Below are 52,554 nucleotides of genomic sequence, written 5' to 3'. Positions count from 1 at the left end.
ATCGCCCCCATTCCCAAAGGGACCAGCACCTCCAAGATGAGATCAGACACATGGCTAATCTAGTTTTTGAAATTTTCAGTGGTTTTAAGTTGTTTGGGACCCCCTATGTGTATTTTAAAGCTCCTTCTGGATTCAGAAGGAGGGGGGTGATGCAGGTTGGGAGAGGCAGAATGGAAGAGGGGGAGTGTGTTTGTGCACCAGCTCAGACCCCCCACTCTTTAGCCCAAGGCAGAAATCTTTGTGTTTCAGTGAATATGCTGCAGACAAAAAAACAAGTGAGGGATTTTGGCCTACAAAAGGGGAAATTAAAAAAAAAACCACACATATTTTCTTTTTACCAGGATTTCTCTTAACCAGTAAATCCAAAGTTAGAAGCCTGGGTACTGAGAAGCCGAGCAGGTGGGGATTCAACAGACAGTCCATACTCTAACAGACAAATTTTATTGAGTACATGCACAACTACGCAAAGCAAAGCGGTGATGTCCAGGCTCTGAAAACAAGATCTCACCAATCCGTTGGCCAGACGTCCTGGGAGTCTTAGGAACCTGGAGATAGTTGCTGCAAAGTTCCGTGCGGATTCAGCTCCTTTAAGTCCAAGGTGATTACAGGGTCTTTTGTTTTGCTCATCCTTTATCATCTTTCCAGGTCTTTGAGGCTGGTTACACCTCTGCCGTCTTCAGTGGTGCTTTTCCAGGCTCAGGCATTACAGTCCCTTTTTTTTTTTCCTTCCAAAGATACTGTCCTTGGCTTTCCTTATCCCCTGCTTCCCTACTTAAGGAGCCTTAAATCACACAAGAGCAGCTTCTGCTCATTAGCATTTGGGGATGGGAGGTTAAAAGGCAAGTTACTTATGCTAACTCTTGCTTTTTTTACTGTGAGGGTGATGAAACACTGGAACAGGTTTGTCCAGAGAGGTTGTGGAGTCTCCATCTGTGGAGATAGTAAAAACCCCTGGACACAGTTCTGGGCGATCTGCCCTGGGTGATCCTGCTTGAACGGGGGGGTTGGACTGGATCATCTCAAGAGGTTCTTTCCAACCTCAATCATTCTGTGATTCATGCCAACCACAGGCTACTTGGCTTGCCCTCCCCTCCTGGATGGCCCTCATAATAGAGGAGGCCATCCCTCACATCAAGGTCTGGCATGGCTTGTGTCCCCACCGCTCAACGCCTACTGGGTTGCAGCCAACAGCGGAGCTAAAAGTTCTTCTTGGTGGCAAACACAGAGGCCAACCCAGTCTTGCCCTTGACTATGGTAGGAGGCTCTTGGCCAGCCCCAGTCCTTTCAGCTGGTTTTCAATGGAGAGTTTCACCTGCCTTACCCGGTAACAAATCGCTACCATGGCAAAGCACAAGCAGATTTGCATTAGCAGTATGACCACAACAGGGTGCAGGAGCGCGTTGAAGATGCCGGTGGCAGTGGGGGACCAGCCGAAGAAAATTTCCCACCAGCGGTGTTCTCCCACCCTCTTAATTCGTTCCATTACTTGTTTTATAACATTGCCATCATGGTGTACAGTTATTAGGATCTTTTTAGCTTCTGCCTTAGCATTTTCTAACAGCTGCTGTAAATTTGCATGCTCTAACATTTCTTTTACAAGTGACAGGTCCATACCGATGGGAGTTGGGGTTATACTACGATACAAGGTATAGTTTCTGATTAGCAACTGGCTAGTAAACACGGGGGGTTTATACACAAAATCACAGCCTCTAATAATAGCTACATTGCAAGCACACATATTTGAGTCATTAAACACGGTCTGATTATAAACTTCATTAATTTGCACGTATTCACACATCGTTCTAAAGCACACGCAACCTTTCCCTACGTACACTAACACGGTCTTGTTACTGCTTTGGGGATTGATCTCAAAGTGACACACGCCTTCTCTGGTGTCAAAGCAAACATCGCTCGCCTTAAGGGCATCATCTTCGCATATGAATCCCAGCCCCCTTTCCAAAATGCAGGCTTCCAAATCCACCGATTGCCATTTCCCGTGAGACACCCTCGCCCACATGCGGTGGTCCAGGGGGTAGACCACGGACCCGTTTGTGTTAACCCCCAGGGCCACGATGGGGTAGACCTTTTCGATGCGGGCCTCCGCCACGGTCAGGACGTGGGCGATGACTGCGTTGAGGACCTGGTCGTGAGTGAAGTTGACGAGCCTCCACCAGGCTTGGAGCTGCCGCTCCTTCTCTGTGGCCGCATCCCACACGATCTTTCGGATCTCGGTGGGGAGGACGCCGTTGTCGCCGTCTCTCAGGATACCTGCAACAACACTCTGCACCCACATCTGGGCCTGGATGCAACTAAGAGCAAGGGAGACGTTATTTTGTTCAATGCCCAGTGCTCGCAACAACACCTGGTGGTCTTTCTCGTTTATTTGTTCCCAGGTGGGTAACACCTCTGACACGAGCCACTGCCCCATCCCAAGGCTGGCTAGGGATGAATTCAGGGGGTTGAGGAGGCCCTGCATGCCCGAGGTGACAGCCTCCAACTTGTTTTCCAAGACCTCAACGTTCATGCTGTTGAGGACCCCCAGCCCAGCACTTCCTCCTCCCAGTGCTGTGGCCAACAGGTCTCTCCTGGCCCGGGTCTCCTGGATGGAGCGGCTGTGGAGCCATGCCAGCCAGCCAGTGTGGAGGGTGGACAGGAAGGGGGTACAGTGGGGTCTGACAGATGAAATATTAACAGTGGACAGGGACAACACCACCTTCTTCAGTGACCGGACAGGCCCAGTCAACAGCTCTTGGATGTGATTTTTCTTGACTACATAAGGGCCTATTTTGGAAACAAAGGGGTGCAAGACAGCAAGGATGGTAAACTCTTTTTTAAATCCTTCAGGGCCTCCTATCGACCACTTTCCTCCAAGCTCAGGGGACATTTCTACGCTCAGGTTTCCTCGGCACCATACCTGGAGTTTTATGGTCAGGTGTGGGCAGCGTCCATAATCCTGATTATACCATGAAGCCTCCGTGCCTAATTCAGATCTATTAAATGTTTTGCTCTCGCGGAGGCAGTTTACTGGCACGACCCACTTGCCTTTAGGGGCAGCGATAGTCACAGTGGTGCCATCAATTTGCATTGGGTCAGTCACACTTTCCTTAGAGTATTTAATTTCCAATTTTACTAGGTTGCCAACTTCAGCGTATGGGGCTGCATGCCAGGCCAAAAAGTGGCACTTTGAGATCTTAACAGCAGCAAAGGAGTGCATCATGGGGCTAATCTTGAATTTAAAAGACAGCCCCACGCTGTTCTGGGCCCAGAGGCAGACCACAAAGACTGGCTGGACCAAAGTAAAATTGCACCAACAGTCCAATTTTTCTACAGCACAGTTTTTTTTAAGGTTCTTTTTAGTTTTTACCTCAGTTACAGAGATTTGAGTTACCCGCTGGTGAGTGGATCCATTAATTACCCTGCACCCTACCTTTATTTCTTGCCCCACCTTCCCCAGGAGCTGTGGGAGCCTGTTTATGCTATCCCAGCTCCACTCATTTTCCAAGTACACCTCCGTCCCGTGCATAACCACCGTTGACAAATTTAAGCCTTTGTTAGAATTTAAACCCATGCTTCCCGTATATTTTATGTAAGCTTGAGACCAGGGCCAATCAGTCCCGCTTCTTGTGTACCTCCTAACCCTATGCTGGGCTGTGGCCCGTGTTTCAGGGTGCCTTTCTAAGTGGGAACGATTGACTTTTTGCCTGAGATGCTGATGGCTCGGTTGGGCATGTTGGGTGCTCAGCGTTATGCACATACCAGAAATCAAAGCAAGTCCTGCAACCAGAGATCTGAAAGCATTTTCCCTGCAGCGCAAACAAGGCTGGTGATGCCACGAGGTTTGCCCTTCCCGCCGGTCACAATCACCTTCCATTTTCCTTTATCTGCAAAACATAAGCAAGACGGGCTCTCCAGCCCCGTTAATTTCCCTTCCATGCTTTTAATTGTGAAGAATGGAGCCATTTTTCTTGCCTTTTTGCCCCCTTTCTGATTGCTACCTGGTACACGGAGGGGCTGGCCTTGTTCACAACCCTAACGGGCCCCATCCATTGGGATTCCAGCACCTGGTTCTTCTCTCTAACCCCCCGATACATTACCAGGTCCCCCGTGTTCCACTCCCCGGGGCGCAGCAGCGTTCCCAGCTGCTTATCCATCTTGGGGATGTTGGTCCCCTGCACCGAGGCAAGCTGGTGGTACATGGCCAACACTGCCCTCAGCACATCCTGGACCCACCTGTCTATCAGGACACGGGGCTGCAGTTCATCTGGTGGCTCTCCTCTTTGCCACCAATGTCCCAGCAGCTTCAGGTCTTTTCCAGGAGGCAGCTTTTTGGGAGAAGGCGCTTGAGAGGCCATGGCCGCCCGTAACGCCAGCAGGACCAGCGGGAGCTTCTGATCCCAGTCTTTCTTTTGCTGTTTCATGAGCTTCCTCAGTGCTGCCTTCAGTGGTTCGCTGGGCCTCTCTGCTGAGTCAGGCTTCTGGAAATGCCCCGTGATGTGAAGCTTTTGCTTGATAGCCAGGGCCTGACACACCCCTTTCGTGACTTCTCCGATGAAGCGTTGGCCGTGGGCTGAGTTGATCTCCTTTGGTATGCCCCACTGTGAGAAGACGTGCTCCATCAGGATCTTTGCGGTTGCGCTGGCCGTGTTGTTTCGAGCCGGAAACGCTTCCACCCACTTGGTGAAGTCATCGCTGATCACCAGGCAATACTTGTTCCCTTGGGCTGTCTGGGGCAAGGGGCCAATAAACTCCAAATGCAACTTGCTCCACGGCCCAGAAACCCTCTGGTGGCCCAGGAGGGCTTTGGCTGTTTTGACATCAGGGTTGTTGGCTGCGCACGTCAGGCAGTTGCTGACATACCTCTCCACGTCCTCTCTCATTTCAGGCCACCACCCAGCACCCTGCAGCCTCGCCATGGTCTTGTCTGCCCCCAAATGCCCTTGTTCATGAGCCAGAGCCACCAGCTCCATCCGGATGAGCTCAGGCACCACCCAGACTGGGAAGTCTGCCCCCTCCCTCCGTGCCAGGACCAGCCCCGAGACATCCTTCCACACCTTGCACCCTTTATACTCCCTGCCCTTCGCTAACTCCCAGATGCTGGGGTCTTGCGCCTGCAAGCCCAGCAGGTCCACGGTCTCAGAGTTTCTGGTGGGAGCCACCAGCACAGGGCCATTCTCTGAGGTTTTGCTGGCCTTCCACATCAGCCCTTCCTTTGCACCTTGCTTGGCTTTGGTGTCCGCCTCCTTGTTCCACTTGGCCTCCTCCGTTCCCTTCTTGTGGGCCTTGACCTTAATGATCTGGGCCGGGTGCACCCTCCGTTCCGCCAGCCTCACAAGGTACAGCAGCTTTTTGGCATAGGTGACGGGGTTGCCGTCAGCAGACTGCATGTCCCTCTCCCTCCAGAGCGGCAGCCACTCCAGCACCACTCGCACCACCCAACCCGAGTCTGAAAATATGGCCACCGGCTGGTCTGCTGGCGTGTTTTCCAGGGCCACCATCACGGCCACCAGCTCAGCAGCCTGGATGGAGTGCGGCAGGCACTTCCCCTTCACCACCTCCCCGGTGCCCTGGTTGATGGCGGCGTAGCCCGTGTAGGTCATTGTTTTCTCATGGTAGTTGGACCCACCTACAAACCACACGACATAGCCGCTCTCCTTGGCCTCCGACAGGCTAAGGCCACTCTCAAACAGGGGCACCTGCTGCAGCTTGGGCTCAGCTGGGGGACCCCCCGGCTGCTCCCCATCCCTCTCTCCACTGATTACCACCTCGTAAGCACAGGGGGAGGGCTCCCCCACCTCCCTGGGGACCTCCTTGTCGGTCAATGCCAATGCCCAGTTGGCCATCCTGGGGCAGCGCAGGGGAACCTCCTCCCCTTTCCCCGACAAGAGGTACCTCACCGGAGCACGGGAGGTCCTCAACAGCACCGGGGCCGACCCCACCAGGTACTCCCAGTGCTGCAGAGCCCAGGTCAAGGCTAAAACCTCCTTCTCATAGTCAGTGAACTGCTGCTCGGCCGGTGTCAGGAGGCGCGAGGCGTGGGCAATGGGGAGGAGGTGGGCACCACGTTGCTGGCCCAGGGTGGCCCGCAGCCCCCTCCCCGTGCTGGCCAGTTGCAGGACATAGGGTCTGTCCCCCTGGGGACGTGCCAGCACAGGGGCTTGTGCCACACTCTCCTTTAAGGTCTTCACTGCCTCATCCTGCTCTGGCCCCCATTCCCAGGCGGTGTCCTTCTTCAGGAGGTGGCAGAGGGGAGCAGCTTTCTCGGCATAGCCCTCAATGAACTCCCGAGAGAACCTCAGGAGAGCCAGGAAGGACCTCAGGGTAGTAGTATCAGCTGGCGCTGACACCTTCTGTATTAGCTCAACCCTCTGCTTCTCCAGAGAGCACCCTTCCTCCCCCAGAGTCACCCCCATGTAAGAGACCTCCTTCCAGCACAGCTGGGCCTTCGTGGGGCTGACCCTGAAGCCCGTCTTCTGGACAGCCTCCAACACCTCTGCCAGCACCACAAGGTTCTCCTCTTTTGTCCGGGTGTGAATGAGGACATCACCAGCACAGGACAGCACATTCTCCCGGTGGCTGAGCTTCTCCCACATCCTCATCACATGCACGTGGCAGATGGCAGGGGCATTGTGGAAGCCCGGGGGGACTCTGGCGAAGGCAAATTGCCGTCCTCGAAGGGTGAAGGCAAACTTGTCCCAGGACTCAGGATGCAAGGGAATGGCGAAGGACGGGCTGGTCAGGCTGAGCACCGAGAACCACTGGGATCCCCGGCAGATGGCCGCCATCATGTCTGGGTACTTGGCCACTGCAGAGGTCCGCAGCGGGATGACACGGTTCAAGGCGCTAAAGTCAACTGTCAGCCTCCACGTTTTCCCATCAGCTTTCCGCAGGGGCCACACCGGTGCGTTGCTGGTGCTCTGCTGCTCCACCAGCACCCCCTGCTCTAGCAAGTTTTTGACAGTATCCCACAAGCCATCCTCAGCCTCAGCTGGGTACTGGGGCTGTGGCTGAGGAGGGGGATCTGGTCCATTGACTGCCACAACAGCATCAATCTGCCCACAGTCCAGCTTGGTCCTTGCCCAGACCTGGGGGAACTGCTCTGTGACCCGTTTCACTCGGGGCTCCCACTCAGGGTGGACCAGGAGCTCAGGGGCTTTCACTGACATCACCCTGTGACTTGCCGGGATGATAGATACGTCACTTTGTGGGTAATGTAGCAGTGCTTGGTTTGCAAGGTCCACCACCACCCCCATCTTTTTCAGGGCAGAGATGGCTAAAGTTCCCGGCTTTCCCTTTATTTCCATTTTCCCAAATTTTTCAGACCCTTTGGCAGTCCCAATTTCAAAGGGTATGGGCCCTGTGAACGGCACTGAGCATTTTTGGCCGTTCGGCCCTGTCATTTCAATAATTTCACAGGTTTGGAAGACCCCGGCTTCACCAGGGGCCATATTCAGAATTGAATAAGAGGCACCAGTATCAATTAACATCACTTGTCCAAGCACCCCTCCTCCAATAGTTATATCAACTATCAGGCGCCCCCACGAATCGGTCTTAATCGGTGCCACAAAAAGGGGCGATGCGGGTGCCTGGCAGCCCTATTGCTGAGCCTTAGACCCCGGGTCAATCGGGTTGGAGCTGCTGTGCTTTTTGGCCTCGTGCAGGAGCAGTTTGTCTAAGAGCTCCCCGTCTGGCAAGCTGTCAATGTCCTCCTGCTTCTCGTATTTTATCAAGCGCTTCCTCATCTCAGCTGGCCAAAAGTTGGACTTCTGAAACCTCAGCCCTTGCTTGTTCTCTTTCCCCGAACCACCTTTGCCATCAGGATCTTTACGGTTGTCTCCTTGCATTTTTCTCACCCCTGCATTTTGGAAGGACATGGCTGAGGTTTTCCCTTTCTTCCCCCCCAGCATGTATCCCGGGAATGCCTGCTTTTGCAGCTCAAAATTCTGGGTCAGAATCTGTTCCAGTTCTGACAGGGGCTTTCTAGCCGCGTCCCCACCGGCTATCACCCGCAATGGAGGGGTCAGCCCCACCACCAGTGGCTCCTTGAATTCAGGCCTGTCAAAATCTAGGGGAGAGTCCTTTGAGCCGGGCAGCCCAGTCATCTGGTAGAGCATCTTCTTACGGTTAACATAGGCATCCGGACGCTCCTCGGGGTTTTGCTTCTCCTGGTGGAAGAGCACTAGGGGGTTGACCTCTGGGAAGAACACCTTCAGCACAGCCGACTGGATGTCCCTGATGTCCTGGACGTTGCCCATCTGCACGTCCCCCGGCAGCGCTGCGAAATCATCTGGTTTCATGCACTTTCTCACCACATCTATCAGGTCACTCACCAAGTTGCCGTTCTGGCATCTGGGCAGCCACTGCGCCCTGGACAGCCAGTTGACAGCCGTCTCCTTTGTCAATGGCCCCAGTGTCTTCCCCAGTGTTTTGAGCTGCTCAGGGCTAAACCAGAGCACAGCCCTATTGGTGTCTATGGCCTGGAGTGGGCCAGGGCCAGCCGGCTCATCAGGGGGACTCTTTTTCAGTTTGGAAGACTCCACCTCCCCTCCTTGCAGCTGGCACATCTCCTCCCGCAGAGGAGCATAGGGGGATGGCCTGGTGGGGCCATTGGCACCCCACACATCATCCTCGTAGTCGTAGTGGGTTGGGTGTGGGTCCAGGGATTCCTCCCCTTCACCATTCCCGAACCGGCTCCTCTTGCCTTGGATGGCGGCCACGATGCCCCTCGACACCCCCAGCTCTGCCTGCAGCTCCTGGATCTTGGCATGGCATACCTTGTGATCGGGGCCGGTGCTCCGGTCCCGCTGGACATCCTGCAGGACCGCCCGCACAGCGCTCTGAGCATCGTGGGTCTCCCCGATCAGCTTGCCGACCTCCTTCTGCAGCTCCTCCGATTTCAGTTTCTCGTAGCCCAGCTTGTTCTCCAGCCGGGTGATCTCCACTGCGCTCCGCAGAGAGTCCCCGCACAAACCCTGCACCTCTGCCTGCAAGTTGTCCACCTGCATTTTGAGCTCGCCCTTGGCCTGCTCCAGTGCCTGCACGTTCTCAAGAGCCTCCTTCAGCAATTTGGACAACTCCCTGCCCACCATCAACAAACCCTGCAAAGCCGCTCGCTTCTTGCACTTGTTTGTGGGTTTGGGCTTTTTGGTCTCCTCAGACCAACTCTCCCACTGCTGGCACAGCTGCTGGTACGCCTCAGGGCCCTGGAAGGCCCCTGGGGACCAAATCGGGGGGAGACACTTCTGGAGCACAAACTGCTCCAGCTTCCAGTTGCTAACGATGTCGGTCATCATGGTGAGAGGAACAAGATCTGAGACGGCCGCCTCAGGGCAAAGCTACCATAACACCAGCACCGCCGACCCACCCGCAGAGGAAGGCTGCGACCCTACCACCCACCCCTCCGAAAAGTTCCCCCAAGAGGGATGCCGAGCCTGGCAGCCGGGGATGGGGAAGGTGAGGATGGGTGGCCGTGGCCGACCGGGCAGCTGCCGCGACCCACCGGCTCCCGGGGAGGGGATGGGGAAGGGATGTGGGAACGGACGAAGCGAAGCAGAGGCGCAGTAGGACCCCGATAATAAGATCTCACCAATCCTTGGCTGGATGTCCTGGCAGTCCCAGGGACCTGGAGACGGTCACTGCAGAGCTCCAGTGGATTCTTCACCTGTAAGGTCAAGCTGATCGAAGGGTCTCGCCCCGGTGGCTTTTTATAGCCATGGCAGGTCGTTGTTTGGGGTTGATAACACCCCTGTTTACTTCCTTGGTGTCTCTTGCTCCTGCAGGTGCGGCATCCCTCCCCCTGTCTTCCCAAGGACACTTTCCTTGTCTTTCCTTATCTTTTTCAGCGCTGATTAGGGAAACTGAAATCACACGGGAGCAGCTACTCTGACCCTTATCTGTTTTGGGGGGGCCAGGATTAGTCACCGCTCATGCCAACTTCTGCTTGCACCAAGTGTCCTGAAGAGGGAGAGCTGGAGCCTGTCCCCACAGCATCCATCCTCTCCAATTCCCTAGTAGCCTCCTCACTTGCTGCACACCCCCTTAGCACCTGGGTTTTGGGGGGACATCACACATGGGGCTGTTACACACACGGCCTCCCCCTATCCCTACCTCTAAGCACAGATCTGTTTGCTGGGGGGAGGCGAGATAGCAGGAAAATTCATACAATAAGTATTTCAGATCCATTTTGGCTTCTGCACTACAAAAGCAGCGTTTTTCCCGTGCTACAAACCAGCCTGCCACACGCTGGCATGTTCCTTGGGGGTACCCCACGACATCTCAGGAGCCTCAACCACAACATTGCATCAGCTGAAGTGCTGCTGTAAATCTGCACCTGCAAAGGAGGACACCCCCCCACCCCTCCCCAGCCTTGCCCTACAAACCACATTTTAGCTCAGAGCAGTTTAGAAAAGAAAATTTGACCCACTTGATTTTTTTTTCTGCTATTACATTCAGAAAAGGATAGTACCCATCTCAGTGAAGATGCTATGCTTTTCATTGCTGCTTTTACCCCTAATGAAATACTCCAGAAGCTGCACCTTTCTCTGGAATTTAAAAAAATAAAAAAAGCAACAAAAATTTACCCACAGCTGCTTCAGTTTCCGTCCAGCAGCCCTTTATTCCCAAGAGACCTCCAGGTTCTGTGATACTGGCCCTGTTGGACCAGGCCTGAGGCTGAGCAGCCCTCCCTGATCCTAAAAGTCAGCCCTTGTATCCCAGAAGGCACAGAGGGAATGGATTTTTCCTTATTTTTATGGCAACTCTTTTCTCCAGCCTGGCATTTACAGCCCAGCTGCAATTACCTGCAACGTGGGAGTTTAGCAGGGATGAAACCCCAGCCAGGTCCTGCTCCTTGTCTGCTTCTTTCTTCTACCCTGATGCTTTGCTCCAACCCCCCCAAGGGCAAACATTTTGCTGTAAGAAACCCATCATAGGGAGAAAATTAAAAGTTGAAAATGTATCAAAGCTGTGAAAATGCAGAGAACTAGTGTCAACGGGGAGAGGTACATGGGATGTGAGCTGAGAAAAAGAAAAGGGGATGTTTCTTTCCCCCTGGGGTGGGTGAGAGGAGACCCACAGGGCAAGCACCAAGATGGGGCAGGGAGGTTGCTGGTCTGGGAACTGGGATGGTTGTCTTTCATTTCAGAAAAAGAATAAATTTCCCCCTAGAAATTGTGCAGCCAAATAACACAAATACACCAAAATTCAATGATCCCCTCATCTTGCCCCAGCCGTGAGCCAGACACTCATGATGAGGAGCCGTTGTACCCCAGCAAGGTCAACAACAGCTCTTGTTTGTGTTAACAGATCAGTTCAACTCACACTCTTTTTTCCTCCCCGTTTTTCTTCCCAGGACAGCAGTCCCAAACAATCTGGGGATGGTATAAACAGCAGCTGCTCTCCTGCGTGTTTCCACAGTGGTTTTATTTTGGTTGGCGATGGGCTGCCAGACAAAGGCATCCCACCTCCAAAATGTTTTCTTGTAGGAGCAACATCCAGTCCTGAGAACAGCTTGGCAGCCAGTAAATAGATAAACTACATATAAACAGCAGCTTCCAATAGAAGTAAAAATTAACCCCTGTTCCAGCACACGTACTATGCTTTTACATTGCAAATATTCCTTTTTCTTTCTATATGAGACATCCTATAGGTAAATGCACCACAGGGAAGCATCTCTAAAGTTGCTAAAATGGCCTGGGGAATCCTACCAAGCTGAAGTATCTCTTAGACAACCCAATATAACTTCTAAGACAACCCAGTGTCACCAGCCTTGCAGCAGCCCAGTGTAACATGACCTATGCCTGAGGTTGTAATGGTGACAAAAGCCACCTCTGGGAGCACTTTGGTCTTGGCCAGGAGGCCAGAAGATGCTCCAGGTGACAGCAGCAGTAAGAAAAGGGGGATGCAGCCATTGCAGCAGCCAGGGACGTCAGGCCCAGCTCACCAAGTTCACCACAGAGATAAAGGGAAAAATGCACTTGCATTTCCCATATTAAGCATACCCACTCCCCCCCAAAAAGAGGTGCCTACACCCAGTTCTGGAGAGGTCCCAATTTGGGAGTGAGGGGAAAGGCAAGAAGGAGGTAAGGAGGGGAGAAGCAAGGGTTGCTGCACCCTGTGCTGGGAGCTCAGCTCCAAAAACAAGCCCTTAAAGCACTGAAATGCCTTTGAAAGCACTGAAATTACTTTCTCCTGCCAGGAAAGAGTTAAGGAGCGCTTCAGCCCACCCTACCTTCTAGAAGCGGAGCCCTTGGTGGCAGGGCTTTTGGTGGTTAGTAACCTGCTTCGAGCAGGAAATGATTTTAAACAGAAATGGTGAGGGGATGTTACAGCAGCATGGAAAAATCTGGTGCGAAGTGGACCAAAAAATTGCACTGCACGAGATGCAAAATCGTTTTTCCTATTCATCCGCCAACTCAAACCCCGGGGGAGGTTTCTCGGTGCCCCCACATGAGAACCCCTCCAGGAAATCCCCCCTCACCAGGGAGCCAGTGAGGCTTTGTAAGGTTCCTGTGTATCTGGACAAGTCAGGCATAAAAGAAAACCAAACCCCGCATAGCAGCGAAGGGGGCAGTGAATAAATAAAATTAATAAATAATTTCTGGGTATTTTTCCCAAATATGGAAATATTGAAGGCTGACACCAGTTTACCCCTGTAACTTCACATTACTTATTTCTCTTTCCGAATCCTAAACCCCAAGTGCTTCAAGTCTCTCCCTCCTAAAGACATTTCAAAGCCACTCTGATATTTTATCTATCATTTAAATATTTCTGCGTATGAGCTGCGCAGTGTTGCAGCTACCAAAGCAGCGAGGTGGGGAGCCCCAGCAGAGTTTCCATATTTTTGTGGTTTTTCAGCCACTAAATTTGTTTGAGGTTTCTTGCTCTTAACTTCAAAGTTCTCTGTGATGCCTTCTGCCTCTGCTTTATGGTGATCTAGTTTGGTGTTCAGCCTTTTCCAGGCCCGGAGAAAAACACCTCCTGGTAAGGGTTCTACTGAAGAAACCAACTGCACAGCTCAAAATTGCATCTTCTCCTTATTTTGAATGCATTTTTATTTCAACAGAGGAGAAACAAGCCAACATTCATCCTTTCCTGCTTTGATTTTTAGTGCCAAGCTCCTACATTTGTCATTTTTTAAATTGCCTGGACCTAGATTAAAAGGAGGAGGAAAAGCTAGGTGATGAAATATGAAGAAATCATAATTAAAAATCAGTGGCTTTTCATTTTTTTTTCTTCCTAAAGGGGATTTCAGGGGATCCAGTGTGGCACTGGAGAAGTGCGTGGGGCTGCCACACACACCTGGTTTGGGGGCTAGGTGCAGAAGAAGCTGCTGGGCTGAGTCTCCAGGTGCTGCCACAGCAGATGCTCCTCGGCAGCCGTCGGCAAGACATCTGCGCCGAGACAGGGCAGAACCTCCTGGGGTGAAAGCAGCCTTACCACCGTGAGGTGACTGTGCGTGGAAAGGGGGAGCTGGCACAAAACCCCTCCATCGTTGACTCCACCGCCATGGCCCGGTCGTGGCTCCATCTCTGCATCTGCCTCCAGATCCCAGGTAAGAGGGACATGTCTCTTAAGGGTTGAGGGCACCGAAAATCATGCTGGAGCCTCTCCTCCACCCTGCTCCAGCACATGGGATGCATTGCGCAGCATGTGGATGATGGAAGTTTAGATATACAGGCATAGTATAGATCTATGGGATATTAGTGCCTATCACTGCATCATTTTGGACAATGCCATGAATAACAGGCTTTAGCTTATGGTCAGCTTTGAATTGGTCAGGCAGTTGGACTAGATGATCAGTGTAGGTTCCTTCCAACTGAAGTAGTCTCGTCTCTCTTCTCTTCTCTTCTCTTCTCTTCTCTTCTCTTCTCTTCTCTTCTCTTCTCTTCTCTTCTCTTCTCTTCTCTTCTCTTCTCTTCTCTTCTCTTCTCTTCTCTTCTCTTCTCTTCTCTTCTCTTCATAGGGCAATATATAAGGTATATACACCACATAGTTTGTTTTTACTGCACCCTCTTAGTGCAGACAGACTGTGGGAAGCTGCTGGTGGAGAAGCTGAAGTAGCACCTATCTCCATTGCCTGTGTAACGCGAAGACGATAAATGTCCCATCAAATTTTCTTCTAAATCTGTCGCAGAACTGAATGTTTCCCAAGGGCCAGAGCTGGAATCGGTGTGTTATAAAACTGTGCTGCCTTCTGCTTATTGCAGACAGGATGCAGGAGATCTGGACTGAATATATACAGTCAATGCCACAGCAAAGTGGTAGAATTATGCTTTACAGGGCAAATTGTGCCATCAGTTCTCAGGTGGAAAGTATTGAGAGCTTGAAACACCCGCTAAATGAGTATCTTAGGGTGGCAGCTCAAGCTGGCCTCCCCAAGACATTGCCCAGCCCGGGTCCACAGGTGCCCTGCATCCTCGCTAGAGGTTGTCAGGACTGCTGGGTGTTTTGTTTGCATCGTGTAATGGTCACCCAGCTGCAGGACAACACAGCTGAAAATGATGTATTTTAGTAATAAGGAGACATTTATATTGTCAGAGCACCAGAGGATGCAGTGAAAAGCTGCAGCTGCTGTGCAACTCCTGAATTTGAGCATTGCAGTATTAGGGCTGAAGCGTGCTCGTCTCAGCAGCGTGCCAGCGGTGATGGGGTCATCGTGTCAGTCAGCAGAGCCCTCTTCTCCGGTTGTCCCCATCAGGGACACAGGGGACGTTGGGATCATGGGCCACAGGGATGGCTTCAGGTGTTCTTGTGGTCACACAAACCCATTCCCACACCGATGGGTTTGCTGGGCTGCACGAGGATTTTCGCAAGAACTACAGTAAGTAGCGTTGGGATTTTGAAGGAATAGGGACATTTTAAGGTAAAAAGGGCCAAAAAGCATGTTTTGTTGAGCTTTTTGCACAGCTTTGAAACGCGCCTGGGAAACAGACCGGGGAAGCGAGAGCATCCTTATCTTCAGAGGGCTGTTTTTCACTGCAGAGTATTTGCAGCTTTGAAGGACTGTTTGCTGAACAGAAAGGATCACAAGCCACCTGTTGTCCTTTTCACAAGGACACATCCTCGCTCGCACACAGACACCGCTCGCATCTGCCCAGGCCAAACACCCCTCAGATAATTTCCACAAAAGCTGCAAAGCCCAAACAGGGCGATGCGATGCCAAGCCAAAGCTTTCAGCCCCACCGTTCCACCTCACTCCCTCTCCTTCCCCAGGTCTCAAAATTGACACAAAAATAATGTTGTCTGAAAACTAATATAAAATTGGCTCATTTTGAGATGTTTTGTGCCTTATTGGTCTTTTTCTGCACCTGTTAGAACAAAAATCTGTCAAAGAAGTTAAAAAAGGCTCAAAAAAAAAAAATCTGTTGAAAGACGGGTGAAGCCTCTCTGAAAAATGAGAGAGAAAAGGAAGGCAGGAGAGGGGCATCCACACTGAGCAGGTGGGGATGTCCTTCCCAGCACATACAGCCCCAAGGACACCCTCAAAATCACCCCTCCATCCCTCTCCCCGCCACTGAGCCTCCTTCCTAGATGAGTGTTTACAGCCGAATTCTACCTTTATAACTAGGCTTGACCAGAAAATAGCTGGGGAACCCAAAAAGGCCTCTGAAGCAACATGGGCTCAGATTCCTGATAAAGATGCTCCTGTTTCTCCCTCATGTGATCCCCTGGTCTGTGACTACTTGATCTTATTAAGCCCACAAAGAAAATCTGTATTTAGCATGGAAGAAAAATCATTAAAAGAAAATAATAACTATGTATTCTTGTCTCTTTTTTCTTAGGTTTCTGTACAAATCTACTTTTATCCCAGACTCCAGAGCATATTTTAGCTCAAACTAACAATAAAACAGAAATTGTCTGTGAGCTGAAGAAGGAACATGCTGGGGTGTACTGGTACCGCTGGAGCCAGGAGAGGCAAAATTTCGAGTTCCTGATATTTTCCAGCTCTTTGGGCAAAGCCACATATGGCACAAACATCAACAAGGACAAGTTTAGTGTCCATGGGGTGAGCTCCCGCACCTCCTACAGCCTGCACATCAGCCACCTCCAGGCCTCGGACAACGGCACCTACTACTGCTCCGTCTCCGAGTCCTCCCAGCTCCTCCTGGGCAGCGGGACACGGCTCGGTGTGGGTAAGCATCACCCCCAGGACTCCAAAATGTTCCACCTGCAGGCGGTCATAAGGTCCCCTGGGTAAGGGGTTGGTAGACCCTTCTCCATTTTGAGATGCAAGGTCGAGGCTCTGGGGCTTTTCTGAAGAGACCGGTTAAGGTAGAAAATACCGAAAATAACTAATTTTTAGGTCAGCTGTGTGTGATAGTCCTTTTGCCACAGCAGTTTCTCTGCTGTGGTCATGCCTTGAGCACTGCATCAGTCCTGATCTTTTAGGATTTCCATGGGAAGACCCTCACTCCTGATATTGCCGTGCCCTGTGCTTTTCTGCATCCCTGTGGTACTTCACCTGAGAGTCTGTGTGTGTGCCCTGCTCAGCTTCTGGGTCCTTCCATGCCCTGGTTCTTCCTTACCCTTCTTCCATCAAGGCCAGAGGACATCACCCCTCACATTTCTGGGGTGGGTCTGACAGCGGGTTTCAAGCCTGTCCTTCACATAAAGGATTGAAATGGGATTTATTCCTCGAAGCCCACAACCCACTATCACTGGGGAGCTCCAACCAGAAATCAGAGGTGTCTGCAGTTGGCATCGGGGGAGTGATGCTTTACAGACCCTGGGTCATACAGCAACTCTGTTCAGCCCATTTTTCCCCTTGACTGCAGAGATAGAAGTGATGGAGAAAAACTTATGTGTTTAAAGTAGGATTCAGCCCTTTCTTTGCAGGCTTCTAGGGAGACAAATAACTTATTTAACCAAAATGCAGCTATGGCTGCTGGTTCTAAACCAGCCCCAGTGTCCCAGCCTTTCTGGTTTGTTTTTTTTTCCAAATATGCCCTGCACGTTGAGCTGGCTGAGAAATCCCTTTTGGATTCTTGCCAGCTCAACGAAAACCTGCTTTAAGATAAAGGAGAACTGTTTTATATCAACTGGGCACATATCTGCCTGCAAAGCAAAGCATGAAAAACAGGGCTGAAATTCAACATGATCAAGGACACTCCAATCTAAAACAAAACACCAGCAGGTGCTCTGGGAGGAGTCAGGCTTTGCTGGATGTTTTCTTTTTTTCCTTTTAGTACTCAAGATAGAACAAAATGTTTTTAAGTTCCCTTTCTTCAAGTCTATCATAATGTAAGGGAGAAGTTGTCCAGATAAATCCCAGGCACCTGATGTCTCACTTTCCATTGTAAAAGAACGGTGGTTTCCGTAGGAATTTCAATCCTGGATAGAAGCAGAAAAAATTAGTTTTGAATCACCCAAAATTTTGAGTAAGTGGAGTTTGAGCAGTCAGATCTACAGTTATTTAATGACATTGCTGGGATATTTTCCTGAGCAACTTCGCAGAGAGATGAATGTGCTCTATTATAATTCAGCTACAATGTAAGAAATCCTGCTTTCATTTTATCAGGAAAAAAAAAAATCAATTTTTGAGCAAAGATTGGAGCAACCAGGATATGGAGAAGATCTGGGCGTCCCTTAAAATCTCCCAGGGCTACTGAAATCTCCTGCTACCGTGATTTCTTGCAACACTGTTGAGATGGTGCCTGGCAGTAAATGTAGTTTAAGAGTTTTCCTTTTCCCTTCCTTAACCTTCTGCCCTTGTTTGCCTGGTACATTGTTTTATTAATGCTTTTACAAGCTCTTCAGAATTTCTGTGGCCACCAAGAGGTTCAGGTCAAGCTCCTGACCCCTCTAGATAACCTAGACGTGCGGGGTACCGCACATATCTAGGTACTAGATGGGGTTAGTTTTAAAAGCCAAAATTTCCAGCCCTTCCTGCCTGCTGTTTGAGACCTTCGCTGGGCTCAGTGCCATATTGACCATTCTCTTCCCCTCCTTATTCACCAGTTGATGTTTTACCTCTGCCTCAGAAGACCACTCAGGCACCAGTCTCCAAAAAACCCATGCGCTGTGCAACCAAGAGAAATGCTGCCAGCGGGAAAGGTATGGACCAGGTTGGCTCAGGGTACTTCACAAAAGGGCTTTGCTGAGTTCCTGGTGGTCCCCAGGGTTCAGCTGGGGTTTGTCCTGGGGTGGGGGCAGCCACAACGTGACCCTGCAGGGACAGACATCCAGGTATACCTAGACCCCATTGCTCTGGATGGAGCTGACCTCTGACTTTAGGAGCAGTTTCCTGGAACATACAAGGATTTAGGGGCCAGGGGCAGATTTAGCTCTGCCTAAGCTCTGCTGTCCTTTGGGTGTGCAGCCCCTGTGGGTGCAGCATCAGTCCTGCAGGCATGGTGAATTCCCATGCCAGAGACACCACCACGAAAAAGGACATTGTGGCCCATAGCTAAGGTCCCTGCAATGCCTTTGAATGTAGCGCATCTCCCAGGAGATACCCCAGGGTGATGGTCATGTCCTCCACCCTTCCTGAGGACCTGCCTCTCTTTACTCCCTTCCCTACCCTTCATTCTCCAAAGCTGCCAGTGCAGGACAATGCTGAGTGGTGAGCTGCAGGTAAGCAGCTCCACACCATGTCCCTTTCTGCTCCCCAGGTGCCTGCAGCCCTCTGGTCTGGGTCCCACTGGCTGCCAGCATCCTGATCCTCCTGCTGAGCCTGGTCCCCACCGCCCACCGCTTCCACCGTAAGCATCCTGCCAGCCCTGGGGGATGATGGGGGCTATCAGGCCCTGGGACAACCCAGGAGCGGAATGGGGAGCTGGGAGGAGGTGCTGGGGCTGACAGACACCATCTCTCCCCAGGTCTGCGGCGGAGGCTGTGGCTTCGCATCCACAGGCAGTAAATCCCACCGGCTTCCCCCACCTCCAGCAGGCAGGGAGAAGCTGCGGACCCTCCCCTGCAGAGTGCTGAGTCCTGCCTGAAGGTGATACAGGAAGCATGATACAGGAGACAGACATGGGCTTGCACTGCAGGACAGACATTTCTTTCCTGTGACGGACCATGACTTTAATATTTTTTCTTGATGCAAAGGCTGGCAAAAGGACAGGGCCACATCCTGCAGCGCGCTGAGCACCAGGACTGGTGTACCAAACGGATTCAGATGGGTTGTAAAGATGCTCTGAGAGCTTTTTGTCTCTCCTCTCTGTTCATCCATGCGACAGCACATGGGTGCTTCTGGTTTGCTCTTGCTAATGCTGGTTGATAAGGCTTTGGTAACGAACACTCTGCAAACAACCAGCAGACAGAAGGGGCAGGTCACTGTGCAGCTTGTAAAGGCCCTGTACAGGCATGTTTGTCAGAAATAGTGAATATATTGCTAAGCCATTTTGCTCTACAGGCTGATGTCTTGTGGCTGCAGCCAGCGTGGGGCATGGCTGCCTGGCGAGCAAGGAGCCACAACCTCTGCCCAAGCAAGAGTTAAAACAGAAAAACAGCTCCGGGATAAGCAGGTCTGGGAAGGCATCTTCTCCCACAGGAGGCTGCAAACAGCCAGGAGTGGGAGAGGAAAGCCAGACAAAGCCACGTACCCAAGGCCAAATACCTGGCGCAGCCCAAAGGCCGACATCGCTTCTGATAGCAAGCAGAGGCAGCGGAGGGCTGGCCTCGGGCCCAGCAGCATGGCACAGACAGCGAGAATCATCCTGAGAGAGGCCCGTAGGTGCTGTGACCGGAGCAATACTGGAGTGTGCTGAGCCCTGAGAAATGTTGTGTGTGCTCAGCCCTGAGTGATGCCCATGTGTGCTGAGCCCTGAGTGATGCCCACATGTGCTAAGCCCTGAGGGATGCCCGTGTGTGCTCAGCCCTAAGTGATGCCCACATGTGCTGAGCCCTGAGTGATACCCGTGTGTGCTGAGCCCTGAGTGATGCCCACATGTGCTGAGCCCTGAGTGATGCCCATGTGTGCTGAGCCCTGAGCAATAACCCACATGTGCTGAGCCCTGAGGGATGCCCACTTGTGCTAAACCCCAGGCGATCCCCGTGTGCACTCAGGCACAAGCAACACCCACGGGTGCTGAGCCCCGAGTGATGCCAGAGGCAGAGCAGGTCTCCCCGGGGATGTTAACACGGCTCAGCTGCTGCCCAGAGCTGCAAGGCTGACTTGGGGCTGGAAATTATGCATCATGCTGAGCACGGGCAATGGGCAGTGGGCAGCTTGCTCTTGGGTGCATCCCCAGCCCCCCGTCTCTGCTGGAACACGGGCAGCAGTGCAAGGCTGCATCACCTGTGGTGGGTGCAAGGGGAAGGCAGACCTGACACCTCCTCTCCCCAGCATGGATGGGAAGGTGAGAAGCTGTTTTTACTGCTGGGGAAGCAGCAGAGACCTCCTGTCTTGCACATTGCATGTGTTCTTACAGCTGCTCACGAGCCAAGGACTCATGTGGCTCCAGAGTCCACAGGGCCAGGGCAAACGCAGGCGTGGGAAGAGCTTCTGTGGGTGTTGAGCATCGCAGTCACACAGCAGCACTCCTCTGGCCTCACCCTCCCTCCTCTCCCAGCTGCAGGGAGCTGCTGCTCTCCGCTTAAATAGAAATTTTTCTGAAGGTCTTGGTCTCAAACCCGGCCGTGGGCGCTCACTGAGATGGATGTTTCCCCGAAATGACGCAGTAACAAAGCCGGCAGTGGTACACGTCGAGCTGGCCTTCTGGGCTGTGATACTCACCCAGGTGCTCAGGCAGCCCCAGACCCCATCCCACCAGGGATGCTGTAAGGAGGGGTTCCCAAGCATCTCTGCCTCTCACACATCACACCTACAGCATATTTTAGCCTCTGTGAAAGCTCAAATGAACTAAACCCACTCTTTTTCCACCCTGCGAGCACTCAGAGTGCAGATCTTCACCCCAGCAGAAGATGATTTTTATGATATGTATTTTTTACAGGAGAGCTGTAAGGAAACCCCTTTGAAACTTCCCACAGGCAAAGGTTCGTTATTTCAAGAACAGGGGTTTTCCCTCTGTCTGCAGCTGCTTTTGAAATCAGCTCCATTTCCCACACTTGAGGCATCCTGACCTTAATGTCCATCCCTGCTTCATCTCTCAGCCAGCACAGGAGATGACCTCCCACGACCAAGCAGCCGGGGCTGGGCAGCAAAAGGCAGGCTGCGACCACTCAATACTCCTCCCCACAGGAAGGTGAGTGGCCTCAGAGCTAACCCTGCCCAGTCTGCTCCTTCTCCCTCCATCCCCATGCTCAGGTCACCCCCTTGGTGTCCAACCCTTGATGAAACCATCTGGGAGAGCACCATCTTACCTTGATAGATGTCAGCCACCTGATGATTACCCCAGCTCCAATAATACCCATTCAAAGGATGGGGATTTAACCCTTGGCTCTCTGCCCACCAGTGAATAACTGTAACAGCAAAGGATTTGCTCAACTCTAATTTACCCAATTTGGCTCTGTTTTTCCTTTGTAAACCGAAACACCCCTCCCCTCACTCCCCCAACATCATCTGAACGCAATGAAAATAGGAGAGTACAGCAGCAGTGAAGAATGACACATGTCCTGTTGAAACAAAGGTTTGGGCAGTTTAGCACTGGAACCAGTGAAAAAATGGTAGCAATTCCTATTATCATCATCAACAGGGCATTTTAAGACTGTAAGCCTCGGAGAGATTTTAGCAGCAGGTTTCACAACTGCAAGAACTGGTAGAAAAAACAACTCACCTCCCATTTCATAGACGGTTTCCCTAGAGCATATACAAGAAAGAAACAGAAACACTAGTAAAAAGGTATTTTCATGTCTGAGGAAATTACCCCAGTCCCCTGATACCTGGAACCGCTTTGGTTTTCTTTCCCACCTTGTCACTGTGCTGAGAGCACGACGACAGTACCAGCCAAGGGTCAGAGAGGCTGCGCTGGGGCACAGGGGGAAAGGGGAAATCAGGAAAACTATCAGGAAAATGTTTCTGTGCATCTCTGCTAATGGCCATGGAGGGAGAGAGAGGGGTAAGGGCATCGCCCGTCACAATATCACCCCTGCCACCACGTCCTGGAAAATGAGAGTCCCTAATTTATTCCTTGTTTCCTTCCAGGGATGGACCACCCTCCTCCCCGCAGCAAACAACATCCCTACCTCGAAGGGGAAATAGTGTTTTTTTTAAATATAAACCCAAACCCTCATTTGAATGGTTAATAAATGATGTCACCTTAAATGATAAATGGAGACACCACACAAAAATTGAAGGCAGACAAAAGGCTTTTAAATAGGACAAGGAGAGTTTTGCAGATCTATGGGTTTAAGCACAAAGCGTTACCTCTGCTGCGCCCACCGCTGTGAATCATCAGGCAAGGAATTGCAAAAGAGGTCAAAAATTACATGTTCCAATAATCCATTATCTTTTTTTATTTTATATTCTCTTATATTCTATATTTATATTCTATATCTATATTCTATATGAAAGATATAGACTATATATTTTAAAAACCAGCACATGCGTATCTCGAAAGCATTAAAATATTCAAGGGACAGAGAGCAGAGCAGAAATACAGGTATTTCAGGCATTGTTGTAAATAGTATTCATGTTTTTGTAAGAATTCTGTAAATGGATTTAAAAAAAATTGCCAGTCTTTCCAGAACATCTCGGTTGCTGATCTAATAACAGCAGTGCCCAATTTTTCTGTATTCTTTTAACATACCCAGTCATTTTTATGTGGAGGGCCTGTGACCTTGTAATACAAACAAGGAATTATAAATCAGGTGCAGCTGAAAACATTCAATTGAAAACAAGCTAGTGACATGAGATTCAAAGTTATATCTGATCTTAAAGCTCTTAAATATATAAAAATTAATTTTACAGAGTCATAAACACAGCTGAGTTGGGCACGCTAATTGAGAAAGGATGAGTAAGATCTCTATTGAACGATTAAGCTTGAAATCTGTGCAAAGGAAAGGAGATACGTTTATCCATGGGTGCTGTTTAAATTCCTTCGGATTTATCTTTGGCTATAACATCTCTGTACACGGTAGCTGCTTATTAAATATCTCCTCCTGGCAGGAAGAATGGATTCACAGCAGGACTTCTAGGCATCCAGACCAGACTTCTTAAATGGTAATTTCTAAATGTCTTTTCCTGCCGCTGTATAAAACCAGATACGTCCCACAAGCTGAAAAAAAAAATAAAATCCCAGTTTTTACTTGCTGTTCCTGAAATCCATTAGTGCACAGATACAGCCCTACACACGCCTGAGCAGGGACATGGGCAATTCTCTTCCCCATCTTTCAGAAGCATCCGATGCACAGAAGCCCTTCTGCACCCACAGCCCACACTGCTCATCTGGCTGCTCCGCTATTTCATATATCAAACACTTTACAGGAAACTAAAATATAGAAATATTGTATCATATATATTGACAGTTATTTATATGGAAAAATTTATAACTATATATTATATATAGTTATAATATAACATATATTATATATGGCAATTAAATATATATAACTATATTCTAGACATTATTTTATATACTATCTGTTATATATTATTTATAATATATACATATGTTATTTTTTTATATATATATATTGACAGTTACATAGATTGACAGATACCTATAGGAAAAAAAAAGCTCTGGGGAACAAAAATCTACTTTCAGGCAGCGTAAGTACTTCTTGCCTGTATTGCCTTGGACTTCATTGAATTTCATTCCATAAAGCAGAAATAGCAATATATTAAATTTCTGGTTTATATAGACAAGCAATGGTTTCTTTAATATTACTATACATTGTATTTAATATTATTTCTGGTTATTAAATTTAGTATTATTTGCTGAAATAACAAATATTTGTGTATATCAATATAAGTACATTGCATGCACTCAGGGTGAGATCTGCACCTTCTGTGGAGTTATATACAAATATTTGTTATTCCAGCATTCATTTAACTGGAACATGTACCAGACCAAGTTAATACATTTGCATAAGGTTCTCTACCACCTTGCTATGGGAAAGATTACTTTGAGTTTATACACCAGTGGCTCTTTCACATGAAAAAAGCCTCTCCCTGTGCTTTAAATATTTGCAACTGGACAGGAGGTTTAATTTTCCTCCCCCAGACATTTGTTTTTTCTGCTAAAGTTTGACTTCTCATTTAGCCTTTAAGTGTATGGAGGGGAACTGCATCACGCTTTTAAGCAGAGGAATATCATTATTACTATTTCCTCTTTCTGATCTAGTTAATAAATTAAAAACAGATGTGAAACACTCCAAAAAATCCCAATGATGGCACCAGCACAGAATTTTTTCTCTGCCAGGTACAGCATATTTCTGTGCTGTTGCATGAGGGATTTCACACAATCAACTTATTTAGTTCATGTAGCATGAAAACACAAAAAAGCCCAAGACAAGTCACACCCGGAAAGCAGCTGGCAGTCAATATGAAAAGGAAACCTGCCCAAATGGCAAAGCCCTCAACATCCTCTCCAAAAAGCTCCTTGGATGGGTCAGGAGCCCTCAGGCAGTAAGGCTGACATGGGCACCCAACCTCCTTGGCTTTTTTGGGGGTCGGGCAATGATTAAAGGCTAAATTTCATCTTGCCCAAACTGGACTGAGCTCTGCATCATTCAGCAGAAAACCCGATCCTGCAGAAATCGTGGGGGTCTGCAGGTGAAGGTTTTGCAAGGGTTTGAGCTTTGCTGGGGAACACCAAGAAATGCCTGATGTCCTCTGTAGAGAATGAGGAGCGATGGATGCCTCCAAAATGAAGCAATGAGCTGGTGCCAACCACCAGTATCCTGCCTGCTATGGTCAGCCCTGGGTCCCACCCCACCCCACACCTTCCTCCACCCTGCAGGCATGATGGAGCAAGCCTTACCTTACCCAAGGTGCAAGCTATGTTGGTTTTTCTGCTCTTCTTTTCTGCTTGTGGTTATAATGTCCAGCTGGGCGGCTGGGCACCAAAATATGGGGTGCAACCAACCTCCCTCCCTGCAAGGCTGGGCAGGGAGGAGGGCTGTGGCTTAGGAGACATCTCTGTCCCCAGAGCTACACGTGTGATCTCGCCCACCACATTTCCTGTTGCTCCCTCCCAGTGCGGAGAGCTGGGGCTGCAGGCCACATCGGCAGCGTGAAACGCAGCACAAAACCTGGGTGTTGGGCAGCTGCCTCCGGGGACAGGCAGGGCATCCTCGGAGGAGCTGGGTGCACGCTGCTCTTCCAGGCTGCAGCATTGCAGAAACCACAGTTGAGTCCCACCATATCTGACATCTCTTCAGGTACCACCACGGGAGGAGATGCTGGGCTACTGGGACCGGCTTGCAGGCAGGGTCACAGGTGGTTTGAGGCCGTTCCTCAGCAAAACTCAAGGTGCAATCGTTGTCTGGCCATAAGCATGAGGTGAACTCGCTGGTTGGTGTCGCTGGAGAAATGCTGTGCTACACTGATACTCAGCTACAGGCTTCCAAACCGTAAGCCTTAACATCAGCACCCAATGCAACATTCAAGTTGGGATGTTTCCTATCAGCCTCTTCAAAAAAATTGAGACAAAATTTTCCAGAGGGCTGGGATTGTGTGCTCCTGCCCTGAGCAACAAGCTGCAAATGACAGTGCTGTGATTAAAATATATGCCTCAAGTCATCTTGATGCTGGAGGAAACGAGTCAGAGCAGCAGTGGAACAGCCATTACTAAAATAAATGTCTTTCCTCAGGTCATTTCATTTTAAACTGACTCACCCATCACTACCACAGCCAGGACAATTTTGATATAATTTAGAAATGTGTGTCACATCCCATTGCTCAGAGCCCAAGCTGCCATCCCCAAGGAGATGTTGTGGAAAGGCAGTTGCCACCATGCAAATTCCCCTGGTCCCCAAACCTGGGTCCCTCCTCACCTCCCCAAAGCTGTGACACAAACTGAGCTAGATGGCCAAGGTCAAACATCTTTCCTGGCCATTATTCCTCTTCCAAGAGGCATCCAGGGTACCCCAGACTGTAAAATAGGGAAAGGAAAAACCCACCTACCTTCTCTGTCTCCTCTCTCAGCACCAAAAGCGTCTTGCTTGAGGTCTCAGGTAACCACAGAATTGCTGCAATGCTCTGTGCTGGAGGGATGAAGGGATTGTGATGCACTGAAGAAGACCATAGCATCCTCAGTGGTGTTGTTTATGGGTGAGCATACCGTGGAGGAGCTGGTGATCTAGCCCCTTCTCCCTTTCCTGTGTTGCTCATGGCTGCAAAGAGAGGAAGGGAAAGTCCCAAAGGGCTGTGGAAAAACTCCTGGTCCCACCATGAGCAGAAAGGGATGTGGACACAGGGCCTGCAGGACTGGTGGCTGCTGCCCTGAAGGGCTGGAGCCACAGGAAGCTCAAACCATCTCCAAGCCATCATCTTCCAGCTCATGTCACTGGAGACACAGGTTAGAAAGCCATAGGCTGTTCATGTGTATGTATCTCCTAGATCCTGAATGTATGCAATACACACCCAAAAAAGAGTTTCTTTCTCTATGTATGCAGTGGTAACCACATGAAAGAGTTGGACCCTGCATTTTTCTCTCACTGTCTGTGTTGCAGAGGAGAGATGTTGGGAGAGCTATGGAGAACCACAGGATCCGTCCTTGGGGTAAATGTCCTTGTTCAGGGCCAACAGCTAAGGAAGATTTAAGTGTGCTGCATTAAAGAACGAGATAATTGGAAAATTAATGGTGTTTCGGAGGAAATGGATGTGGAGTTTTGTAGCAAATGGCTTCCTTAACATGACACATTGTAATGAGATCTCATAGTTAAAAATATAAAAATGACTGGTTTGGTTCAGAGCAAAGGTCCATCCAGACAACTATTCTGTCTCCAACACTGGCTACAAGCGAATGGTTGAAGAATAATAAGGACAAGACAATCATATGTGACACTTTCCCTTAATATTCAGACTATTTTTAACTAAAAAGATTTCCTGAGTCTGTTGCTATCTATTGAGTAACCCACTATAGACCTCTCTTCCAAGCATTTGTCCAGGCTCTGCATCCTCAGTGTCCTTCAACAGGGACACCTGTGGGTGAAGGACGACTTCATTTGCTTTCAGCCTCACCAACACCAGCTTCATCTCCTGCCCCTTACTTTCTGTACTGGAAAAGGCAGTGAATAATCAATCCCTCTCCACTCCCTCCCAGCCACTCACGATTCTGGAGAGCTTTAGTGTCTATCCACTTAAATCACGTTTTCAGGCTAAAGAGTCCCAGTCTGCCTACACAAGATCCCTCTCAGACCTCTGATCCTCCATTTTGCCCTTCTCTGAACCTTTTTCATCTCCACTACTCCTTTTTTGAGTTCCCTCTTTGAGATAAGGGGGTGAGACCAACAGACAGCATTCAAGGTTTTATACAGTGCATTACACCATGCATTGGTCCATTGGCCCATACACTGACATAGCTGTATTCTGTTTTATATCTCATTTCTTTCCTACCCGCTGATTTGCTTTTCCTGCTGGGGACTGAATTGGTGGTTTTGCGGTAGTACCTGTCTTAACCCCATTTTCACCCCTGAATGGTGATATTTGGCTCCTTATTTTATAGCAAAGCCAGGACTGTTTTTCCTTGCATTGCACTTCACACTCACCTACTCCAATTTTCTCCTGTCCCCCTGTGTTGTTCAGTGTCTGAAAGATCCTTCTGCAGTTCCATATTCACAATACAGAAATACAAGTAAATTAATGTACATAAAAATGATGTTTGCAGGATATATTTTAAACATGAATTGTTATACGGCTACTGAGTCCATCACTCACAGACCGGGTGGGAGCGGTACCTCTAGGACAGGTATGGAAACAGCAATCACACACTTCTTTTATCGGTAATGGTGGGGATCAGGCAGTTAAAAGTGAAACTCTTAACAGTGAATTTAGTTTGCTTTGTTGATGACAGGAGGGCATTAAACCAGCTGCTGGTTTTTGATGCAGCCTTCTCTCCTCCCCTCTGCCACTCCTGAACAAGGTATCGTGGCTTTGGGTTGCACCTTACAGGTCTAATTCTACAGGGAGGGTTGGCTTTTTCTCAAATAAATGCAAAATCAGGAAGAAATAAGTTGCAGAAGCCAGCCAATGCTATTAATAGGACCGCAAAATGGATGAAGCAAGTAATCTCAAGCAAGCGTTTCCATACATCAGCACTGTCAGCAAGAGGGGAGGATAATCAGAATTCCTGCATTCCACTAGCTGTAACCAACGATGGAAATTACAGTTCCCTCTCAAAGATGTTAACAGTAAAGATGCACAGCAATACCCTGCTCTGGGAAAGTCCTCCTGCACCACACAGATGCGGCCCAGAAACTCCTTGAGGTACCTCCACCAGGCTTTCTTGCCAAGGTCTTCAGGGAAGAAGGTCAGTGTACAGCAAGGAAGGAGACCAGATATGACAAGACTCTGGGTTGATGGAGACAGGAGAAGTCAGCTCTCAGGGCTGTGGTGATAACTCCAAAGCTATGAGACCCTGGAAGGGGGCTGAACTAGGAGGACAACTACCAAACAGTGCCTTAAAACCCAACAGAAATTTGACTGTGGGAATTGGAAGTGATAAATGAGCCCAGTTCACCAATTAAACACTACTGGAACTGCTGTTCAGACACAAAAAAAAAAAGCACTGGAGCTATACAAATATTTTTCCTTCTCTTAAGGAAACTCTATAATCAGTGTTTGAAAAAATGAAGTCTTTCTGTAGTTCTGGACTGAATCTCTGTGGTATTTAGGAGCTCGGAGCTGCAGAAAACCAACCTGTCCACTGCTAGCTCCAGCTGTGGCACTGGCGAAGTAAATTGTCACAAGTTCCCAGAAGACACCATCACGGATTGCTGATTTGCCAAATCTCTGTACAAATGAGCTCTGCAGCATCAAGAGAGAAGGCACAGGAAAACTCGTAACACATTCAGGTCTTCTTTTATAAAACTCTCAGCTGAAGTACCAACAACCACGGAGATTTTCAAGCCAGTGATCAGGTTAAAGGTCTACACCACGGGGAGACGAGAGCGCGGGAGTGTTTGTGGTTCACATACAGTATTTTAGGGTATGTGATGTTTACACTGATAGTACCCAGAAGGGAGGGCAGTGTTGGCCACTGAATTGGAAACAGGCAGCTACAGTGGAAAAATAGCATGTGAGTATCTGGTGAGTGACAGTTGCACTTGACATTCTACAAGCCCCTTCAGTGCTGCAGCTTTGCAAAGAAAAGAGGGGGCAGCAAGCTGCTCATAAACCACAGCTTCATTTCACACCGGAAAAGCTGTACGCTATTGTCTCAACATTTGTTTTTCCTCTGGTTGAAACAAAAAAAGTTTGTGATTTGTGACTAAAATTTGAAATCTTCATTAAAACTTTCCATTCCTCCTTAGGAGAGAGATCCTTCAGAGGTTAACAACAGGAAGAATCAGCAATGCTGAAGCAAAACCAGTGTGGTGTCACTGCCAGAGTTACCATCACTGATTACTTGCAGGGATCAAGCAGCACCTGCTCATCATCAGCAACGTTGCCTCGTTGCCTCGCAATGGGAAGTCCCTCTGAAGCACTATGAGGAGACTGGGCAACAGAGCACTATGGGCAACAGAGAAACAGACCTGATAGAGCACAGTCATCTTGCTGCTCCTTTTGGTCTACCAACCATCACAGCATAACTCCCATGTCCTGAGATGTGGTCCTGCTGCCAGTCACGCAATACTGGGAGACACCCGTGAGATGTCTGATATTACTGAAGCTAAAGAGTTTCTTACCACTATGAAAAAGCCACCACGATCCTTCCACACAATGACTAAGAAATCAGTCATATCCGAAACTTGGCGTCTCCTCCAGCTCTGATGCCCCAAGCTCCCTCTCATTTCCTCATTTCCCATCTCTTCTTTGTTAGATGGATGTAAGCAAGCACAGACAAAATTAATTCTAAACTCACCTCTTGCCAAGCCCCATTCAAAAAAGGCGAACCCTTGTCAGTCTGTCTCTTTCCTGCATCATTTTGTCTCTTCTCTCCTTGCTCCTGTCCCCTTCTGTTGAATTGCTTGGTATTAATTTAATACAGACCTAGGCTGGCCTTAGCATGGAATGATAAACGTTGGTCACAAGCAGCTTAGGCTGAAGTTCACCAGCAATTGGAGCCCTGCAACTTTAGCTATGAGCAAAACGAAACTTATTGGTAGGTTTGGGAGATAAAAGACATTACCTTCTACAGTCTAAGCAATGTGTCTGGTCTCCTGACATCTCTTGTATGATGCTCCACAGAAGTAAGTGGTTGTCTGAGTCCTTTCTTCATCCTTAGTCATATCGTAACTGTGGCACTACAACAGAAATTACTAATAAAACATGTTATTAAATGCTAGTGTGTTTCACTGATTTTCTTAGGTCCTCAGTCTAATAACGACAGCTCTATTGCAAAATATCATCTAGAGGACAAACTGCCAAACCAGGGCATGCTAAAGTTAAAGAAATTCCTTAATTAATCTGATTAACAAACTACTCCCCGTTTTGGAGTAGGTCATCAATATAAAACTTACATATACTGATCCAAATTATTTATACAAGTATTGATTTTAAATTAGAGCTTTTTCAGAAGCTCCTGCTTGGGCCTGGAGCTTTTTGTAATCAAATAATTGCCATTGCAGCTGTTTTATTTGGTCTTATTTGTTACTATGGGAAATAGAAACGTCTCTGTGCTAAGTGAGACCTAAATACCAAAGCCAGAAAAAAAATGATCCCTGTACCAGCTGACTTATTATTTAGGAGACATGAGATGGGGACACAGGAAAGGGGAGGTTTCACCTGATCACAGAGATGTCTCCATCAGAGCTACGCTTCCCTGAATCCAGGCCCTCTATGGCCAACAAAGCGTGCCCCTGCTGAAAAGAGATGCGTGACAGCCCACCTGCAGCTACAGCTCTCCACTGACAATAAGCTTTTCTCTTGCCTTAAAAGAATATATTCATTAGCAGTTTACTGCAGGCAGCAGAAAGGAATAGCTCCCCCTGAAGCCATCTCCTCTCGGAGACTCCCCAACGTCACCCTTGCCCAGCACAATGGGCAAGCGTCAGAAGACACAGGGGCTGGTGGTATCTTCCACATAGTGGTGAGTCACAAAGCGCTTCAGCAAATGAAAGTATGAAGAGAAAAAGGAGACCTCTGAATGGTGACGCAGGGTATGAACGTGACAAAGGAAACGACATGGAAACCGGCTCAGTCTGTGAGCCATGAGGACCAAGATCAAGGACATCTCTAAACCCAGAAGAGGAATCTCGGAGCTCCAGCTTGGTACCCCGGACTGATACATAATAAAATTTACCATTTAATTAGAGACAAGAGAGAAGTAAGATGTGCCTACTAAGAAAGGCAATAGCCCTTCCTGGATGATCCTTTAATTGTATAGATTCTCCTAGCACATCCATCACTACGTCTCTGAGGACACACACTACATGCCGTAGTTAAGCATCTATGCTCTACAGCAGAGTGAGAACCTAGTCCTGACAAACATTTGATCCATCTTCATTTTCCAGCATGTTCACTTCCATTTCAATTGTAATGAAAAACAGGAATCAGGAATTTTCCTACTTTGGTCTTGGGAGGGTTGTGCTTTTGAAAATGCTTTTGAAATTTCATTTTCTGTCACTGAATTGTAATAGTGATGAAAGCAGGGGGCACTCACACAACAATCCTGATGGATGGCAGGAACCCGCTCACTTCAGCATCTCAGAAAACATGAGACTCAACCGCAGTCACCTACAAGGCATGTCCATAGTTTCAGTTCCTCACCTATGTTCCTCCATCAGCACGTGAAGACAAGCACTTCCCAAGAGCAGCTTATCCCACTGTAAAGGGAGGATTAATTCTACTCAGAATAAGGACAATAAACTGCCCATTGAAACCAGAGGGAGCCTATCCAAATAACATCACTTGATGTCTCATCTGGACATGGCTGGAGCATTAAAAGGCGACATTTACTTCAAGTCTGACATTCACATTTGCTTGACAGTATTTTGAGATCCAGATCCTTGCAATGTTATTTAACTAATAAAATCTAATTTATCTTTATTTTGCTTATCTTTATCTGCTCTATTTCAGGTAGACATCTCAAGTTTCACAGCCTCATGAAAGTATGAATTTCATACATCTCAGCAGGCCTAACAGCAGCTTTCCTCACTCACCAACACGCTCTGATGCCCAGTGAAATAAACCCAGGTCCTAAGCCATTTTCCGTAACTCATCTCTAAGCAGCAGCCACAATAGCAGTGGCATCAAAGTCAGCAGCACCTGGTTTCTCACATGCCCAAGAAAAGGGGACTTTCTTTGCAAAGGAGTAATAGAAAAACACCTCGCACAGGAAAATAAACAGCAGAAAATCCAGGAGGTGACAAATGAATAAATAAATAATTCAGTAGCCCACGGCCTCACAGTCTGGTGAAACTGTCGCTGTTGTATGTGTACAGCTCCAGGCAGTCTGGTGAAACTGTCGCTGTTGTATGTGAAAAGCATCACCCATATCTGTGTGCAAGTGGTCACCTGGAGGCAGCAGCAAGGGCCCTCTCCGTTGAAGCATGCAAGGGTTTTTCTGGCAGGGCGGAAGCCTCTGTGGTTAGAGAAGAAAACCACAAGATGTTAAAAAAAAAAGTAAGAAAAAAAAAAAGGCATATCCCTGGGGCATAAAGATGTTAAAAAAAAAAGTAAGAAAAAAAAGGCATATCCCTGGGGCATGGGTTTTTTTTTTTTTTTTGGTGGGTTTCAGATCACAGACCACCTGCCTTGCACAAAGCAGCTTTTGCAAAGCAATTGCAAAGAAGAATTGCAGAGAGAACAGTCGGACACCTGAAGCACTCAGCTGTGTGCCAGCAACACATGTGCTCAGAGGTAGAACACACGCATGGATTCATGCCATGAAACACCCCTGTCTTGCCCGCTGAGTAATAAAATACCCTGTGCTCTGCCACCCGCACCAGACCCCTTGAGTGCGTGCGAGAGAAGGCAGCAGGATCTCTGCCAAGAAACACAAGCTGCGGCCTGCAGCCAAAGCATGGGGCTTGTCCATGACTTCTGCAGAGCTGGAGCTGCTGTGAACCCCCAGACGGCTGGGAGACAGCAGGCTGTAGCCACTGATCCTACCTCAGGCATGGGCATCATCACCCTGAATCTCTACAGAGGTCAGAGGCAAAATCTTTGAGGCACCATTAAGAATCAATAACAATAAATGCACCCAAGTTCTGGATTAGAACTAAATTTCTTCAGATATCTTGGGTTTTTTCCCCTTCATTTTCTCACCAATGCCGAACACCGTCTCTTTACCCAAGAGGGTCCTGATGACATCACATCCTCTCCGAAAAGCAATGCAGCCTCCCAAGTCAAGCGACAAAGACCATCTTGGCTCTGCTGCACCGTCCCGGTGGACGGCCACCTCTAGGAGAAGATGGCCAGGTCTCCTGTGCTTCTCCTGCTCGCTCTGGGATTCTGTGAGTACGGACACAGGGTTGTACATCACCTTCATTGGGAAGGACACTGATTCCAAGAAACTGGGCTAACTAGCTAAAGGGAATAGTTAAAGGGAAAATAAAAAGCAAATTAAAAAGGCTGACTTTGAGGTTTTCTCAGTAATTGTGGAGTTAAAGGTGGTTTCTCCTCAGCCAGCATAGGACAGCCGGAGGGGTGGCTGAATCGGGAAGGGAGTCCAGTCAGAGAAGTGGTTCTGGAGGGGAGGAGAAGGGAAAAAAAGGAGATTTAATGTTCTTAGTGAATCACTTCAGATAATCTGGGAAGGGGTACCATCCCCGAGAAGGGAGCTGAAAGGCAACACCGGTCTTTAAAGCCCGAGTGGTTGAGAGCTAAGCATCCTCCACACACAGTCCCAGAAAGGACTCCATTTGACTTTGCACCTGGTGGGCAGGGAACAAGGTTTGCCAGGAGGAGATGTGGCTCTTCCCAAGTGTTTACCAAACAGATTTCTCTCCCACAGGCTGCCCTGGGGTCCGGGGGCAGAGGTACGATATGGAGGCCAGGTTTCGAGACAGAAGCATCACACACCCCCAGGTGGGACAGCAGCTGGAGCTGGAGTGTCAGACTCCCAAGGAGGACAGTGGTGCATTCTGGATCCACCAGGACAAGGGTGGGAGCCTTCACTTCATCGTCTTCATCTCTTCCCTGTCCCGGACCACCTTCAGTGGAAACCAGAAGACATCCAAACGCTTCGAGGCAAGCAAAGACGGCAAGTTCTACCGGTTGGTAGTGAAGTCTTTCACGCCGCAAGATGAGGGAAACTATTTCTGCCTCGTGAACAGCAACCAAGTGCTGTACTTCAGCCTTGGTCAGCCTGCCTTCTTCCCAGGTCAGCAACACCCCCACCCAACCTTGCTTAGCTCTGCCAAAATGCCCAGCACCTCCTGTCCATGCCTTTTTTAACCAATCAACTCTCCCACAAACCCTATTTTCCCTGCTTGCTTGCTCAAGGCATCTTGTGACCAACCCACTGGTCCTCCTGCCAGAGGCTCCCTGCTTGCTGGCTCTTCTCATGGTCTCGCTCCTGCCAAAAGGCAAAAACAATCAGGCAGACCCAGCATCAAGTCCCCATCCCCACTTCTCCATCCCATTTATGGCTCTGAAGGGATAAGACAAAAGCAAAGCCCACCACCACTCCCTCCTTCCTCAGCTTGCATAGGTCTCCCAAAAGTCCTACCAACCTCGGGGTACTCAGGCTTTCTGAGGGTGGTGGCAGAAAGCAAGAACTAAGGAGCCTGCAGCTTCTTAATGGGTCTTGGGAGACCCTCCCTGGGGGAGTCACCATCCAAAATGGGCTCTACAAAGTCCCCCCAGACTTGAGCCCTACACTGGCCACAGGAGCAGCCATGCCCTGGCAGGGGTGGGAGAGCAGAAGTGCAGGAGAGAGCTATTTTATTGTATTTCCCTAGATGCTGTATTCATCCATTTTCACTTATAGTCACCACCACAGTGGCACCCACTACACCAGCACTCACCACCCAGAGTGGCATCACCGAAAAGGACCCCTGCCCAAGGACCCCGGATACAGGTAGCCCAGCTGCAGGGAGGGAGGGAGGGGGGAAAAGGTGGGCTCTGGTCCACTGATACCAAGGGGGGATCCTGCAGGAGTTTTGGGATGAGGGGAGAGGGAAAAATCCTTAGAGGTTTACCAGAGTTGGATAACTGGGTACATGAGCTGGGAGGGTTACACCACAACATTTCATCCCGTGTATGAAAGGCTAAGCATAACTTAAAAAGCACAAGGAATATCTTATAACTTGGTACATTGGGAAGAGGTGGAAGGAGAGCAGAACTTTGGGGGCTGGGGCTGGTTTTAGCTTTGGCAGGGGACACGAGAAAACTTCTGGCTACGTGTCCTCCCTCAAGTCCCCAGGAAAATGCCATGGAGGCCAGGTTTCGAGACAGAAGCATCACACACCCCCAGGTGGGACAGCAGCTGGAGCTGGAGTGTCAGACTCCCAAGGAGGACAGTGGTGCATTCTGGATCCACCAGGACAAGGGTGGGAGCCTTCACTTCATCGTCTTCATCTCTTCCCTGTCCCGGACCACCTTCAGTGGAAACCAGAAGACATCCAAACGCTTCGAGGCAAGCAAAGACGGCAAGTTCTACCGGTTGGTAGTGAAGTCTTTCACGCCGCAAGATGAGGGAAACTATTTCTGCCTCGTGAACAGCAACCAAGTGCTGTACTTCAGCCTTGGTCAGCCTGCCTTCTTCCCAGGTCAGCAACACCCCCACCCAACCTTGCTTAGCTCTGCCAAAATGCCCAGCACCTCCTGTCCATGCCTTTTTTAACCAATCAACTCTCCCACAAACCCTATTTTCCCTGCTTGCTTGCTCAAGGCATCTTGTGACCAACCCACTGGTCCTCCTGCCAGAGGCTCCCTGCTTGCTGGCTCTTCTCATGGTCTCGCTCCTGCCAAAAGGCAAAAACAATCAGGCAGACCCAGCATCAAGTCCCCATCCCCACTTCTCCATCCCATTTATGGCTCTGAAGGGATAAGACAAAAGCAAAGCCCACCACCACTCCCTCCTTCCTCAGCTTGCATAGGTCTCCCAAAAGTCCTACCAACCTCGGGGTACTCAGGCTTTCTGAGGGTGGTGGCAGAAAGCAAGAACTAAGGAGCCTGCAGCTTCTTAATGGGTCTTGGGAGACCCTCCCTGGGGGAGTCACCATCCAAAATGGGCTCTACAAAGTCCCCCCAGACTTGAGCCCTACACTGGCCACAGGAGCAGCCATGCCCTGGCAGGGGTGGGAGAGCAGAAGTGCAGGAGAGAGCTATTTTATTGTATTTCCCTAGATGCTGTATTCATCCATTTTCACTTATAGTCACCACCACAGTGGCACCCACTACACCAGCACTCACCACCCAGAGTGGCATCACCGAAAAGGACCCCTGCCCACGGACCCCGGATACAGGTAGCCCAGCTGCAGGGAGGGAGGGAGGGGGGAAAAGGTGGGCTCTGGTCCACTGATACCAAGGGGGGATCCTGCAGGAGTTTTGGGATGAGGGGAGAGGGAAAAATCCTTAGAGGTTTACCAGAGTTGGATAACTGGGTACATGAGCTGGGAGGGTTACACCACAACATTTCATCCCGTGTATGAAAGGCTAAGCATAACTTAAAAAGCACAAGGAATATCTTATAACTTGGTACATTGGGAAGAGGTGGAAGGAGAGCAGAACTTTGGGGGCTGGGGCTGGTTTTAGCTTTGGCAGGGGACACGAGAAAACTTCTGGCTACGTGTCCTCCCTCAAGTCCCCAGGAAAATGCCAAAAGCAGTGGCACTAATGAATGCTCATTGCTGGGGATGACACCCATGCTGGGCTTGTGGACACCCCTGGTGCCCATCTCTGCCTTTGCAGGCCAGAGGGACCCCTCTGCTTCATCACCAGCCTCACTGAAAGCCAGGCAGGTCCCCTTAGCTCCACCACAGCTAGCTGTACGCCAGCCGTGAGCACCTGGTGGACCTTTCCTCTTCTCTATTTCTGCAGAGATCAGCAAAGAGACGAATTTCTTCTGTAACATCTTCATCTGGGTTCCCTTGTCAGGCGCCTGCCTCCTGCTCCTCCTCGCCCTGGCAGTCACCATCACCCTGTGTCAACGTAAGACTCACCCATAACCCCCCCTAGATATTCCTCTAGCCTGAAACTGCAGCCCTGTCCTTCAGAGGAATGGATCTCCTAGCTATCCCCTTTACATAGACACCAGATAGCCAGGACACAGTCAGTGCAAGAGAAGGACCACTGTTAAAATCTATGTCTGTATTTTCCTCATCAGTAGGCTTGGGCTGAGAAATAATTATCAACTTCTACACTACAAGGAAGAAAAATAAATTACTAATAGAGAAAGTATTATCAAACCATATTGGCTCTCCAATCCTTAAATTGGTATAGCAGACAGGAAAAGCACCAGAGCCTGAAACACTTTGACCAAACAGGGTAAACATGCTCCAGCACAGGGCTCGCAAATTCAAATGCTGTAACCAAACGAGCACAGGATTACACAGGATCAGAGACTGCTATGGCTAAAGCAGTAATGCAAAATCTCTGGGTAGGCAAAAGTCCTTTGGTGAAATTCCATGTTTGAAATATCTTTAAATTACCCTGAGCAAGCAGTGAGTGCAAATGTATTTAAATCAATTTAATGCTCACTGAAATCAGTTTAACTTTTCTGATACCACCAGAAGTTACACCGATTTCACAAAACTGGCTCAGCTCATTTGCCTGAACACCAAAGTGTTTTGCTGCTGAATTAACCTAATCCTCACTGACCTCACAGCCTAGAGCCAATATGAGATAAATTTACCAGCTGACACAGTTTTTAAAAAAGTACAATTTTTCAGCATCCTTCAGCCTTGGAAATACTAATCAGCATAGTCTGCAGCAATAGGAAAGAATACGTGAAAAAACACTGATGAGCCACAACCAAAAATCATTCTTCTTGAGGGAAATAGCTGGCAATGCAGCAGAGCACCCAGAGATGGTCTAAATTCCCTCTGAAGTCACCGGGAGCCTTCCATGTGCACCAGGATTGCCCCATGACCCGCAACACCATTAACCTACAAATGCCACTCAATGATTATTTCTGCCTTTTAATGCTGATGTGAATTATCAGCAAAAAGCCATTAGCTGCAATTAATTTCTGCAGTAGGCAGCCCGAGATCTCAAGGACAGATTTTTACCTTGTGCTAAAACTAATGGCTAGACATTGTATTTTGCCGAATACATCCCAAAGTAATAACACAGATGCTAAAATGGGGGAAAGCATCGTTCAGCTTGGTTGAGTGCTGTGTGGCATCATTGCCCTCACCTGCTGCAGAAATTGATTGCTGCCAATGGATTTTTAGCAACATGCCAGTCGCCTGAGACAGTAAAAAGGAAAGCATCGTTCAGCTTGGTTGAGTGCTGTGTGGCATCATTGCCCTCACCTGCTGCAGAAATTGATTGCTGCCAATGGATTTTTAGCAACATGCCAGTCGCCTGAGACAGTAAAAAAAAAAAAAAAAATTAAAAAAAATCCCCATCAGCATTCCCAGGCTGACCCTGCTACTGTTACTCACATGAAAATTTAATTAAAGAAAATACCTAAGCAGACTGCCAGGGGAACGTGAGCTGCAGCACCACTCACTTATGTGGATTTCTTCAAAAATAAGCTCAGTTTACTGTTTCTTTATGGACCTGTGACTTGGCATCTTTGAACTGTTTTCTTTTTTTTTATTTATTTTAGAAACCAGAAGACGAAGATGCAGGTGTAAAAGGTTAGTAAGTGACAGGTGCTGACAGTTTCCCTCTTACACTCAGCAGCATCTCACCCTCAAGCAATAAAGCCAGCAGCTGCCAAAAAGCCATCTACAAATTCTTCATCCAATATAGGGTGGATGGGAGGGGACTGGGTAATGAATTAAGGGCAAAAAAGAGAGAGAAGAGTCTCTTGTCCTGTGGAGTTGTTTTGGTTTTTTTTTTTTTAATATTAAGTAAGTTAAATCACTGAGCACTGCCACTGTAGCAGATACTAAACAGAAAGACAAGAGGTGTTTGTGGCAGCCTAAGAAGTTTGTGTAGGGAAGTGCTGGGAAAAGCTGGGTTGCAAGAAAATTTGGAACAGGATTGTCCCACTCCTGGAGCCTTATTCTTTGCAAATCAACCACCTTTTTAAATCAGGTGAATTTGTGTTCCCTGTTATACATCCATGGGTCTCGTAGTAAAAAAAGTTACTAGTTTTTTAGCTGCCCAAATTAATATGATGACTCAGAAAGAACCTTCCTCCTTCTCCATTAACAGAAAATGGATAACTACAATTTAATGTGTTTTTTTAAAGGCAGAACACATCAGAAATCAGTGCCTGAATAATAATGATGATGAAGGGAAGAAGCACTGAGTGGCAATGCCTTCTGCCCTCCGGAAGGTGCAACATTTCGCTGTGCATGTCAGAATACAGCCACCCCTACACACCTGCATGTTCTTTTGCCCATCTGAAAAAGGGAACGGCTTCTCAATTTTTACAATGGATTTTTATTATTATTACCCAGCGCTCTCCTGATGCTCACCTGCCTTTCCAACAGCTAAATGATAACGAGGTGCTCTCGCCGCCTTGTTTAGGACAATGCTTGCATTCCTCACTTATCTCAGTCCCTGGTGCCAGCCCTGCACCAAGATGTTCTGTCCCTAAGGAGAAAAACAGGCTGCAGAGCTCGTCAATTTTGCCCTGGTGGAGCAGTTGGGTTACAAGCCCCTCAGGAAATCCTCTCATCGAGGACAGATCTCCTTCGGCAGCCTTCTGGTTTAAGCAATTGTAACATATTTAAGCTTTTATTTAGAGAGGAAATTCCTGCTGCTCCGAGCAGTTCCCAGTTATTGAAATGAAGCTCTTTGGAAGTTAATAGCGCAATTCACCCAATTAAAGAGCGCCTCAGGATCTGGCCTGGGATTTTTGCTGGCAGCTGAAGGATTCATTTTCCACCACAAATTAATCTTCAGTGAAAACGGGTGCCAAATCTCCAACTCATTAAATCAGCATAAAACTATCAGTTGCTGGATACCAGTAACTTCCATCATTTCTGGGACATGCTGGTAGTCTAGAAAGCCTCCTTCTAAACTTGTCTGCAGGAGGCTGGTTTGCAACAAGAAAAAGTCCTTACAAACTGGTAACAGCTTCCCCAACTCCAAAAAAAACCTGAGCTTTTCTTCCCATTTCAGCTCCCAGCATTTCTGAGTGTAGAGAAAGGCTTGATGAGGGCAGAAATGTGCAGAAATCAGAGGCAAATTTAAAAAATTTTTTTTTTCTAAATTAGTGTAACAATTGATTAGCAGTGTATCTTAAGAAAGAGGATTTAGGAACACTGCAGCCTGCTCTTTGAGGTCCCTGGCTGCAGATGCAAGGTCAAGCAAGCTGATCAGCAGCCATACATTAACTGCCTTCTTGTTCCTTTTACATCAAAGTGACTCAAAACCTTTTCTCTCTCCAGACCTGCAAATGGGAAGCCCAACGCCAAAGCCAGCGTGCCGAGCCGACACGTATAAGCAGCTGCACCTTCTGGATCATCTTCTGGGAGCTGTTGCTCCACAAGGCCATCACCTATGTTATCTATACTGCTACTAATTCTCATGCACTCTGCCTTGACACATTTGAAAAGAAGGATGGAGCCGACACACGGACAGCAAGCAGGCACTTTTTCTGTCAACTGCACGCTGAAGCACAGCTCCTTCCAAAAACTGAGATTTTGCAAATTAATTCCCCAGGCCAAATGCCACCTCTGTTCCCAATGACAGAGCTCTGTGGTTCAGGCAAAAGAAAACATCCTGATGCTGACGTGTATCAGCAATAAGCTGATGAGAAATAAGGATGTTAGCTGGATCTTTCCTCAGGAGTGTATAATTCTTTCTAAAATGCAGCTAAATGTTGAATTTGCTACCAGATTACTTAGACATAAACCCCCTCACTTAACAGACCCTCTTTTCTTGGTGCCAATGTATCTGCTAAGGGTTTTACTGTTCATCTAATATAACACAAAGCTGCACTGAGAGGGTAAATACTGATTAAAGGGCCTTGCTTTTAAAGTTCTTACAGCCCTAGGGGCTAAGGTTTATTCTGTTTCCCTCTTGCTATCCTTCCTTGCTATCCTACTTCCACTGATTTCAGAGGTTTTGCCTGAGCAAGGAAGGTGGAATTTTCTTTCTTTCTGGAAGAAATGTTTGAGTAGTGAAAAAAACCAGTCTTTGTCACTTGCTTTGTTTAAGCAGGACTTTCAGCCTACCTTCTTGGGACATGTTCATTGACTACAATGAGTTCTGTTTTTTCCGCTCTCTATTTGTATTTGATCCTTACTACACTTGCACATCACAACCTGAGAAAAAAAAAATAAAACAATGGTTTTAGTTGGACTCACTAATGTTTATTTCTTTATTCAGTTCCTAGCCTCAAAAACGCTAAAAGCCTTCATGCAAATAATAAATGAGGGTTTGAGGACATCTTCGGTAAGAGAAAAGGCAGTGATTCACATACCAGCCTGAGCTTTAAGATGCCAGAGCTCAGCTTCCAGCTTACCACTGCCTAAAATGATATAAAATTATTTTCCCAGGCACTTGCAAGATGGGCCCCGTAACACTCCCTCATCCCAAGGGGGTGAGAAAGTGGAGGAGATAAAGACTCAGAAGGTATTCTGGTATTCTTGCCAAGGGGCTGATAAAAACCTGGGAAAAAAAGGAATGAAAGAAACCCTTTGCTAGTCTCCTCCTCTGCAAACTGTGAAGGAGAGAAATTCAGAGACAAACAAAGTTCTTTCAAACTTAGCTTTTTGTAATTTTTTAAAAAAAAAAAAAAAAGACTAGAGACTAAGTGTATCTAAACAATAGCAGGCAAATACTGAATGACAACTACATGTATCTACACACACTGTAAAGAAAAAATTAACAGAAAAGCTTTAACATTCAAATGTCTGTGAATTCACCGACTTCAAGACATATCCAATCTATTAAGGGTGGCCTCATTCAACCCCCAGGTGCAAAGCTGGGGAGAAGTGAGGGTCTCGCCACACCTGCAGCGCCAGATTGTGCCCCATCACAGCCATCACCAATGTGCAGCTGCATTTTCACAACACACAGCAGATCTACTCACCAACCTGTTTTGAGGCACACTAAGTCCAACCTTTAGCCCCATTTTAATGTGTTATTGTTCCCTAAATCAGTTTGATCTCATCCCACAGTCAGCTCTAACTATGAGGATGAAAAGCTCAAACCTTTTCTCTCTCATGTGAGCATCAATTTTACCATGAGCTTGACCCAGAGTCTCTTGCTGACTTAGTTTGAGCTAAAAGTTTTCACTAATAAAGCCTTAACTCATAAAGCATTTCTGCTAAACAGTTTACAGGAGGTAGGAACTTCACTGCCTCAGTGGTAGCATTCTCTACAGCTCTTTCCTCGCTGTTCTCACATTACACTAGAGCTTTGGTCTACATCATGTCACGTTCCTGCAACCCAGGCTGTCAGGCAATGCTCCTGCTGATCTGGTACTAACCCCCCAAGCCTAAATCCTCTTCCAACAGATTGTTTCCATGCTTCCACAGCAACCTTCCAGCTCTTTTGAACTGCTCTGTAGAAAGAAGGTGAAATGATCTGACTGCATACACCTGTTGTTGTTTCTCCACAAAAGGCCACATATTATACCTGAGAAGCATTTCCTTGAAAATGCATCTTCTCTAGCACAATAGTTGAACGTGGCTTGTGACACACACCAAGATTAAATGCAGAGTCAAACATTGAACAGAAAACCTAGCAGAAGTGTTTTTCTGTATTTTGCTCCCTGTAAGCTATCCTATTCTTTCAAATGGAATTATTATTTCCTGATCCACAGGTTAAATATGTATTGCTAGTTCTACTGCCGTGAGAGCCTACAGAGGTCAATCCTGTAGTGTAAGACAGGATATGGGTATTTAAAAATCAAAAAGCATTTCAGTAAAATGAACACATACACAAAAATTCCTCACTACAGAAACTGCGTAGAATCCTCACGCAGGATAAACAGAGAAAAGTAATACCCTAAGCAATGTAAAATACATCTATGTGGGCATTGGGAGCTACTGGTGTTACTCATAGCAATGCTCCACTCCACAGCGCTGCACCCAGAAACCCCATTCTGCAGCAAGATCAATGCAGCCAAAGCCTTCCTGACACCACAGATGAAGAAGACGAAGAACTGGAAGCAGTGTATGTTTGGGTTTTGGTTTGGGTTTGGTGGGGTTTTTTTCAGTAGTCTTCATTTGCACAGGAAATCAACATCTAGAAAAAAAAATACAGCACTGACAGCTGTAATTAACCTCCTGAATACAGCACAAAATTTACTGCACAGTGGAGGCTACAGACTTTTGACCTCTAGTTCAGAATCACAGAACATCATTGATCTCTTTTAACCCTAATGACAAACTGAGGAGGCACTGGGATGCCTCCTGGCTCCTTCTACACACTCTGCAGGACACAGTTCACCTAGTGCCTTAGGGTACACTCTGCTCAGGACCCAGCATCCAGGTATCACAATCCCAGATAAACACTGACCATCAGACAAGTAGCCCTGTGGCAACTAGAATCTACTGGTTCAAGCTCTGGTTCCACAGCCAGATGCCTTAAAACAAACCCAAGAGGAAACTCCATCCTTGAAGATAACCGGAGACTTCATTCCTAAATTCATGAACTTAGCAAGTTTCCAGCAGTTTCGACGCGCTGAAGAAAGGACTTTGATGTCAATATTGCTGTCGCTATAGCACATTCCCTCTTTAGAGGGTACATTTCACATAAAAGAAAGCCCAGTTAGCAGGTACATTACAAATTCTCCTGCCTGCCAATTTCTTGGCAATGTCATCACAGCTGTAAGCTGCGAGGGCATGGCTTTCTACTGGGTATAATCAAGCTATTAAAAATACATGACTGCTCACTGAACTCTATTAGCAGCTTTCAGCTTCTTCCTTGCCATCAGTCAGGTGTCATCTTCAATTCTTTATCTCTTTAAAACACAGACCACACTGGCCTCATTTTGGTTCTTAGATCTGTAGGTGACCAGAGATGTACCCCCCAAACTGCATATTAACCTTGGCTGCAAAATGCGTATGAAGTATCAGCAGAAATATTACCCCTCTGTACCACTGTAACAGATATCTTGAGTTAATAAAAGCCTATTAAAAATTAATTTTAAGAGCATATCCAACCCTCCACCTGTGGACTTTCTGGGAGATGCTACATGTCCATGGACTGTTGTCCATCTCATCATACTCCGGGGTAAAACTCGTTCATCTGCCTCTTCTTCCATGGGCTTTTCTATTTGTGAACTACTGCAATTTAAATATGTTTTCAAAATACATCAGATGCACTGGACAGAACTGCTGTGATTCAGCACTTACTACACAACCAGCAAAATCACCTCTGCAGAGGGACAGGAAACTGAGGGAGGCAGCTTGGGGCATGTACCAGAATACACCCTCACTCCTCTTTCATCACTACCCTGAGTTTCATGCTGAATAACCCCCAAATGAGGAACATTTCACAGGGAGACACATCCACGAGAAGTTTACTGCAGACCCCCAGACTGACTTCACCAAGGAACCCTCCAGCAGAGGTGGTGATGCAGCACAGCTCTCCAAAGCAAGACTGAGCTCCGTCCCACACAGTCCCATGATTGAGTCATCTTCTAGGTCAGGTCAGCTGTAGCCACCACTGCATCTCAGATTCAAACCTGTAGCTCAAGAAAGCCTGCTAAGTTTTCCATTTACATGTACTGCTGAGGAACAATATTCTTTATAATCAGCTTAATAATACCTGAAATTTTCTTCACAAGACAAATGTGTACCTCTGCGTCCCTACTAATAAGCAACCAATAGAAGGTGACACCCAAACCACATCTTTTGCACCAAAACCTTAATAACCAGATGCAAATATGAGCGCAGCAGTGAGAAGGGAAGGAGCTGAGAGCAACCCCAGCCCTGCAGTAGAAGTGAGCGACTGACACAACATGAAGGCACGTAGATGCCTCCAGCAAATCAAGCAAGTTCAGAGCAAACTGGCTGAGTTTGTGGATGTAGAGTAGCAATGACTGGGCAAGAAGCCTGGACTGGTGCTTGAGGAGGACCAGTTGAGCTGGAGTCTAGAGAAGCAGCTCAAGGGTGCTTGTTTCTCCACACAGGAAGCTGGTGTTGGCCAGGCCCTACAGACCTGACAGCTCTTTGCTAACAGGGTGTGGAGGAGGCTCTAGGTTACATGGGGCGATTGCACTGGGTGCAGAGGCAAAGGCTGGAAGCTTTTTACGGGTTAATATGAGGCAAACAAGAGTCTGACATAGAATGACTTTTCAAAGAGAAGTGGAAGGAATAAATTTGTTCAGAGGTTGAGGGTTACCTAAATGTGGAGTTGCTCAAAACTAATAGTGAAGTAGCTTAAAACTCTCAGTAGCTGACGGGCTAAAGGCAAACAACCTAGGGGTTGACACGTAACAGTGGAAAGAGTAAGAGCTGATTTACACTTAAAGCATAACCTCAACCACTAAAGAAAAAAGGGTACAAGATGGTCAGTGAAAGCCCTGTGAAGAGGGAGGTTTCAGACGCCCCCACATTTGTTGCCTTTGTTAGACACCTGCTTCCCTCCCATCCAGTGCTTCACTTATTCTGAAATATTTTCTGAGCAATAAAGGGTTTTGATGAGTTAAATAAGCTCCAGATAAATAATACAGCCAAGATGACCCTAGAAGGGCCAGTAACTGGACTGGTCAGTTAAAGTCACTTTTTGTGACTGTCATAAGTAGTTGACAAACTACCTGTCACAGTGAAGCTCAACCCAGACTCCTCAGACTAATGCTGTGGTGCATGATGTGCAAGTGCTTGGAAGCCACCCCACAGAAACCACACCCTTGCTGCTGTTTCTGCACCATTCAAGACAGAAAAGCAGAATAAGGCAAGGAAAGAGTTACAGAAATCTCTGGGAGAACAGTGAATAGTGAAACATGACCGTCTTGTAACGAGGTTTCTTCCTTCTGATTCATCTGAAATCAAATCTGTGTGACGTGCAGGGTCAGCGTGACCTCTCCATCACTGGATTCCCACCCTGAGCTATGCTGAATAAATTAGTAAGTACCATTTTCATCATGAGAGAACTATCACACCTGCTTGTGCCCCACATTCCTGGAAACCTCCTGCATAATTTAGAAACCTTGAAAAATACTGGAATTTACCCTCAGTTCTGAGGGAAAAAACTGTCAGTCAAAATAGCTGTGTTTGTATATTTAGTTCCTCCCCCCACATGCAAATGTCTCATGTATTATGCTTAAGACTTGAACTGAGACACTATTTGCATTTTCCTCATTCCTTTGCTTCTTTAGCCAAAGTAAAGAAAAACCCACACCGATAACCTGACACTTAGTAAGAAGGGAGAAACCAACAGCAGCGTCACTAAGTCTGAAAATAAACACAAGTTAGAGGAAACGCATGAGAGGAGGGGATATCTGTTTTAAAGACTAAATTCAGGTGAGCTTTGCTTACTCCAGTCCAGGTCACAGAACCTAGCAGCTTCAGCACTGAGTCTTTGTCCCAGTCTGCACTGGACTACATTTGAAACAACCCTCTAGAAAGTCTAAAAAAAACTCTTAGGTCTAAAGTCGAATAGGACCTGGACAACACCACCAGGGATTTTGTATTTGAATACACAGATACAGCTGACCTGTAAAAACTACAAGTCAGTGTGATCTGAAAACACGAGTTCCTGCATATAAACCCAGCAGGATTCAGTAAGTGCTTATAGTAGGCTGTAAACAACTCCAGTTTCCATATTTGCCTATACAACTCATCATTTAATGCAAACATGAAGTCATAAAGGAACATCAAGTCACACCCCTCACATATATATACTTTTGTAAACCACTCTTCCTTTTTATATATATATATATATATATATATGTATATATGAGGGCTTGAATTAAATAGTAACGTAATACTACATTACAGCTTTATTCACTACAGATCATTGCTGCCACTGATTTATTTTTTTTCTTCTGTTCTCAACTTTTTTTTCTGTTCTCTCTACACTGCAGCCTCCTATTCACAAAAAGAAAAGTGCAAGAGTTGGGATGGATTAAAGAGCATGAATTTCCACTCCCTAGAGATAAATTAACCTCTGTAGCGACAAGGAGAGAAAGAAAAACAGTCTCTGGCAGCAGGCAAACAAACCTTGCAAGGAAAATCAAACCCAAACTCACTGTGTTAAGCTTGGCGAGTTGGCTCTGAGTAGTCATAACTAAATTCAACCTTAAATTTTAGCAGCAGCCACCCTGTAAAATGTTAGGAAGAAAGTATGAAAGCAACGGGATGGAGACAGGTCCAAGTTAACAGCAATCAGAAGCTCTACCTCATTACTGGTAACACACAGCTTTCACTGCAGCTTCTATGCGTGTTAATTAACCTGACTTACAGATAGAAGACTGAAATCAAGACAGTATTTCAGTAGAGAAACATTGATTTTTAGCGGGCAAGATTTGTTTTTCAGCCATGTACACTATACTCACAATGTGCAGTGCTGAAGTCACTGCAGGAAGAGACTTTCCCCAATTCAAAAATACTTCACAGAGCAGCTGATCAAGAGTACTAACAGGAGGAGAGGACACAAGCTCTGTGTTAATGACAGTCATAGCATTACAAAAATGATCGATACTTTTTGAGATCAAAAAGGCTGTGTACTATCTTCGTTTCCTACTGTCTGTTTTTAAGGTTTGATTATGCTTTGTACCACAAGTCAGAACTTGAAACCCCACAAGAACGTATCACAACAGACTTCCAACTTAAAAAAATTCAAACTCATATTATTATTTAAATAGAATTAATGTAACATGTCTATTAATAGACATAGAAATAACACTATTAACAAGCCAGTGCTATGGAAATCGTATTTATAACCATCCATTACTTTTGCAGCACCTACAAGCTAAACCTTTTATATAAGCACGGTCAAAATAATTCTTGGCTTAAGGCCCACCCACATTACTAGTGAGTGTGCTTGCTGCCGCAGAGCTGCTGCTCTGACACATTTTGCAAAGGAGAGGGGGGCAAGCAGCAGTCACAAGCCCAGTGCAGCACCCAGGAGTGACACAGTGATCTCGATACAGATATAAATGTGCTGAGTCTCTTTACTTTCATCATGCAGCAGTCTCATTAAAAGGCATTGGCTGCACAAAGGGACTAGTTAAAGGCTTCACAAGCTGGTCCGAAAGTGTAATACAGCCAGACCTCAGACAATGCTGTAGCTTTAAAATCAAATACTTTTTGGTGGTTTTTTTTTTTTTACTATGGATATTCCCAAACCCTGTTAGAGAAAATGTATGCGTATCAGCTGCTAACTGTATTTTAAATATGAAAACTCAGACTATTATTCACTTTCACCCATGCAAGCGCTTTCTCTAGTTACTAGAAGTGTATCAGGCATTAGTAGAAGGTAACTTGCATCCCCTCAAAGGGCAAACTGGACAGCTTTAACAACCAAAACGCAGCCACATTTCACAAATGCCCAGCACAATATGCCATCACTGTCAGCATATAAGCGTTCTATAATAAACTGCTAGCGTCACCTGTCGGTGGAGCTCCAAAACTGCAAGCAATTATCTTCAAACATACAGAAAGCTAGGAAAAGAACTGCAATTATCTGGTGAAAACAGCTGTGGATCTATAATATGCACCTTTTAAAAGGGAAAACAGGACCACCGTATTACAAACATTCTAGTACGTAAATGGAATTGGTACTCTGCTGCCATTTAACATCTTTGTACACTAAGCAACTGTATCAGAGACACTATAACACTACCCAGTGTTCATGCCAACGCCAAAATACCAGCAGTGTAACAGCAAAAGAGATGCAGCACTTACACCTCAGGGTGGTTTTGGGCGTCTTTTTTTTGCTATTATTATTTTTAAACAGTCCAGATGCCATTTCATTTAAATCCAAAGCATTACGCAATTCCACTTACAAGAAAATATTAAAAGCAATTTCAGTAAGACTAGGAAACCTACATGGAAAATAATATCCTCACCCGTTTATTGTTGATTTTACCACTTGGTAACGCGGTTGTTTTGAACTCAGTGTGAATACAAGTTTTGCAGAAAAATCACACACCTGCATTTTTCACATGTATCAAACACATTTAAAATTTAAAATTTGTGTGCCTTGACTTGCTCCTTTTAATGTCTCTTTAGGGATGTCCACTGTCACTGATCCGATAGAGTCCAACTCAGTCTCTCAAGTCAGGTGACATACAAATTCAAAAGGTGTAGATTTCTCAAAGACGGTCTTCTCTGTAGTGCATTGTGCTAGTGCATTCAACCAGTGTGTCAGTATTCAACCATGTAAGCTTGGGTTGTTGGGTTCTTTTTAACTACACAATACAGAAATATAATTTTACATGTAGCTTTGCATGCCTTATGGCTGCTTGCCCTACTATAGGACAGTGCAATAAATACAAATATATGCACACTAGAAAAGATTTAACTGCCATGATCTACATTTCGTTTATGAGTACAAATTTACCTAGTCAACAATATGACAAATTTAGCAGAAAAAGTGGCAATGGCAGTAATAGTCTACTACAAAAACAAGGCTAGAAGCAAAGTGTTCTCAAGCTACAGAAAATTTGCTACCTCCTAATATATGATGTAGGGCCCAGTTCCGCCAAGTGCAGAGTCGCGATCAGTAGGTTGCATCAGAACATGCTTTTCCCCATTTAACAATGAATACTTCTACAATTTATTTGGTTTTGATAACTGTTTATAAATAGCACACTATAATGACTATTAAACTATACAGCAACATGACATTTATAGCCTAATCCTGAATACAAAGTTCAAAGAACATGACTACAAAGGCCAGAGAGCAAATGTCATCGACTAAAAGCATTTCCACTTCAGAATTTATTGAATGTTCTCTTACACAGACACTTCTTGATCGTGAAATCCAAGGAACAGGATTCCCCGTTCCCTCTCTGCTCCAGTAGTAATTTAGCCACACATCCCCCTTATAAATTAGTGGTGGATTTTAACAGGTAGCCCCTTGGGGCTATATATTTTATATACTTTATATATATGCACATTTACTTTGAATTCTATGTAAAAGTTGAAAAAATGTTTGAAAGAAAAACTCAGAATATATCACAGCTTTTTCAGCGAAAAAAATACAAATTAGTTTTGTAACCACTATTCAATTTATCAAACTTTTTTTTTCTGAAGTATTTACCTTTAATTATATACACATTACAGGAAATAAAACTTTTTCCACAAACATTCTCTAAGGTGACAGTTATCAATAGAATGATAGAATAATAGCGGGAATAATATGAAACCAATGGGGGTGATAAATTTCTGCTTTTAAAAAGTAAAAAGTCACCGTATAATTAAGTACAAAAACCTGCATTGAATGACAACTGCTGGTGTAGTAACTTGATCAGGTATGGAGACCAAGAGTATAGTAAAGCCCTATGGTAATAATATTTCTGTAGCATTTCCACTTGGTATGTATATACTAAATGTTGGCAAAGTTTCTGTAGCATTAGCTTATACAAACATAGGAGTCCTCAGTCTGCTGCATAAAATGGAATAAGTGTGTTTTAATTCTCCTGAAATGCACCTGAAATCCAGAGTGTCACTTACAAACTGCATAATGAAACTTTTCTTCAGAAAAATATCTGTTTGGCATCTCCGGGGCTCTGTTCCATGGGACAATAGGGGCATTTTAATCTGTGGACAAAGACAAGGTGTTAGAATCATGGCAATGTGCAACAACTGAGCATTAAGCTTCTTCATTGGTTACAAAGCTATCAACTTTGCAGAAATAATCCTTCCTCTTTTTCCCCCCCTGTAGCATGAAACAAATGCACTCTTAAGGCATCATGCTTTACTTGGCTCCGTTAAAAGTCACCTTTAGCTGAGAGACACGTTATCGCGCTTTTTCTTCTAATTATATTCTCTCACCTTTCGCCCACATATTCCTGAATTATTAAATACCAAGAAATTACTCTTCATGATTAATATATTATTTCTACTTCTGGATTAGGTTGTTGCATTTCAATCATTTTAAATATGCTGGTAGCTTTCATTTTGACTTCCTCACCATTCAGGGCATTTTATTCTCTGGTTCCCAAAATGCTATGATTTTACAAGCCACTTAGATCAGCTCCTGCAGGCTATGGCTACAGAGGTCAGCCTGGCCTCCCTGCTGAGGGCTGCACTGATCCAATTCCACCTGGTTAGCATTGATCCATTTGTCCCCATCTCTAAGTTGGGGCCTTTCAACCCCCACCCCTCAAGGTGATATTGTCAGAGCTGTGCTGTCGCTAAAGCTGATCAATGAAAGCATCAGGAATGAGGGACTGGGGACAGGAATAGTACAGCAGCAAGTTTGATGGCTTAAAAGGGCTAAAGCCGCCCAGGAAGGCATACCTTGGGGCTCTTCTAGCAGGGCAAAGAATGCAGACATCATTCAACATTTAGAGCATCACTTATTTTCACACTGGATTTTTCAAAACAACTTCTGGCTCTAAATTAAGCTGACAGCCTCCATGGATGCTGCATATATTCAATTCAAATTACTGCTGGTTCTTCTTCAAGAAGATCTGTATAGCTTGCTCTCCCTCCCATTTCCTCCTTCCCAAAAAGTCTGTAGGCACCCCACTGATACCTAAGGAGGGGTGCTTCCACAGCAATAATTCAACTACCTGCTCAACTACTAAACCATGTTTTCCAAAGGTTTAATTTTAAGGGATGTTTCATGCATTACTAACCTTGCTCCCAATGAAAAACTGTGCATGTAAAGTCTCTATTTTGAATTTAAGACAGCACAATGGTACTTACAACTTGAGAAATTACTCTGTTCATTGCATGCCTTCATGTAACCTCACTTTTTACATCAGAGGGTTTGTTACGCTTTCCTCCGGTGCATCAACCTGGCTTATCTGATTTCTAAGTCATTCTCTAAGATTAACATGCTCCCACCAATTACGTTTTCCCAAAACACATAATTCCATTCTTAAGATTTGTCTTTGTCTATAAGTTGCTTGAAATAAAAAAAATTGTACTTACTTGCTGCCATTAAACATTTTATTCAAAGCATCTCTTGATATAATATGACCACAAACTAACTTCATAGGTGGATTATTATCTGTTGTTTGCTGACGAAGAATGGGACAGGCAAATATTGAATGATACCAGCACTTTTTACCAAGGTCCACTTCAATCTGTGAAAGAAATTAATACAACAATTTAGCTTGGGAAACTACATTTCCAGCAATTATCCCTTTCAGGTCATGTCCCTTACTTAACAGATTTCACAATTCAGCTGTGAAGGGAGCAAAAGCCATTGTGTGGATACCTGACAACTTCCCACCCAAAAATACTTAATTGTGATCTTAAAATGGTGATTTATGTTGCTTCTTCCCATCCCCAACAAACCAGAGTATTCTGCCAAAGGAAAAGTGCATATTTTAGCATAGATTTATGTCCTGGCAAGAAAACTGAGCTGATGACCCAACAAGACTTTCTTTATTTCCTACCCAGTGATTTCCAAAATGGTTTAGATAATAGATCTCATCTGGGGGGGGGGGGGGGGGG

The 52,554-nt window shown here is 46.8% G+C and overlaps 3 protein-coding genes across 6 annotated transcripts in view; 2 read left to right on the top strand and 1 right to left on the bottom strand.

Annotated features, from left to right (window-relative positions):
* Nucleotides 1-12,813: 12,813 nt before the first annotated feature.
* Nucleotides 12,814-19,138, top strand: CD8B (CD8b molecule). Of its 2 annotated transcripts, XM_014966763.1 has the most exons (6): nt 12,814-12,978; nt 13,240-13,549; nt 15,780-16,130; nt 17,956-18,051; nt 18,609-18,698; nt 18,816-19,138. In XM_014966763.1, the coding sequence occupies exons 2-6, from the start codon at nt 13,504-13,506 to the stop codon at nt 18,854-18,856; spliced, it is 624 nt and encodes a 207-aa protein (XP_014822249.1). In that variant the 5' UTR covers nt 12,814-12,978; nt 13,240-13,503; the 3' UTR covers nt 18,857-19,138. The 2 variants fall into 2 exon arrangements, with proteins under 2 accessions (XP_014822249.1, XP_014822248.1); XM_014966762.1 differs by having other exon boundaries at nt 12,814-13,549.
* Nucleotides 19,139-33,290: 14,152 nt separating this feature from the next.
* Nucleotides 33,291-41,323, top strand: CD8A (CD8a molecule). The gene is made up of 6 exons (XM_014966728.1): nt 33,291-33,402; nt 33,903-34,271; nt 34,881-34,970; nt 36,935-37,045; nt 38,670-38,700; nt 40,408-41,323. Exons 1-6 carry the CDS (start codon nt 33,360-33,362, stop codon nt 40,460-40,462), a joined length of 699 nt encoding a protein of 232 aa, XP_014822214.1. The 5' UTR covers nt 33,291-33,359; the 3' UTR covers nt 40,463-41,323.
* Nucleotides 41,324-48,966: 7,643 nt separating this feature from the next.
* Nucleotides 48,967-52,554, bottom strand: part of RMND5A (required for meiotic nuclear division 5 homolog A) — a 28,594-nt gene continuing 25,006 nt past the window's right edge. For 2 of the 3 annotated variants that reach the window (XM_014936026.1, XM_014936025.1), the window contains exons 7-8: nt 52,027-52,181; nt 48,967-50,685 (exon numbers count right to left, since the gene is read on the bottom strand). In XM_014936026.1, the coding sequence (XP_014791512.1) occupies nt 50,622-50,685; nt 52,027-52,181 (219 nt within the window). In that variant the 3' untranslated portion in view covers nt 48,967-50,621. The remainder of the gene's footprint in view (nt 50,686-52,026; nt 52,182-52,554) is intronic. The other variant, XM_014936024.1, reaches the window with a different exon arrangement.

The sequence above is a fragment of the Calidris pugnax genome, unplaced genomic scaffold (assembly GCF_001431845.1).
Source record: "Calidris pugnax isolate Ruff unplaced genomic scaffold, ASM143184v1 scaffold14, whole genome shotgun sequence".
Lineage (NCBI taxonomy): Eukaryota > Metazoa > Chordata > Aves > Charadriiformes > Scolopacidae > Calidris > Calidris pugnax.
This window is presented reverse-complemented; position numbering and strand designations above follow the sequence as displayed.

Coding starts and splice junctions, on each gene's coding strand:
- CD8B (XM_014966763.1), top strand. CDS start 13,504: ATGGCCCGGTCGTGGCTCCATCTCTGCATCTGCCTCCAGATCCCAG. Junction 16,131..17,955: donor CGGGACACGGCTCGGTGTGG/GTAAGCATCACC, acceptor CTTATTCACCAG/TTGATGTTTTACCTCTGCCT. Junction 18,699..18,815: donor CACCGCCCACCGCTTCCACC/GTAAGCATCCTG, acceptor ATCTCTCCCCAG/GTCTGCGGCGGAGGCTGTGG.
- CD8A (XM_014966728.1), top strand. CDS start 33,360: ATGGCCAGGTCTCCTGTGCTTCTCCTGCTCGCTCTGGGATTCT. Junction 34,971..36,934: donor CCCAAGGACCCCGGATACAG/GTAGCCCAGCTG, acceptor CTATTTCTGCAG/AGATCAGCAAAGAGACGAAT. Junction 37,046..38,669: donor CACCATCACCCTGTGTCAAC/GTAAGACTCACC, acceptor TATTTATTTTAG/AAACCAGAAGACGAAGATGC.